Source organism: Corvus hawaiiensis, chromosome 2 (genome assembly GCF_020740725.1).
Source record: "Corvus hawaiiensis isolate bCorHaw1 chromosome 2, bCorHaw1.pri.cur, whole genome shotgun sequence".
Taxonomy (NCBI): domain Eukaryota; kingdom Metazoa; phylum Chordata; class Aves; order Passeriformes; family Corvidae; genus Corvus; species Corvus hawaiiensis.
The window spans coordinates 88535306-88607394 of record NC_063214.1 but is presented as its reverse complement, the minus strand read 5'-3'; the positions used below and the strand labels follow the sequence as shown (position 1 = coordinate 88607394).

The 72089-nt window shown below is 39.5% G+C and overlaps 1 long non-coding RNA gene across 1 annotated transcript; it reads left to right on the top strand.

The window, feature by feature from the left end:
- Positions 1-23662: 23662 nt before the first annotated feature.
- On the top strand, positions 23663-32176 carry LOC125336145. The gene is made up of 3 exons (XR_007207680.1): positions 23663-24744; positions 28360-28494; positions 32007-32176. It is a non-coding gene; the product is annotated as an uncharacterized LOC125336145 (long non-coding RNA).
- The last annotated feature ends 39913 nt before the right edge of the window (positions 32177-72089 follow it).

Genomic DNA, 72089 nt, shown 5'->3' with positions numbered 1-72089 from the left:
TGCCTCTGGGGGAGGGCAGGCAGCACTCCCACTGCAGGGCTTCTCAGTGCACGTTTTCTGGAGTGCTCGGGTAGCTCAAACATACTTGCAGGCACACAGTTTTACAAATGAGCTGTTTTGCCTACTAGCAACACTTTGAGTTTTACTAATCTGTAAGATTTCATGTCTGGGGAGCAAAGGTTTTTCCCAGTCTAAAATGAATAGTTCTTCTAACTTTAAGAAGGGTATTGGCTGCGATAAAGCAAGCAGGTTTTGGCCCTTTCTCCAACCAGTGATAAAATGTTACAGAAAACCCCCTTAAATTTACAGTTGTACTGATAACACATAACTACAATCAGCCTTGAAAAATTTTGATGTTAGCCTTTGGTGCACAATAAGTGTTGTTTTCCTTAAAAAAGAAAAAAAAAGAAGCTCCAGCTTTCACGCTGTAAATATTGAATTATCATTAATATATTAGCACAGAGAACTTAAGCCCTAAGACCTTCAGTGTCTTTGCTGAAGTCAGCAGCTTCAACCAAAGCCTATCATTGGTGTCTCTTGTGTAAATCCTTTGATGTTATTACTGCTCTGAAGTGAGGAGAGAAACTAGGATTTTAAAGGGGAAAAAAACCCTATGAATTCAACTGGCAGATGAGTTCTTTTCTGGGAAGCGGTAGGAGCAGGGTGGCAGCCTATGTGGTGGACAGCACAGAATGACAGAGTGCTGTTGAGGACTCATTGCCAGCTTGTATTAATGCGTGCTGCCCTACTGAAGTTGGTGGAGCTCACAGGTTTCCACCACCTGTGCCACTGCACCTTTCTACTCTCATCTCGCCTGAGCTACTCTTACTTTACCTCCACCAAGGACTCTTCAGAGACAGAGCAAGATGTAAAGATCTTACTCCTCCTACCCAGGCCGGACATCTGGAGACTGATAGTTGTCAAAACTTGGAAGAGCCCAGTGAATGAAAGAGGGATGAATGGAGGAAACCTGCAAGGAATGTATGTATATTTTTAGGGTGCTAAAAACTACTGCAGCTCCTAACACTGTCTGCAAAAACCTCTTTTGCACTCTTAGTGTCAAGATGAGAGTTTCTGTTGTGAGACTTGGCTGCATCTTCCATCTTCATTAAATTCTTAGTTTTCCAAAGTAACATTGACCCAGGTAGTTGTTTTTATGAGAAAAATAAACCAAGACAACAGGTGTATCTGAGTAAGAGTCCAGTGAGAAACCATCTCCTTGTGAAAGGAGCAACAGCTCTTCACTTTGGTGGGGGGATCCAAACAGGTCTTGGCAGCTGAGACATGACAGTGTTTCTAGTGCTTGGAGCAGATGAACTTCACATGCAAGTAGAGGTAAACAGCTTTCTTTTGTGGACTGATTTTGCTTCTTAATCCTTTCTTTCCTGTAGTTACACAGCACAGAACTAACCTGATTTTTGAAGAAGATATCAGGGGAAATATAGTTCAGAACATTATATAAACAGACAAGATACACTAACTTATTAAAGACTCTGCACAACTTGGCGGGAAAATTTGTACTCCACATCCTTTCTTCTTGTAAAAGAGAAGGTTTCAACTTCTGTTTTGTAGAAATCGGAGCAATTGGAATAAATGTTTTATGTGCTGGCCATGAAGTTATTAATTTAATCTGAAGAGCTGAATAGAATTTTGCCTTTGTGTAAGTGATAATTAGGCAAATAGAGCTGCTATTTTCCTTGGAGAAATTTAGGTAGATGTGCAAGATCAGGAAGGTATTTTGTTTCTTAATCACTAACCATCAAACTTCCTGACTTATAGTCACTGCAACTTTCTGTAAGTTTAGTTGTCAAGTTGTCAAGATTTTCCCAGAGTGGCAGGACCTATGGATGAAATTTAAGGTATCTGTGCATTTTTAGTCTTCCTGATTTTTAAATGTGATGGCTGTAGGAACTGACACTGTTGTAAGGGTAAACCATGTTTCTGCAGGTTTTACTGAGGTGAGACTCTCAATTGAATTACTCTAAGTTGGACCACATACACAAAAATGGTGAATCTCTTGCAGTCCGAGGTTCCATTGAACAAGCTGGAAATAAAAGCAAGGAGTACAGCAGACCGGACCAAACTCTTAGGTACCATTTCAGAAGTGTTATGATCAACCAGGGATTCATTTTCATTGCTAGTTCAATTCCTTAAGCCTTGTCTAAACTCCGGAAACATACCATTCTAAGAAGTGGTTGGCCCTTCTGACTTGGTTGTAAAATACCTCATGTCCATGCTACACTACTGATTTGATTTGCGGAAGTGTGCAAATAAGAAAAAAAATTCCCACTGGTGGGAACCACAGGGTAGACAAGATGTCTATGAATGTAGCTATTTTTACCACCATTTTTCTTAGTTTTTTCAATAGGTTTAATGAAAACTGTGGTTGTGGCTCCCACCAGTTTTAACACATTCATCAGCATTGGAGGCAAACCTGTGGAATTTTGACCAACTGTAAATTTCCTCACAGTTAACTCAGCTAGAAATTCTTCAGTCTTTCTTTTCTTTCTTTTTCTCTTTCTTTCCTTTTCTTTCTTTTTCTCTTTCTTTTTCTCTTTCTTTCTTTCTTTCTTTCTTTCTTTTTCTTTCTTTCTTTCTTTCTTTCTTTTTCTTTCTTTCTTTCTTTCTTCCTCTCTTCCTCTCTTCCTCTCTCTCTCTTTCTTTCTCTCTCTCTTCCTCTCTCTCTCATTCTCTCTTTCACTCTTCCTTTCTTTCTCACTCTCTCTCTCCACCATCCCCACCCACAACCCCCTCGTATAATATTTACTATGAACTATTCAAACCATTACTGGAGTGTTTCACATTAAACTTGCATGGTCTTCACGCCTGTGCAAACAGAAGCCACTACCTTGCATGCATAGACTTGTCTGAAGATCACTTTTGGCCTTCCACAGTCTTCAAGACTCCCTGAAATTACGTGGCTGCCCAGTCCATCTGCAGAGTTACTGCCCCTGCTGTGACTGGGCACTGTGTGAGATCCATGAGCAAGGGGTGGCACTGTGTGAGATCCATGAACAGGATGGGTGGCAGCTCTACCTCCCCTCTGAGGGACCTGCCAAATGCCCATACAGACCACAGGGGTCAGACAAAGGACCCTGTACGTGGAGGAGCTGGGAGGTCCTTTGGCATCTGGTCAGAGAACTTAGTGGCTGGGCAAAAACCAAAGGGTAAAGTAGTTCTGAAGGAGGAATGATCCCCAGGCAAGAACAGTCCATATACCCACATGTGGGGCTCTGCTTATGTCACTCAATATGCCTTGTTCAGCTGGAAACAGCCCTGTTTGCTACTGCTGGCACACATCCAGGGTGTTGAAAAGCTTTGTGTGGGTAAGTACCGGGGAATCAGGTTATGGTCTAGCTCTACACTTTCCTCACATTACACAAATACTAGACATGGTACCAAGGGGGATACATTTTAACCTTAACACCTCAGTGATGGATAGTAGGAGGGATAGCTATGCTTTCTTTCTAAGAGGCTTTCATTTACATTTGGGGCTCTCGGGTGGCAGACTACTATTCCACTCTCTTTCCACTCTCTTTCAATGAATATGCACAATTGCAGCTTAGTTCCAAAAACAATTTTAAAGCTGAATATAAATGTTTTCTTTTCTCTAAGAGGGAGAGAGAAATCCACAAATCTAACACCCACAGACTGTGTCTGTCTCTTTAAGTTTTCAAATCTTTATAACCAATTTACAAATGACTACATTTCTACAACCCCTGTGAATAGCTATGTTTTTTTAAGGCAAACATTGTTTTATTTGGACTATCTCTTTTTTTTTTTTCACAAGAAAACATACCACATGAAGAAGAATGTGTGGGTGTTGTGAGAATGAATGATTTTCAAGCTGTGAGGACATTATGGCCTCATGTATCCTAGGAAAAGTACTGGCTGCTGACGACTGGTGTCAACAGTGACCATGTCTGAACAGTGCTGAAAACAATTTAAGTCCTTCTGTCCCCCAGTTCACACCGTATTCAGCAACATTTCAGGTAGTTTGATTAAAATCTGAAGAGGCACTGATTCCACTAGCCTGGTATTAACAGGAGAGTGAGCCTTAGTGTAGACAGCTGCCTGGCTCCAGAAGCCATCGACAGTGCTCTTTGTGCTTGACATGTCCTGGAAATGGCTTCTGAGCCAGAAAGCTGTCTACACTGAAGTATACACTATTTAAGTGAATACCCTTTTTCTGTGTTAGCATCAGAATGGGGTGAAAATTAAATAAGCACTGTTGAAAGATACAAATATCCTTTCTGTTTGAATTTTCTCACCAAACAGAGATTTAAGATACTTTGTCAAAATCTGAATTACTTTTTCTTCATATCCTTTTCACAGTAGTAAAAGGAAAGAAAGATTGAAAAGGAAACAAACCCAATAATTTTCTGGATGAATATTTTAAATTAAAAGTATGATCTTAGCAGGAGTCTTTTTAATTTTTCCCAGAATAAAAAAACTTTTTCACATTAGCTTCTTATGCATTTAAGAAAGGATGAAGTGTAGTCCTGTTTCTCCAGAAGGCAGTGTGAATAATCCTGTTACCCGACATATACTTCCAAATGAAATTGAAATCCAAAGCTAGTATCTACAGTCCAATAAAAAGTGTAGCAGTTGGTATCAGGACTATATTAGTACAAGTACTTTTTAATGGCATCCTGCCCACCTACTGTATCTCGGCCCATAGAATGAGAAGGAGACAAAATAAAAGTACCATGTGAGAAAACACAAGCAAGCTAAAACAATTTTTTTTGGAATAAGGATATTGTAAAATTATGTCTAAAAATTCTTGTGAAAAAAGAGCCAAACCAAATATTTGGCCCAGTAAGTGAATTCAAGGACATTGTTGACAGAATCTAACGAATTCATATTTACAGAATTTAAGATTTTGTTCTACTTGCTACAAAACAGAAAGGGGTGTCTGAAACACCCTAAATCTTAAAGCAGGATCCTACTTTAGTTTATGCCATTTGGAACACTTGCAAGGGCGAGAACAGCATATTTTACACATGGAGTAAGGGAGAAACAGGTACTCACAGGGAGCCCCTTGGCTCACGGGAAAGTGCACACACTCAGAGGTGTAATCCCAGCCCTGAATGTGCTCCAATGCCAAACCATGTCCATTCAGAGCAGCTGGTCTGAGCTACCTTCTCCAAGAGCCAACTTTTGTTTCCTGACTATGCATGAAGATGAGGAAGACCATTGACTTCAGTCACCTACAGGAGAACAATTTGTTTTCCAAACTTCTCCCCCAGTTACATAACTTTGCACCTCTGTTGGAAGCTAAAATAATAAATAAAAGCATGGGGAATCACATCTACTCTGTTTAAAGCAAATGATGCAGCTGTTCATTTGTATGTTTTTGCATTCAGTTTCTGTCATGAGACAACATTGAAGATCTTAACAGTGGCCCATAGCACTGGAAAAATTCTCTCACTTTTAGAGCCTCCCATGAGATATAGATCATCATGCCTCATTCTTTGTACAAAACATTGTTTGGAGGCTACTGGAGGTCCTACTGTACAGAGTGAAGTCTCCAAACAGCATATCAAGCACTACACCTCTCCGTCTTTTTGAAACCCCGTGTGTGAACCATGTGCATTTGAAAAGGGTGTGGATTTTCTAAAATGATTCTTACCTGCTCCTGTTGGTTTGCTGATCAGCCCCATTTGTACCATGAACATACTTGGTGCCCTATGCTTCTCCTTTCACATTCAATAAAGGGGACGGGTCATTAATGCTGTCAGTCACCAGTACATCTTGTTCTTTAGAACTGCAAAGCACATTGGGCTCACTGTCTGTTTCCCAGACTTGGGAAGTGCAGGAAGGATAGGCCTTGGAACATAATGGAAAATTTCCTTGTATTAACTACCAGTAAAAAGAGACACCCTGAAGGCCTTGTCTTCCTTCATTAAATTCATAAAAAGCTGTATAATTACAAAGCTTGTGACATGCTAATTTTCTACATAACTTTCACACTTTATCAGCTCTAAAATATATCTGAAGTGGCAGCACTGATACACAGATAGGTACCAGCCCACATATCCTGCTCTAGATAATGTGATCCACAGAAGTGTGGTGCAGTCTGCAAACAACAAATACCTCTACTAAGGAGAAATGCTCTGCTTGGGTTACTCAATGAGTGCTGACAGGAGAAGCATTAAACCAGGGCATTAAAAGACTGCAAGAATTGCAGATTTGACCCTGCTAGGCAGAAATGTGCCTTAATAACTTAATTAATGATAAATAGAACTCCCTAAAAATCACATGAACTTATTAGTAAACAATCTCACAAAGTTACATTTCATTAATAGCCATAAAAAAAATCTATAAATGGTGCCCATTGGAAGGATAATGTTTTTCCTTCTCTCTGAGAACATATGTTTGTAAACCGTGTAACTGGGCCCCGAGTAATTTTGGAGTGAGTAATTTCCGAACGTGCAATTACAAATGGCTAAAGTGCAATAGCTCCCCGAAGCATCATCACAATTTCTGCAGTGAGTGTTTAATTGTAGCCAGACTTTGTAACCTTACCATGGCCTGTGTCCCTGCCATAACCCTAGGCCTAAGCTCCACTCCTCAACATATGGGAAAATTTTTCAAGCTGATTGCTCCAATCTGATTAGGGGAAGTTATGTAGCTGCCATTTATTCAGAGTCTTGTTACCACACTCTAACAGCTGCTTGGTAAAAGATTCCCATTAAGGCCATTTTCTGCCTACTCCAATTCCAGCATGCCTGTCAAAGTAATTGTGATTGCTCTGATTGTTCTGAGGGTGTCAGCAATAAAAAAAATTAAAAATATTTTTGATATTGGGTTGGAAAAAGCAACTTTAATACAATGGTAAATTGGTTAGGAGAAATGCTTCCTGCCTCAGCCAGTTTTCCTGCCCTGAATCCTTTGTAAATTCCCCAGTGCAGGAAAGCACAGGTGTCTCCAGGACAGTTTGAGAGAAGGAACTTGCTCTGTATCAGGTGACTACTAAAACCCCAGCACAATTCCATTCTATGACAACAATCTTTGTCTCCAGTTGTCACTTTGGCAACCTAAAATCTTTGATGGGTTTTTCACTTCCAGCTGTAGTAATTGTGGGTTTGATAAGCAGCACATAGCTGAAATGTTGTGGTAGAACTGCAAAGAAAGCAGAGAATAAAAGGTTTTCCATCATGGTAAACATTTCCAAATAAAATTAAAAAAAAAAAAAAAAAAGAAAGTCAGGTGCTCAGGAGTTACACCTCAAACTGCTGCCAGTGGTTTCAGACTGACCAGCAGAAAGTCATCAGCCACATAGGAAAAAGAATGGGGTTTTGTCTCATTTTTTTCAGATATTTTATTATGTTCAGAATTTTAAATTAAACACATAATTAAAGGGACTTGATCTCAGTTATTTTCTGATACAAATATGTAAATGAATGAGTGGTTAGTAGTTAAAAATGGTCCAGGATTTTGATCTGAAACAGCATCCACATAAATGTGTGTTGATCTCCTTGGATTTGCTTATACTTATTTCAACACAGATGCCTTTGCCCCTTTACATTTCAGATGCAATTTAGCTCTTAAACTACTGAAGGGTTTACCATTGCTTGGTTCCAGAGATACAAGATAACCAAATGTTTGACAATCTTTCTTCTAGCTACATGAGAATCAACATTAACATGATTAATGTACATATATTCATATGTTTCAGTGATTACTCCTCCATGCAGCATCTGCGGGTTCAATTGAAAATGAAACAAACAACTTTTATTTAGAATCATACCCACTTTAAGAAGCTTCAGGTTAAAAACTGGAAATTATTAATATTAATTTCTATTCCTGTAATCCATGGATTTTGAATTTTGGAATTGTGGGTTATATTCTACCTCTAATTCCAGGGATTTGGCAGAGATTGTTTTAATGTGTTTTGCCCCAAGTGAGAAGGCCTTTTGCTCTTGCTTCATGTTAGGTCAAAAGTAAAATGCACAAATCTAATGAAAATTCTCCAACCTGACTTTTAATAAAGCAAAGCATGTTTATGGTTGACATAGGTGTGCTGACTACCTCTGCCTGGACTGCATGAAACCTTTAAAATTTTACCCCCAGAATCCAGTTACAGTTTAACCATGTCTAAGCAGTTTAATTTCATCAAGGCTACGTTTTTTTAAATCTGAGGTCCTCAGATTTTTCTAAGAATTAAAAATATCCTTAAATGACAATATTTCTCCTTTACTGAGAAAGAAAGATTTGATTTTTATTATTCCTTGAAATGAAAACTTCTGAGAAGTTGACAACTGGAAAAGTTCTGTTTTAAGCAGTGAAATCCATGAAGTTATTTTTTCCCTCTTTAGCTGGAAAATCTAAATTCTGAGTATAGATCAGATAACAGATAAAGCTAAGATATCTGCAGGTGAGGTCCTATGCTAAGCATCACACCTAAACAAAATGCCTAAAAAGGCCCCCAAAGTTTCTAAATCTTTAAATAGGACATAATCCACAGTAAAAGGCATCCTTGAAAAGAAGAATTTTGCTCTTTGATTAGTTATGAAAATTGTCTTTGGTATCCATGAGGAGTGATCGCATGTGTTCCCTATTATGTCTGGCTTTCCAGGGGTCAGCAGCACAAAAGTTTGTTTGGTGAGTCGTCCATGTTCCATGTTCCATGACAACTTGTCTGAAGGGGTCATGTTCTTGGACAGAGAATATTTCACTTTCAGGCTATTTTTTATTAGTTCCTGGTGGCTAATAAGGCTTCTCAGATGTGACTGAGCCTTACTGCGTAAAATAAAGGGGTTAGTTATTCCAGGAAAAGATGCTGGCAAGGTGAATATAGCATCTTTCTGCCATCACTGCAGACAAGTCATGCTCTCCAGAATCCCTTGTGTCTCATAAGTTTATCACAGCAGGACTTTCACAGGTTTATTTCTAGCTGCTTTTCTGATGATGTGTATTAGAGGAAAGGACAGTTTGGCATTGCAGAGGCAAAAGGAGAAGACAGGCAAATAATTTAATGTCATTAATTTTACCTCGTGATCTCTTGGCAGAAAACACTTTTATGAAGTAATTTTTGGAGTTGAGGCAGAGTCTAAACTTTTTTAGCTTGAAAATGGTGGTGAATAGATTTTTGTTTCCATCCAGAGTTAAAAATGGTTTAACCAAGGCAACATGTTCACTCATAGCCTAAGGGCCCAGTCCAGGGACAGCACATATAAACACTGCTTGTGAGAAATTTAAAAAACAAAATTCAACTACAAAGCTTTAAATCATTGTATGGGAAACTTTTCTTCTAAAGAAATTGATATATTCCATGGCTGCAACTGTTTTGAATTTTATAAGAACATCTCCCTCAGTTTCCATTAAAATGTTGATTTTATGATGGCTTCTTGTAGGTCTCTGTTTATTCTGAGTCCATGAGAGTTAGCTGTTGGTTAGACTTCCCTGGGCAACATTGTTTTTGCTAGAATTCTGTTGACGGGATTTTTTTTCAAATACTTGGTTTTTCTGGGATAAGAGACTGGGTGGCCAGGCTTCTTAATGGTGGTAAAGTAGAGGTGTAACACCTTGTGAGAGAGTGGCAAAATTGTTCAAATCCCCACTGCTTTATAGGGATTAATTTAATGAGAGCTGTCAGTGAATATTGGAGGTGTGAGAGAAGTCCAAGGTGTTACAAGTGCTCTTGAAACCATGCTCTGGCTTCATACCTGCCAACATCTCAAATGTTAAAAGTGGTAGACTTGGCAGATGGGCTGAGTCTGGTTCTTATGGCTGCCTGCTCCTGCAGAGCCTCCTGCCCCCTCTCTCCATGCCACTTGGAGAAGCCAGGAGCATCTTGCTCTTGTTGGCTGGCTTTCCCTTCTGAAAAGTCAAGCATTCCCTGCTTGAATTTTCCTGCTGCCGTTGTTTGAAAAAGCAAGACCCCACTGATCCTCTGAACAGCGTACACTGCAGGGAGTCCTGTGCCTGTCATTTTAGCAGCAGTAGAAGTTTTGCAAAATGAGCATGTTGGACCAGAAGTCTAGTGTTGGCAGGGGTATTTCTAGGGCACAAAGAGGAAAACTGGTCAAAGTGGAAGAAAGATGGATTATAAAGGGAAGTATTTAACAGACACACTATTAAGTTATTTAGCAAAGAGGAGCTGTGAATATGCTAGCCATTGAAGGAAAAGACCTTTTAGGCATGAAGAAAAGTAGGACAGAAGGTGAAATTGGTTTTAGATTTGAAATCCTTAAATGAGATTAGAAAAACAAATAATTTTCTCTTTGGTGGATAGATATCCTTGTGAATATATAGGTGCTGTGTGAATCAGAAAACAGGTAAACTTGTGCCCTAGGTCCATCAAACTACTCAGGATTTATGCAGAATTTTATAGACAAAGAATCCAAGAATACCCAGGATGCACCTGATTTCCTGTGCTGTCACTGTGAAATATATCTCTGCATGCTCAGCAAGCTCAGTGCACTCAGCATGAATGTGAGATGTTAAGCAGCTTTCTACAAGCAGATGACCACTTGTCTGGGATTTTCAAGTGCTTGGAAACTCAGTAGATTCAGAAACTGTGAGCAAATGACCAAATTCCTTTTGACTCCACAGGAAGTCAGCAGCAAAATGTGTAAGAGGAGGTAAATGACTCACAGAAGTGAAAATCTATGGCCAGTAGTGTCAGAGTCGGCAGTTATGGGTTTTACACAAAAAACCCAAACCCACCAAAGGAAAATTCATGGGGCCTGCACCTGGCCCATGTCTATTGTGGCTGTGGCAATGGAAGTAAATAAGAAAACAAACCCGTAACCTCTAAATATCTGAATCTCTCTCAGCAACACTCTTATTTTGACCTCAAAAATTAATCAAATGATGAACCACACTAACAAATGTTGGCCAGACCATTCAGTCATTGCTCTCTTCAGAGACAGTAATGTTAAGAACTGCTTCTCTGGTTACTCAAGGTTGAGCTTCTCTTCCTTCAGGCAGGTCATTTTTTCCTCACTGGTGATCTGGTTAGCCCTTAGTGCCCACAGTCACTGCATTTACCTCTAGATACGGGAGTGTGTGTGGTGGGCAAGTACAGGATCCTTCTGAGATGGAGGAATTATCCAATTGCTTTGTCCTCTGAGGAGCTGTAGACAGTGGAAAGAGAAAGATGATAGCTGGTGTTGGACTTTAAAACAAAGAACTAAAACCCCAGCAACTCATTCTGAGCATGAAAATCTTAGTACTTGTCTCCTGTTGGGAGACACCCAGAAGGAGAGCCCAGAGGACTCTAACTCCACAAGCAGGGGTAATTGCTGATGTGCAGAACATGCCTGGAGAGGGCATCAGAGGGAGGCAGGTCCTGAAAATCAGGTGGGGCTGGGAAGGTTGAGAGCAGGAGAAAGACAAAGTGGAGTGGTGCTCTGCAAAACATCCGTTGACAAAATGTGTAGATCACACCTGGCTGTATGGATGAATCTGAATGCCTCTGGTTGAGACTTCAGCATGAGTCAACCAGTTCCTCATGAATGCTCTAATCAACAGGCTATAATACAAAAGGAGCCTAAATCCTGACATATTAAAAAAAAAGGTCGAGGCTGACTTCTGCAGAAAAAGCCTAAACATCCCACTCTAAGAGGCGTTTCCAAGTTCTGCATCTTCAATTCAGACCTGTGTCTCCAACACTGAGAAGTGACAATGGTTAGCCAGGTCATGTTGCTTCCTCCCTGGCTAATTCTGAGTCCTGACATGATGAATGAGATTGACTTTTGGTGGGTCCATGCTTAAAGCAGAATGCCTTGTGCCTCATTCTGCACTGAACTTTCCTCTTCCATGTAAGAGTGGGGCATAAACCCAGCAAGGAAACCATGCTCTGCTCTGACAGACATACGCAAAGTATTCCTAATGTGAAATTATCATGCTGGTTTGTCTTATGGTGTCTTTGGCTGGTTGGGTATTTTTGTGCTGGATACATCATGCAGACAGGAGATATGTGCTATTCATCTCCTCCCTAGTCAGTCAGGTGGAGTATTTTGTTGCAGCATGCCTGTCTGGTCTATGGCCCAAGGTGTTCTTTAATGCCAAGGGGAGGACTGAGGAATAGGATGGGGAGGAGCATACCTTGCTCCTATCCCCATTGGGAATTGGGGTCTGGCAGAGGCATGCACCTGGGCACAGGAACCAGGGAGAACCTCTGAGCTCAGCAGCACAGGCATTTTGTGTTAGGAAGGGCTTTGTGTCAGGAAGGGCTGCAGTGAGCAAGGCAGCTCCTGCCATGTAACTTCACTTCTTCCTTAATGGTGGGTGTTTGGCTTTGAAGCTCTAGTCTCCCCTGATCAGTTTACTCCATAAATTAATGTGTTAATTGTACACACAGTGTTGTCTATTAGGGAGGTGTGTGTTTGATAGCCTCCAGCTGTGAGTTTGCAGAGATCCTGTTGTAGAAATCATTTCAAGGAGCAGTTTTCACAACCTTTTTAATGCACTCTTAAAAGTAACAGTTACAGGGGCTTTAAGGTATGCAGCTGAAACATGTTTGGAGAATAGCTCATTTAGCAGCTCCAGTGTTAACTTGATGTTAGATCGAATTGCATGATGCCAAATTAGCTGTACACCACATATCATCCCACTAACATTGCAAGAGCTTCTCTTTTTCTTAAAAAAAAAAAAATCAAAAAAACACAACCATTTTTAAAGCTCGTACTTTAGAAATTCTTTTGTAACAGGTTCCATCTGTTCTTAATTTCTTTCCTAAGCAGGCAGGCTAGAAAGCAAACCTTTACTCACATCAACTCCTTGTGTGAGTCACGGCGCACAGAAGTGTGCAGGCGCTCTGATCCCGAGATAGAGGCAAGTGCATATTATATATTTACAACAAATCTCTTTGACCTCTCAAATGCAGCAGGCACTACTGTTAATATACCAAACCCTGTGTGTCACACAGGCAGAGCCACAACAGATGTATTTTAATGTTTTGGGTTTTTAATTTGTCACCCTTCTCTCTTTGGACATTCATTCTTAAACCTATAAAAATAAGTAAATATAAGTTTGTTTCTTTTAGTAATAGGAACTAAAGTCCAGCTGATATTGGGAATGGAGGTCTACTGTCAAAAACTACAGTTTAGCAATCTGTCAGGTGAATATTACTGAGGTGCTCCAAAGTGTTCAGACATCAGTAGGTTTGAGAGGGTCTACATAGACATCCACACCCACCACCAAAGTATGCAACCTGAAAAACAGATAATGAATTTTCCCCACTACAAGCAGATGTATTTGTGAGGGGACAACAAGCAGCTCAATGCATAGTTAAAAAACACCTGCACATTCAGCTGGACCTGTGTTCCAGTGGTTGTGGCTAGAAGAAGTTTGTCAGGAAAGCAGAAACAATCCATTTTTCTTTCCCTTTTTACAGTAATTTGCTCTCACCAAACCTGGAAGGGCTCTGGGTGGAGGGTGAGATGAGAGAGGAAGCAAAGCATCGGAAGGTGAGAAAATAATGCAGTGGAAGTTGAAGCAGCTTGACCCAGGGAGACACTGACCTATGTAATGTAAATGGGAAAACTTGAAGAAAGAAATGGTTTGCAGACAAATAATTGGAGAAGGTTGACCTTGATACTGAAAGGGGAGGGGTGGAGAAGGAGAGAGGGAGAAAAAGAGGAAGAGAGAAACGAAGATCTGTGTAATGTAAATCAAAAATACTTCAGTATAAGCATTTACAGACCAGTTGGAGCCCAGAGAATGTACTCCTGTCATCTAGCCCCTGAAAGTTTCAGTATGCAATTTTCCCAAGTAATCTAAAGTGCTTGTTTCAAGAAAAAAAACCCCCACCTTTACAAGGGTCTGCAATTTGCTATTTAAATTGTATAGAGAAGTTTAATGTGGTAGGTCACAAGTATGCTGCCCTACTTCACCAATCCTTTCCAACAGGCAGCCTGCTTAATGCATACTGCTATCAGGCTTTTCCTGAATTTACTGGGGGCCTTCACTGATGTACTAATACAGTAGGTTCTAAAATGCTTGAAAAATAAGACGAAGATTAAGATTAAACAAAACATTTTTCTTGGTGATAAATTTAAGCAAATTGAATCTAATTGCTCAATTTTATTCCAAGACAGAGTCTGTGCTGACCTCAGACTCAAGTATTCTTCCTGCCTTTTGCAAGCCTGAATACATGACATCATTTGGACAATTTGCACATATTTATACAATTTGTCATCATTCTGTCTTTACAGTCTGGAGAGTTACAGGATTTGCCTCTAGGCTTACTTTTCTCCCTGCACAAAATGCTTTATGAGAATCATATGCTTGCAATACTATTTTTAAAAACTGAAAAATTTAAGTAAACATTGGGAACCTACTTCATATTTAAAGCTGATATGAAGAAAATAAATTGTGAACAGAGTAACAGGGGCTGGCAAATTCTAAACACAAGCATGTACTGGAGGCACAAGTGGTTTTTTCCTTAGGCTACCTTTGACATGGGTATGTATGAACAGCATGGGCCAGAATAGTATTTCAGAGATGGGGGTGGCATTAAATGAATTTTTTTGTTCTTTCACCCAATGTAATTAACTTCTGTACCTTATTATCATATCAGTCAGTTGCATGGATTATCAGGAAGATTAAGAAAGTGGTTGGTTGGCGCACAATCCAAACTTAGATTCTTTTGAGATGAAGGAAGGGGAAAAGATTGGCACAGTGGAGAGGAGACTCAAGAGTTTGCAAACTAAATGCTTACAGTTAAATCCTTAATAGCTGGAGCATGTGAATAAATTTTCTTTTTCAAGTGGTACATAAACCAAGGAATACTTCAAAGGAAATTTGGCATTATTTTTTGAGAATTTAAGCCCTTTAATTGTGAGTTTTCACGGAATCTCAGTATATCCTGAGTTGGAAGGGATTCAAAAGGATCACCAAGTCCAGCTCCTGGCCCTGTACAGGACAGCCCCAAGAACCACACCATGTACCCGAACACACACAGGTTTGAACTCTGTCAGGCTGGTGCTGTGATCACTTCCCTGGGGAGCTGTTCCAGTGCCCAACCACCCTTTGGGTGAAGAACATTTTCCTAATGCCCAACCTAAACCTCCCCTGACACAACTTCAGGCCATTCCCTTGGGTTCTGTCACTGGTCACCACAGAGAAGAGATCAGTGCCTGCTCCTCCTCTGTCCTTCACAAGAAAGTTGTAGACTGCGATGAATTCTCCCCTCCCCTCAGTCTTTTCTTTTTAGGTCCGCCACATTCAGCTGCTAGATTTCAAACTGGAAAACCTTTTTGCTTGTTTGGGGTAGTTGTTATTTCCAAAGCAGTCTTCAAAAGAGAACAGCAGAATATGTTCCTGAAACAGCTGAGATGCTCTTTTCCTAAAGCAATGATATCTGTGAACTTTAGTTTACATTGTAGACTATATCTATGTTTGGTTTCTTATCAGGGCAACACTTGCCAAGGTGCCAATATTCCCTTACATCTGCTTATTTACTCCTGCATCCCAAAATACAGATCAGAAGTGATCTATACAGCCCATTGGCTGAGTCACTATTTGAGAGTAAATATGAGGTAGTAAATATGAGGTTGACAGAACTCATTTGCTTTACTGTATTTTTTTTACTTCCTCAATCCTATAAAAGGATCTGGTACAATATTTTTTTTCCCAAAAGGTAAGAAAAAAAAAAAAAAGTGATTTTAAAAGAAGGCCAAACTCTTTATAATTCCCCTAAAGTCATATTTTTTCCATTTTGAATCAGCATTTTCTTTTGAATTTCACTTTATCATTTTAGAATAGTTATAATTAATGCACAGCTAAAAAAGAATTTTCATCTCCTGTTGAATGAAATTTTTTCTTCAAATAACATTTTTTCAGCATTATGGCTTGACCATCAAATGAAGAAAATCTGCAGTGTGTGCAGCTAGTAAGACCTTTCTTCCACAGTAAGAAACAAGCTTGGTCATTGATTTCAGCTATCATAAAATGAAGTCCTTATTGATTCACACCAACAGCTTTTAACTTTCAGAGCAAGCTCACATTTGAACGATAGACTGAAAGTGAGTGATCCATAAACCTGGTAAACAACACTTTATTGCTCTTGTAACTCTGTAGATGTGCATTGAGCTTTATAGACAAAAGCAAACCTTCTAAGTTATTGTGGACAAATAGAGAGGAGACAAACAGCAGACTCAGAAAGGTGAGGATGGATGAAGATGGTAACCATCATTTGAAGTATATTTCCAGTGGGTAATTGGAAGCAGGGGTCAGACATTCTGGCTTCTTGAAACAATCACTTTTTTAGGGGAGTTAGAGGAATAAAGATGGAAGGCCTTAGTGAAAGCCAAAAGGGATGAAATCAGAAAGATAAACACAGAACCTTGCTTTGGGGGCATGCATTTTGGGCCCAGTGATAGATGCAGGGAAAGAGGTACAGTAGGTGTATAAAGCATCAGGACATTGTAGTTTAAGCTGAAGAACTTTTTTCTGACCTTGTAAATGAAAACGAACCTGAAGAGATACTTTAAAAGTTCCTTGGTACTGAACCTACACCACAGTTTTACAGAAAGACTCAGTTAATTAAAACCTGCAAAACAAAACACAGCTATTAATTCACTACATGGTCCTGTGGGGTAACAGCCTGCTAATGCAGCTTGTGTAGACCCTGTGCCGCTTGCTACTTGTGACAGCAGATCCTTCAGGCAGCGATGAGGCAAGACTTTTGCCTATGCTTACCTTTATTCACTGCCACTAAATCTTTTCACAATCAGGGTCTAAGCATCTGTCAATAAGTCCTGACCACACAGGCACATTGACTTATAATCTGATTTCTATTCACTATGCACACAGGTTATCAATGCACATATTTGGTGCCCTTCATTAGTTTAGTGTGCTATCTTTAGAGAAAAGTCAATGGCCTGCCCATCTCAATGGATACCGTAGAATAAATTTGTGAACTAACTACAAAAGAGTACATAAAACCAGATGAGGCATGACAGAATTAAAGTCTTTGAGTCAGAGGCTCAGCTGTGGCAAGCAGCCAGCTGTGCCACTGCCAGTTAGGCCATGCGTATTACCATTACAATTATATCGAAGGGAAATGACTTCATGCACAGGGTATGGCTTGAATATTAAAAATTCCTTGAGCGAAATGAAAGGCGCATTACAGTATGACAGAAAAAGAGTGCAAACATGTTTCATTTTATTTCAACACTACGCTCCAGCAGATGCACTGGTAAGCAAAGGAAATTGCTAGGTCTCAGTTTCATGTTCCAGGGCTTTACTGATTGGAGGACAGATTTACAGCACATGTAAGAAACAATTAGAATAGGGACTCCACCAACAACAAAGCGAGGGAATAAATTCCGATAATGAGACGGGAAAAGTACAAGGTAGAAATGATCTATGTGCTTGCATTCGAGGTATAAAATGTCAAAAAGCCCTGTGTCAGCATGAATTGCACTAGGCAACAGATGGTGTACAGATTACGCTCTCTCTCCTCCTCTTTCTCCCTGCGTCTCTTTCTTTTATAGGTTTCTTTCCAAAAAAACTACAGATTTCCCCCAAACACTTTGCTATTTATTGGCTGTCAACTGAATAACCATAAATGTTTGGTTGGGAGATTGTTGGAGAAAGAAAGAAGGGAACAGACAGAACAAACTTTAAAGTTTTCCCAGTTACATTGCACAAACAGGAGATCCACTCTTTACATTCTGAATACTTGCTTTTGGTTAAATAGTTTAGGCTGAAAATTTTATTTTTTTCTTCCCCATTCTGGAGACAGTAACTAAATGTCACACAAAAAAGAAAGAGAGATGCCTGCAGAGTAAAGACTCTGCAGTGCTGAAGTCATTTCTAGTATCACAGCAATGAAATGGAGCTCAAAGAAACTTGTTGCTTCATCTTAGCATCTATTTACATTGCATAGGCAGAGTTCCTGAATCATGAAAAGGTCTCATTTTGTGAGAAAAACTCATGAGCTATGGAGGGATCTGATACTTTTTGCATACTTTCACCTTGGTGAATCATAAACGATAACAGTTTATGGCTATAAACCAACCAACACTGCAGAAGCCTTACGAGTAGGGACTATTTTACCTGTTTCCCCAATGCAGCCACTTTGTGTGTGAAATTGTGATACAGCAGTTTAGGGCAAATGAAAACAATAATACGGGAATTCCAGTCACATTAAGCATTTTATGCTCAGAAGCACAAGAAACTTGAGATTTTACAGTTGTTGTTGCATTTCTAACCTGGTACACATTCTTCTGTTTTTAACAATGCTGTTTTGTTTTCACAGGGGCTAAATACTCTGGAAGAACAAGATGAAAATAGTCATCTGGATGACATTTGTCTAATTTTCCACTTCTAAATCTGAAATATTTTAGATGCCATTTATTCAGGATAAAACTAAACCAATTGCTACTTTTTTTTCTCCTTTAATTCTCACAATGTATTTTATGGATAGAAAACTGCTAGGCTTTGGACAATCTAAGTGGCCAACGCTTATTTTAAAGTTCAAAGCTTCACTGTATTTTTGTGATATTATCCCTTGCACTTCCCACCTAGAACAATGCAATCCATTTAAAGCAGACTGGTTTTCTAAATTGCTTGATCAGAAAAGTACTAGAGATGCAGATTAACCAAAGAAGCAAGGGAGGGTTTTAACCAGAAGTTATGATCCTTTCATAGCCCATTAACACCTGATGAGGTGGCCCACACTCCTCTGTTTCGTGGCACTGCTGCAGCTATGTGTTAGCCTCACCCATCACATCCTGCCCCTGGGTCCTGCCCATGCTCCCGCTGCTAAGTCCTGATGCCTTGAAGTGGCTACCTGAAAACAGAGGCTAGACAAGAATAAGAGAATAAAAGTAGGTATTTATTTGAAGGGCCTTCAAAAGTACACCCTGGGCAGTCAAAGCCTATGAGGGGCTCCACCCAAGATGGACGCTGGGTCATGGGCTCTTCACACTTTTATAAGTTTGGTCCATTTGTATATCAGGGTTAATTCTCCAGTTATAACCTCAGTTAATGATGTAATTACCCCAAATTTGCCCCTCCTCTTCAAAGGCTTTTAGTTTACACATTTTGGGGCTTGGGACAATCAAAGTGTCCTTGAAGTGCAAACCTAAGAGAGGGTTTGTTATGTCTAACCAGCATGAGAGAACAGCAGCTAACAGGACTCACGAAACTTCAGACTTACACACTAGGCAGTACAGGATTTGAAAAATATAAAAGTTAAAACCTAAGGCATCAGTCCCACTGGCCCCATCTGGCAGTAAAGGGTTATGATTAGAGGTATTTTGTGAAGTAGGGACAAAGGATGCTGTAAGTAAGGGGCAATGGTTTCTGAGATACTATTTGTGATAGGTACTTTACCATCAAGCAAGGAAATGTGCCCAGAGGCAAAAAACCCACAGCTGAGCTCTGAGGTTAGTGCAGTTACAGAAATATCTTCAATCAGAAAGGATAGTTTCAGTGTCAGGCTCAGGGTGGAAGCCGAGTGAGTATTAAAATCCACTGGAAAGGAAACTATGAGTTGTCTGGCCTTGTGTATTACACGTAGTGGACCAGGTTGTCTAGAAACTTTCCAAACCTGTCTAGGATGGCTGTGCAGGTGTTTGTGCATCATGTAGGTATGTGCTTTCAGTTTGTAGATATAACCCACCTCATTTAATTTACCTGTGGAGCAGGGTGACAACTGTTACATGTTGACTTTGAAAACTTGCTGACTAAGTGCCATGTCTATGGATCATCACTCTCCCTCACCTCTGCAGCAGTGCAGAGAACACCCCCTTCATTGTGGGGTTTCCTGAATGCCCACCTCTGAGGGAACCTGCCAAGAGAGATAGTTGCAGCAGTTTTGATCTACCTTTGCCTTGTGGGGATTATATGGAGGTCATGTCCTCACAAAAGCAGGAGGATGTGTGCCATCTCTAGTGTGTCTCAGAAGGATCAGCAAAGGAGGAGTAGCTATTCTCCGGCAATCTCCAATCACATAGGGCTTTTGCACTCGAGATTTTAAAGAGGCTGACATTTCATAGTGGGAAAGTGAAACATTTAAATAACTTTTCCTTCTAAAGAGAAGTGTGTCAGAATGCACACCAATACCCAGACTTACACGGATGTCAGTCTTGACCATGCTCAGACAGAAGTAGTATTTCTTAAGGCACCAGGAAACGATGAAAAAAAAACTATCATAAAAATGCCTGTGTTGTTATTGAAAGGAGGAATTCTGATGAGATGGAAAGAAGACTGAGCAGTCAGAGGAACATCTACAAGTGGCTGACAAAAAGAATCCTAGCGAGGAATAATACTAAAGACTGAAGACTGAGACTACTGGACATCTTGTTACAAAACATGAGCAAAGAGTTTTCTAAATACACAAAGATTTTCCTCATTTCGCAACTTAGAGAGAGAGACATTTAGCTCCCGATCATACTGTTAGGAGTTAAAAGTTCTGTATTTTCAAGTGGTAAAAGTGGCTACAGGTTCACAGTCTGCAGCCAGAGGCTCCAGAGCACATGAGGATGTGATTTCTTTCCATTTCTTCCATCTCAGGATCCTGAATTAATTTCTAGAACTTAATTAAAACTTCAGAATACCTCTGTAGTATAGCTATTCTAATCACTTCCCCATTATACAGATTGTGAACAGAAAGAGAATGACATTTTTAAAAATCCTTAGCATTAAGCTAATTGATTCCTTTGAAGTCACTAGGAATATTACAAAGAGCATGAAAGCCAACAGAGTTAAGCCAGCTCTAAGTTCCAGATTTTCAGAGATCTTATTAGAACTGCTTAAAAAAATAAAAGTTCCCTTTGCTTAGGAAGCTCTGAACTTTATTTTTTATATCAAATCAAAACACAGATTCAAAATTTCTCCTAGTACTAAAATTTCACTTTGGAAGCACCAACATATTCAATTTTCAGGTTGTTTGTTAATATTGTAACATAATTATGTTTGTTGTCTAGCTTTTTATATTATTGAATATGTAATAAATTTTCAAAATTAAGTATAAGAAAACAGTAAAATTATACTTTTCCCTTTATTTGTATGAAATAATGTCTACTTTAATGAGATAAGTTCAATCCAATTTAGTTTGACTTTCAGTTGTAGGAAATGTCATACACTTTGCCACATCTCTGTGAAATGCTTTGAATCCGAGAAAAAATGCCTTTGCAAATGGAAAACCATTTCACCTAAAGTGTTTAACCATTTCTAGCACTTAGTTCCTAAAATATGAAAATTAGTTGCCTTGGAGGATCTTGGTAAGTGCCTGAACTGGCAAGATATGTGTCACTCAATGAACTGTATGCTTGTTTATATCTTCAGATTTCTAAAGAACTTTATAAAATATAGCCCTCATGTTCTGGAAAATCCCACCCAGGACCACGTTACTTCAGGCCACTGAACAAGTAGGTGTTGGTGCCAATGAAACATGAAGCAAAAATCTTAACCATAACAGCAAGTGTATCTGTCCTTCCTTTTGCAATTAGAAAAAGGAGATAATAAGGGATTTGTGTAGAAGGCAGACAAAAACTAGATTAAAAAGAGAGCCAGACACATTAATTTCATCCTGGTTTCATACTTTTTCAGCTGGCAGTGGAAAGAGAGGTATATTTTTCCTATGGAGCCAGAAGTCTGTGCAGGTAGCAGTCCTCCTGCTACTTTTGTGTTATGACAGGACTGCTCCATTTCATTTGCACTGACCTGGATACGATGGTGATCATGCCAGGAACTCTTGAACTAGAATCTGTGATTGAGTATTGCTTTCTTCTTTTTTTTTCAGGGTTAAATCTTGTGAACTTCTCTCCTTTGACTGCCTCAATTTCTCTAAAAATAAAGTATACACCCTGTAGAGAAGTTGCGAATACAAATTAATGAATACCAATTAGCATACACACTGAGGAGAAAACCCTTTGTATTTAGTAGCAGATTGATCAGTTTTCCTTTTTGGATCACTTTCTAATTTTAACCTCAGTTTACTTTAGAATCCCCATGCAAATCACTTTGTTTTTCAGTTTCAAATATACATATTTATCATCAATTATTTGACATTGTAAATTGTCAAGCCTATGATACATTCAAAGTTTCTTTAAAGAGAAACAGATAGATGTTATTCTTTTACCCATTGACCCCTGGATCAATGGAAGTGAAATTCTGAAGGCAGTCCAGTTAGAGACAAAAAAGTACATGTGTGTGTGTATAGATATATGTATATGCATATGCACATGCATTTCTTATGAAAGATTGTATTAGAATTGCTGTTTAAGTAGATATAATTGTATGTTCAAAGGAAAACTTCTCACACTGAGATGAATGTGCATGGTCTAAGACAGAGCTGTCTATTGATGCTTTGTATCAATAGGGACAGGATGATCATCAACTCCCAGAATTAAACCCGTTTATCTGAAAAAGATCTCAACATCAACATTTCTAGTTCAAGAAATAGGCAAAGTTAAAGGCAAGTTTTCAAGTCAAAACAAAAACCAACCCAGCTAAAACTGTCAGTGTCAAGCTGTGAAAAAGTTAATGAAAAGAACTGTGATCTGCACCATTAGTTTTTGTGAGAAACTCTCTTTTTCAATAGTTTGTACACTTAAAAACTGATCAAATGTAAATGCAACAGTGGGTTGGGAGCTGATTTGAGGAAACTGCAAATGTAACTGATAATTTTGATTCTAGCATGAACTTGCCATGCACTATGGATTCAAATTATAGTTTTGTGCCATTACACTGCTTTATTGTTTTTTTTCTCTGTTTCACTTTTTCTTTGATGTAGAAAATCAACAAAAACTAGAGAAATATAAATGATGGGATATGTCAGAAAGAAGCCAGTGACATTAGTTTAGTTAGGAAAAAAATGCGGTAAAAATAATCCACACCTCTCTTAGCTTATTTTTGTTAAATTATTTTGGTTGTGAAAGAAGTTAGCATGACTGTTGTACTTGGTCATTAAAAATAGAGGATAAGTTAAAAAGAAAGGATTGGGAATTGTAGGAAACAGGCATATATGAATAAATAACATGAATAACCAACCCATGTCATTTGGCAACAACCCAAAATGAGGACTTAGAAAAATTACTTCAAGGAGGTCTATGCAAAGATATGTAGCAACGGGGTGAAAGACTGGTTCTAGGCTTTGAGGAATGCTGAGGACATGGCCTAAATCAACATGAGTAGGGATAGTGTAGGTGTGTGATTAGGTGATAGGGCTCAACCATTTGGTATATTAAGTTCCTCTGACTTCTCCCCCAAAATTCTGTAAAAATTCTCTTCTCTTCTGATTCGAATACCTGCTGTTCTGCAACCACATGCTGGCTTTTACTTGCTTCCCACTTTTTCATCAAACTTTTTGGCCTCCAGCTCTGCAAAATCTGAGGCTGTGGATGGATGACTTTCATCTCTGGGCTGACGGTAACTCCTCACACAGAGCAGGAGCAGAGGCGGTACAGGTTGTACCACCGTGGGACACCCTGAAAAATGGCGCATGGCTGCACCAGAGTGCACAAAAATGCTTGTCATGCCATGTGCTGCTAACAGGATTCCATGGAAGACCTTCACAGTCTCTGTTTTCCTGACAGTACACCTGCATCTGTGAAACTCATTTCTTCCATTGCCAATACTCCTGCAAAATGTATTTTCCCATGTGGCTGCCAAAAAAAATACAAACAAGCAAACAAACAAAATAATAATTTTAAAAAAAACCAACCCTCCCCAAACAAACAACAACAAAAAACAAACAAACAAACAAAAACAAAAGGAAGAAGGAAATAATTTTTAAATACATTTTTTTCACAATTGCCATCAAGAAAATTCATATACTTACCTGGACAGTATGCCTCTGAAAAGGGAGTTTTTTTCTGTAAATTCCACCCTCCTGTTCACAGCACCAGTGCTTCAATGAGTTTATTATAATATCAGTAATTCATTAATAATTTCAGGATTCAGAAGAAAGCCTGCTACAAAAGGTGGTCTATTATGTAACTTGTTTTTAAAGTTTCTTTTTTCATAAAAGAATTTATGCAACAGTGGTAGTTGACAATGCCACTCTAAGTCTCTGCAGTTTGTTTCTTCTCTGAGACACAGATCAAACAAATAGTGCTATTTATTTTTGCTTGAAGTAGTAAATAATATCTCTATTACAAAGATACATGACAGCCGATGTGTGATCATCAGGCTGCAGTCTCTCTTGCTGAATCTATGGTAGTGCTGATAGTGTTACAGCCTCTCCCTTAAAAACCTGTCTTTCAAAAATATTTTATTGCAGGCATAAATGCAGGGTGTTGCTGTCCTAGTTTGTACAACTCGTGAAGTAAGCCTGAATTTAAATCTTTAGCAACCTACATTTTTTAATAGTAGACATTATCTAATGCTGATGCCAAAATTACTTCCTTTGAGTTTCTGACAGGAGATCCACTCAGCCTGATGCAGCCAAGTATGGGAAAGCTGTGTGGTCCCCTGCCAGAGCTGTCACTGATACCTCTGCTGCTGAGCTTACTGCACACCAGGTCTGCATAAGCTAAGAACAGGGCACCCAAGGAGGTGAAATCCTGACCATCGATCAGGGCATGAGGATTCAGCAAGGGATGCTGGCTCCCCTTTGTTTCCTCCCCACAACTGTTGTGAAGAGTTATTAAAAGTTCTCTGTACTGCTCCATGGGAACCAGTATAAATGCCTATGTAAATACGAATGTGCATGTGTTTTTCTCTTTTGGCATCACCCTTTACCTGCTCTTACTAACAGCTGTGTTTCTCAGAACATTAAGTCAACTAGAGACCCCGTGGCCAGTGGCTGCCGTGCCAGTACATCCACAAGAGGTAAACTTTTTCAGAACACTTATATGAATGACAATGATTATATGAAGCCTTGAACATGCTATTTTGTGATTCAGTGACAGGTTCCACAAAAACGTCTCTTCCAAGGATGCCTTGTTTTTTAAATGGTTGAGTCCTTTAAAATAGAATAGAATAGGTATTCCAACAAGCTAAAGAGAAAAAAATCCAAAATAATCTAATTCAGCTCTACAGACATTAATGCTATTTGTAGACTCACGCTCCTCCAAGTTTTGTTTGTTTGAAGGAGTAGATGGTAAAAGACATTAGAATGCAGGTGAGCTTCCACTAAGGGAAAATTATTTCTGGAAAAAAACCTCCTACATTTGTTTGCACACTCATACATACAGATGGGGTATAGCATTATGCCATATGGAAGATAACCTAAAATATTAAAATACATTAATTCTCTTGCCCTGAAGGCCTGCTGGCTGATTACAGACAACTCACTGGGGGTTTACACTCCAGTAAATTCACTTAGTTTCATAACATAGGTATTTGCTGGTGCTGTGATACACTGTAGGGCAATGAGCCTATTGATCTGCTGTTATTAGATGTGTTAAGGCTCTGAAACATATTTAAAAAATAAAGTAACTGAATTCTAAAATTTTTCGAAAAGTTAAATGTTATAAAGCTGCAGTGGTGCAGCAGAAAGTTTAGCACAATGTTGTCTTATTTCTCCAGCAGTTTCAGATATTTTTTTTGTTCTGATTTTCCTTGCAGACCAGAGTGCTTATTGCTACACCTCTTTTTGCTGCACATATGTGCTTGTGTACTGCAGCATTACAGCATCATGACAGCAAAAGGGGATGTTCAGCCTTTTCCAACCAGATTCCAACCCTTCTAGCTGCCTCCTACCTGTGACTGTAACTTAGATTTGTTGAACTGGTACTTAACAGTGGTCAGAGGAGGCTGTAAATCCCACTCTGGTGATGTTCCTTTACTCATTGCTGGTCTGAAGCAGCTGCATGAATTTTGGGTCCCTTGATGTATATCAGCTTCAATAAGGAGAAGATAACTGAGTCCCTTCTGCTGTAGGGAGATACCACTCACAGAAGGACAATAAATTAGCAAAAATCATCTGCATTTTTAGTGAACAAATATGGAAAAAAAAAAACCAACAGAATGTTATCATGAGCCGAAACAAACACACTGTTGGATGAAGCTACTGATGTTGGATTGCCTGCCTAGCTGTTTCTGAACATAAACACACTAGTAAATGAAATTTCAGCTGCCATGATGCCTGCATGTGCTGGTAAAACAGGCCGCAGGGGAACTGTAGTCGCATAAAGCAACTTACCTACAGATACAGTGGGCCAGATCTTCAGAACTTCTGTAAATCGTTTTAGTCTGACCAAGTGTCTTGCAGTTATGGTTCAGCCTAAGGAAACCTCTGACTGAACCACAGAAGTTTCACTTCAGGCCTGTGTTTTATGTTCTTATAAAATACAGTGTATTTGTAAACAGTGAGGTAATCTATTCTTCATACACCACCTTTCAGATGACAGCCAAGCAGCCTTCTCTTGTTGTTAGCCTTTGCTATTTCAGCAAATTGATTTTTTTCCCATGCACTCTTTTATTTCTAGACTGCTTGGGCCTGACCCAATTTCTTTTGAAATCAGTGGAAGGATCTATTGTCAGTGGGAGCTACCTGAGGCTAATTTCCCCCTTTGGGAAATAAAAACCCCCAAAAGAAACCAACAAAATAAAAACACCAAAGAGAAATTCTGTTTTCAATGTCAGCTCTTGATAGATTTATCCTGAAGAAGACATAAAATGTAATTAGATCTTGGTCACTAGCCATTTTTAATCTCTTCCTTAGCTTTGCCAAATATTCACCAGAGACAGCCTGACCTTGCATTTTGTCTTCATGTGTACATGCTGTTCTTATGGCTGAGCATCCTTCCCTTGTCTAAGTCTCCATCCACCTGGTTTGCATTTGGGCAGGGCTGACACAATAACCAAGGTTATCAGTCCTGCCTCCTGCTGTCTCCTTCCTCTGGCATAGCCTCGTGGTCCCCCAGTGCTCTTTCCTTGGTTGCACAGTGCTGATGTTCCCACTGACAGACCCTGATGTTCAAACAGCTGTATCCACATCAGCACTTCAAATACACTCCTCTGGAGGGTGCCAAGCTGGTGCCATTGTCTATGTCCAGGAGGGGCTGAGTGGGAACAGCAAGGGCTCTCCCTGGCTAATGGGGGGATGATGGATGAGCTGGGCAGCACCCACCCCTGCCTGGCAGCACCCATCCCCTGTCTGGCAGCAATGGCATCTCCCTGCTGCTTCAGAGCAGGTTGGTGTGTACCACCCTTTCCATCAATGGCACTGTTGCAGTGAGTCCTGGGTCAAATATGTTCAGCCTGTGGAGAAGAGTCACCTGTGCTTGCCAGAAATTCAGCAGATGACATCAAAAGGATAGTTCTACTCACCTAACTGCTTTTCTTCCACTATCAATTAATCCAGCACATGAAGCACTGCTGTTTAAGATGGCATTAAGCATGGTGTAATATATACCCCTGGTAAAACTATTTTTTATCAAATTATTCCTTTTATTCAAGAGTTTTTTTCCTGGTGAGTGATGGTCAACTACTTGCATTAACTAATCCACAGAAGACAGCCAAGAAATGTCATGGCATTTGTCATCACTGCATCTATATGAGTCACTTCTTCCTGGATCTCAGTTTCCTTATTTTCAAAAGTAGAAATAGATGATCAGTGGTTATTTCTTGAATAGCAGCCTAAAAATCTTCAGATACAGTATTTCCTAACTACCCATATATCATCATTAGTTGCTACTATATTAATTCCCACATTTACCACATGACCTTGTCTTGGTAACCATCTCATTTCTAATGACTGAACTTTGTACATCTGCTCTTACTAAAAAGTACCATTGGTTGATTACAGTACTCACTGCCATGGCATTATAACACACAACCAACCCAAAAAGTATGCAAGTCCTATTTCACAAATCAGATATCCACTGATATCTACTGTAAGGTAGGATCTGCCACCCATGTTTTAAAGCATGTAAAAAGTTTCTTAAAAATAAAGATTACAATCACTTCACAAATTGCCAAGAAAACTGCTCTCTTTTAGACAGCAAGGCACACAGCTTGCGTTCAGCTGAAGCAGTGCATTAAAAAAGAATCCCCAAAACCTCTAAACAGACTAAGATGTAAAAACAAGAGATTTTTAATTTTTCTGTGTAAAAACTTTCCTAGCCTCTCAAGTATGGAATTTCTGATTTAATCAGAAATATTTTCCTGAGTGTAATGTCATTTATGCTATGGCTCTAGATCTGCAGCAGTAAATCTTTAAGTTAGACTGGTGAACTCTTTCCTACAGCTGACTTGACGCTATAGTAGAGAAAAAGTAGGCAGGACAAAAAAAGAAGGAAGTCTTACATTTTACCATGAAAACAGTTAATCTTCCTCTGCAAAACCGTAAAAAATCTCCTATAAATCAAATACATTGATTTATTTTTAAAGAAAAAAATCCCTTGAAGCAAAGGCTTTTTTTTTTTTTTTAAAAAAAGGGAAAAGTAGTTGTCCACAAAAATGTGTGGGAAACTATTTGAGCCAACTGTTGTTTTACAGATCCTAACCTTAAGGCCACATCAGCCTTGAAGTTCTGCTGTACAGCTTAAGTGTCTTTTGGAAAAAATGGATGAAGATCAATGTGCCTCTGATCTAAAATGTTAAAAATCCTTTAAAAGACTTCTAAATCCTAAGGTATGAGAACATCTTAAATACATATATCCATCATACTGTGTATTTCAGATAATTTAAGACTTTTAAAATTAAATGTGATTCCTTTGTGAGTGCCATCATTTTTGCACTTTGGTGGAGAAAGAAAACTTCAGCACCTGTGGGTGCAGTTGTGGCAACTCTTCTTACACTGAGTAGTACCTTTTGCTGAGTGTTGTCCTACAGCCCCTTCTAGGTATAGCTGTAACATATGTTGGAGAGCAGCATCCTAAATGATTAATATTAATCTTGAGACAAAAAGCAGACCCATTTGAAGTGGTCCTAAGTTTTCTCATTGCATTTTGTCCCTGGGACAGAATATGGCTGTTGCATCTTTCAGGTATTTGATTCCACTCACCCTTCTTCGTCCCACCTTTCTAGATATGTTTTAAGTCCACAGTTTGAAGATACTATTCAGCCTTCTCCTAGTGAAAAGGACTGGACGAGAATCCTTTTGAAGGCTTCTACTTCTTCCCTTAATCAGACGAGGCGTGGTTGGTAAATGATGTAAGGCTTGCCTTTCCCTAGGGACTGAGCACTCAAAGCTCCTCCTGATTGCTTGGGGAACAAGAGAGCCAGAGGGGATCCTAAATCAAACCCTGTCTCTCTCTCACCAATGCACCGATTGCTGCAACAACTTGCTTTCATTAGGAACATTTTCTTCAATTAAGGGAGGCATTGTCAAGTATTCTACTTTTAGAGCTCTTAATTTGTTATTTTTTACTGGTAGAATTTGTAATGCCATCTCAGAGTCCATGGCATCTGCTGGGACAATATATTGTCTGCTCCTGTGCCATGACACATCACCATAAAACACAGGGCTATAAGAGCCTATAATAATTTATGAGAGTACATTAGGTACCCATGTATAATTAATCAAATGGGCATTATGGAGGCAGGACTATGCCTGACTGACAAAGGTTACCTCTGTACGGGTGTCTTGTGTAACCACACGGGGAAGAATCCAATTGCTAATGTTCACTGAATTACAACAAAGGTTTTACTCCACAAACTGGCACTCCAAGAAATGAAGTTGAGAAGCATGAAAGCAATCCCTGATCTTAGTGTTTTGATTCCAAACTGATACTCTCGACAAGATTCAGGTAGGGGTTTCAATACACATGAAAACTGGAGGAAGCTAAGTTTTTCAGGGAAGAGTGATATGAAGGCCATTAGAAGTTGAGCCAGGATCTAGTGTAGATTTAGCAAAAAAACCTGTGGAACACATTCAAAATTCATTCAAAACTGAAGTAAGGAACCTGTTGAAACGTTGAGATTCCCATTTCCTAGGACCTGCTAGGCCTACAGTAACAGCTTAATTGTGACTTCACACAGCTTTTGGGGCTGGGCACTCTTCTACTCAATTATGCTTCTGCTGAAGTGAGCATGAATTGACTCATCTTGCAGAAAATCTCAAATGCCATTGGGTTTGATTCAAAATAAAGGTCTGAATGTTATTCACACTGTATTTTTATTTTCTAGGCAGAGAAGTCTGAATAGAGCCCTGAGCAAAGCCTCTGCAGCATGGTGCAGTACACTTGGCCATATATATGATGATATATTTTTCAGAAAAAACTGGCTACACTCTGGGTTGAGCCAGCAATTTATTCACTGGCTGTGCTGCCATAGCCTTTCTTCTGGTCCTCCTGACCCGACCCACTGCCAGTAAAATCAATTGATCACACAGCACTGTATGTCTAACTTTTTATCCAGTCCTCAGAGAAAGGGAATTATTTACAGCCTGAAGTTACCAAGCATGGCTTCTAGATCAAAGTTCAATGGCTGCAGCTTTCAGGTTTCTTTACTAAAATCTCTAATTTTGCTATATATAATAGCAGATAGAAGCTGATAAATTCCTTTTGAATTGGATATCACACAGTAAAAAAAATTGCTCACTGCTACTCTGAACTAATTTTTTTCATTAATTCAGGACTGAAAAGATGCTAATATCCTTAGGAATCTGAATTTTGTGCACTAATATTATTTTCATGGTATCAAAATTATCTGCTTCCTCTGGAGAGGCAAATAACTTGGTGGGTGGGCTCTGGTCCGGGAGTTAGGGCATTTGAGTTTTCTTGCCTTGTGAAACCAGTTGAGAAATACTTCTAATGAGTAACAATTCTCAGAGTACAGTTTTGTTTCCTTTAAAATACTGGGGTTTTCTTCCCCATAAAAATATCATTCAGTTGTAAGCAAAAGCAAAACAAAAAGGGTCTATTTTTTGAAAGCTTGTATTTTACTTACCAATTTCCTTTTATTACTTGTGGAGGGATCATCTTCCTTTCCTTGCTGCTTTTACCCTCCAAATTTTGAGTGATGCTACCTTATTACTTCTTCTGGGAAATTTCTACCAACTATTCTTGTATCTACCTACAAGTACACAGACGTGCCATTATCTGAGCCCTTCGTGATCAGACCCATCTTCCAGTTCTCTCCCTGAGGCAAGTCATCTTATCTCCATTATCTTCAGAGATCACAAGACACAGAAATCTAAGACTGCAAACTCAGACACCCCAACTCATAATAAGAATGGATGAATCAGCTAAATTTTAGATTAAAATCCAGATTTGAAAATGGCTTAGATGCGCAGAAAAAACCACGAAAATATTGGTTATATTTTTTCCTGCTGTTATATTAGGTAGATTTTTGTGCCCATCTTGAATGAAAAGCAAGAAGGTCTGGAAAGGCAAATATCCCTCCAGAACTGAAATCCCATTTCTTGCACATTTATACGAATGACACATCTGTTAAAATACATATCACAAAGAGTCCAGCCTCAGTTGAATACAAATAATTAATATGAATAATACATAGAAATTTCTCTATTTCTTACATGTTAGCTCGGCTGTGTGGCCCACAAATAGAGAAAATGATCCTGGCCAAGTTCCAGCTGGCTTGTGCAGTAACACAGGTAGTCATAGGAGTTCAGATTTATAATGTTCATTGGTGGCATATTCTCCAGAAATCAAAATATACTTTTGAAAGGAGTTTTGAGACCCTTGTTGGAAAGCATTAAGGAAGAAGCTAGTTTCTTAAAATAATTTAAATCAGATTAATAGCCTGGCTGAAGAGATGATAATTCCTTGGGATCTATCTGCAGTACACTTTCATGTTTTGTGAGAGATCTATCTAAGAGATTACAAATTACATGCAAAAAACATCTGGCATTTTTTACTATTTAGAGGAGAGGGGAAGAAAAGAAAGCAAGGGCTGAATGCTGTTGACTAGAAGTGTGTACACTTGTTTATTTTCAAAAGTTGGTTGAGGGCTTGCAGGGAACAGCAGGGTAATGGAATATTCATGAAGCAGATGCCCTTCACTTAGCAGAGGGCAAAGGAAAGCAGATTGCTAAACCCCTCCAAACTTCCTGTGCAAGAAGCTCACACTACAGAATAATGAAACCTGTGTTTGCCACCCTGCAGCACAGCAGTGCTAACCTGGCACCACTCAGCTCTTTCACCTCTCCCTTGCCTTTTGACTCCTCCTCCTATTTTCAGGCATGGATCCCTGATGGTGCTGCACAGTGCCCCTCTGACCGCAGCTGCAGCGGCACAGACCTGTAGAACTGATCACAGCCTCGCGGGAACCCTCCTACTTTTGCCCCGGGGATAGGCTGAGAAGATGCAAAGCCCCACGGTGCTGCTGCAAGCATGGTCCTCACCTGTCAATACCTGAGCAGGGGGCGGTGAGGGCCCATCACTTGCTGGCCCAGAGATGGAAGCTGGTTTTCATGTTGGTTGATGGGTTTACTTTAAGAGCACTGCAACAACCAGCGGCAAACTTTATCTCCATTATCACGGGACACAGACTTCAGGACTCAGCCAGTTGGTCTCCCACTGTACATAGGTGCCAGCCATTTTCAGCCCTACAACCGCAAACACTTTGAACGCCAGAAGAATCCCCCAGCATTACAGCATCCCGACAGCTCCAGCGCCCCAGCGCAGGCAGGCGCAGTGAGGCACCCAGGGCCAGTGGCGCTGCCTGTCGCGGCTCTCACAGCAGCGGCGGGGCAGTGCCCTGCGCTGGCCGCCCGTGGCGGCTCGGCGTGGCCAGGCGTGGCCAGGCGCGGCGTGTCGCTGCCCGGCTCGACAGATTGGTGTCAGCTGCCCGCGGCCCCGGGCCGCGCTCCCCGGGGGCCCCGCGGGCAGAGGCGGCCAGCGCACAAAACCGGCAGGCACGAAGCAGCAGGTGGCCCCCGCGGAGGTAATCAGGATCACATTCAACGGGAGAACCGGCTCAATTTTCAGCCTCGTGTATGCCGAGGGGCCTGGAGCTGCCTTGTTAATGCTGCAGGGAACACGTGGGACACATTGACTGCATTAATTGTCCCCACTCATTCAGCAGTGGATGAATTATAATGTTACCACTCCAGGGTAAAGCAAACACCTATCATAACAATCATGTCATTAGTGTGCAGATGCCGGCTGCTCTGCTTAACCTTTTGTATCGGGTTTTTTTTTTTTTTTATGGCATGCAATAAGAATATTTTTATTGTTTTTCATATAATTGATTTTTAGGTTGCAAGTGTAAACCCTTGAAACAAGCTCGGCACATTACTCAACAGCCAGGAATAACCGCGTGGACTGGCAAAGCACAGATTAAAGTTGCTTTAGAGAGAAACAGCAAGGCTTTAAAAGTTTATGTTTGCGGTTTGGTTTATCCATTGCAGTATGGCTAATGCATTTGTTATTCACATAGTATTGAGCTCCAGAAGAACTAATGGTCCCTAAAAAATGTAACAGCCTTAGAAATGCTTCTAATTTAACTACAGCTACTAGCAAGCAAAGATTATATATGCACACCCAGACAAATGCCACATTCTGGTTTGAAAATTCATATCTCTGCAGAAAATCTTTTTGTTCACTGTTATGTATGTGCACACACATATGGAAACACACACGTAGATATATATACAAATGTACATGTGTTTGTATATGGAAATTCCTTTTTATACATGAAACTTTATATTAATTAATATTAGTATGTATATTAATAATCTACATGTAAAATACTATCTTGGCTTTGAGTTGCATTTACTCACACATGCAGGAAAAAGCTTCTTTGAGTATTGCAATATCATTATTATACAATAAATGACCCTGAGCTGGTACCACGTTCTCATTCGTCTTTAATCGAGCTCTATTCTGTTTGTAGTGGTATCCTTAAATGGCATTGCCAAGTGTGTTTGGAACTTCCCACTATGTTTTCCTAAAGCACTCAAGTACTCTATCAGATGTTCCCTGTAATCTCTTGCCTTGGTGATTTGCAAGCAGACACCCCACTCCCAGCAACCCTTGTACATGTCATTAGCAATTGTTCATCTAAACCTCCAGAAAGCATCACTGGGGGTTTGTGAAAGGGGTTTGCATGGCTTAGCAAAGGGGTTTGCATGCTTTGGCATTTGGTCCTGACTCTGCACTGATGTTTGTTAAAATGTGCAGATCCCTCATGCTTGTGCAGACCCTGCTAGAGCCAGCAGCTTTGTGTAACTGAGTATTGCAACACCACAGAGAAACTAACTGTTCATTCATCTTCCATACCTGAGCTTCAGCATGTGTTCTTTGTGAAGGTGGAAAGATGATAATTCCCCATCTTCCTTCTGCCCTCTCCCACCACTTCTTCATGCCTCCTTCATTAGTTAATCAACTCAGATCCCAGTCTTGTAGACATTTGCCAGTCAAATGCTTTATATTACCTGCTGCAAATAATTTCCAGAGGTTCAATGGAAATAACCACATGGTGTAAAGCCAAGATTGCAAACTGATCTTTCAGTCATTTGCACCTAAACCATGGTGCAAGAGGTGGGAGATGTGCATGGAGAATATCAATGCACTGTTTATACAAGCGTAGAGTTGCATTATTCATTGTTTGATACTATTATAGTGAACTGGGTTTAGAATGAGATCCAACAGTAGACACAGTGTCATAAAGCAGATCAGAGCACAGGGGAGAAACGATAGAGTAGTATCAATAAAATTACTGATACTAAATACACGTAAAACTATAGCAAGAGTAAGCGTATGGCAGGATGAGGTTCAAGTTTTATGGTTATTGTTTGGGTGTTTTTTAAAGTCATCAGATGCTGACTAATTTTGTGTAGGTGCTTGCGGTTTGTGAAATGGGGAAGCCATTTAAAATGGTTTAGTCACATTTTAGCCTTAAATGAGTATTTAATTTTTACATATGCATGTAAAACCATGTTGTTTATTGGTATTTCCACTAAAAATTGCTGTGATTCAGCTCTTTTGGAAGCATTTCAAAAGTGTAAAGTGGATTTATGTTCCATAATCAGTAGAAGGTGTATTTCCCTGAAATCAAAGAAGTAATTTTTTATTATGATGGTGGATTCATGTGAGAATATAATAGCATTTTCTGGTATGCTATATTTCTATAAAACCAGAATACAGTCTTACATAGCCCTTATAATGCTATATACAAATACATTAAACAGTATAATCTTTTTTCCATACTTCCCCTTTAGATTGTTTGTGAATGGGAGAATTCATCTTTCAGACTTTCATTTGCTTTATATGTGCAAGTACACACTGTCAGACTAAAAATTCTGCAGTTTCAGAAAAGTGTTTTTATGAACAAAATAAAATCCTGCAATTGTAACCTGTGTGATCATTTTTTTCCCCACCTGATGATATTTATGGCATGTTTTTTCAAGCAGTAGTACTTGGGTGTCTGTGCATGTATTTTCCCCCACAGTAACCTTGGCTGAAATCAACTTTATCCAGACGTTTTTTCCTCCCAGTCTCCAAAAAAACTACCGTAAAAATGAACCCATATGAAAATGAGTTCTTGTATGTAAAATAGTTTCCCACACATTGCTGCTGCTGGATGTTTTTACTTAGCTTGCTGAAAATGGTGTGTCTGCACAAATAATGAATGTGTGCTGCCATCACACCCATTCTTATATTTTCCTATTTGAAAAATATGTGTAAAGTATGGGCATGCTGTAGATCGGGAAATAAGTCCTTTGTTTTTTATTGCATAGTATTCTACTGTTAATTAGTAAAACATTTGCTGGTAATTTGACCCGCTGCAATATATTGACATTTGATTACCAATTTTTGAACCTATGTGTGTTATTTGCTAGCATATGTGCTCATATTTATAGGCATTCTGGCACCATGTACCTGTGGACAGGATTGTATCTATGGACATAAGAATAATAGATTGTTTGGCACACTTATGATTTATTAGATATTTTTGCTAATTCCTGGATAATAACGAAAAATCTAACCCAAAGATGAGTCGTGTTCCAGTTTGCTATAACAGTTACTGTAAGAATATTATTCAGACAAGAAAACCACTTATGGTGAAGTTTGCAAGTAAATAAGCTTATAAACTTAAATACTGAGTTATACCAGCTGAGATTCTGCTCTCTAGGACATTTTTATTTTTCTTAGTAGTCATGGATTGTTTTATACCCAAGTAACTGGATAATTAAAATAGCTTATAGTTCCCCGTATAATATCCATTATTCTATTAACAACGCTTTATGCTAAGAAACATAAAATTAAATTTAGGGCTGTTTTCTTAAGCCCTTCATAAATATTTTAGAAGTTAATTTTAGGAGACTACAGGTATGAATAGACCAAGATTTATTCATAATTAAAAATCAGATATCGCATGTCACCTCTTCTGATAGAGAAAAACCTTTAATTACCTGTAATTAGGCAATTGTCTCTATAGTTTGCTAAAGAAGATTGAATTGGAATGAACATGGTAAAAAGAGATACTCATGGTAATAAGTTTCTTGCATTTTCTTTGTTCAGTTTCTTTTTTTTTTTCATGTTGGTACAGAATGTGGTAGAAATAGTAAAATATGCATATCTTACTGATACATTAAATCACAGGAAATACCTCTATGTATAATTTGATATAATTTGGCATCTGACCTTTATCTAATGCCTCAGAACTTTTCATGCCAATTATTTTGTCTTCCTTTTCCAAAATGTGAGCAAAAAAATGAGCTCATGAATGACAATATATTCCTTCAAGAGACCTAAGAGATATTTTTCCAAAGTTGTAATTAGCATTCCAGTTTTCTCAATACATTTTTTAGAGCCCAAATTCTCGGGGTAAATTACTGATCCAAAAAAATACCAGACACATTGTTGCTCAGGTGTCTGACCCTGAAGTATGGTGGTATGATAACTGTGCACAGCTAGAGCAGTTCCAAGAAGATATGGGGTTGGCAAAAATTTATAAATCTACCTTCTTTAGGGCAAGCACTTACATAAAAACATCTTACTATAAATGGTGTCATTTCCTGCAGTATGAACATATACATATTTTGCCAAAATCAGTCAGGACTACATATGCTATTTGATAGTTAAGGCAGTTTTAATGAAGTTTTTACATCCTGTAAAGGCTTGTCCGCGTGCTTTACCTGTCATACTGACTCCCTTTGGAGTCACTGGAACTTCTCACAGTGCACAAAGCTAAGTCTGCAGAAGTTGTTGCTGTGTTCAAGCCAAGGGGGTTGACTCTGGAATATTCTTGCCCCTATACTGTGTCTTTCTAATCAATATGATATTTTATTTTGCTTAGAAACTCCAAGCTACAAATCTACTTGGACTTGACTCACCCTCTATGATTAGGCATGCAATTCTTATCTCACAGACCTGCTGGCCCTTGTTCTTTTGGACTAGCCCATGGTTTGCCAAATGCTCATTCTCATAATGTGACTGTGCTAGTCTTGTGCCCGCTCTCTTAAACTAAGTAATAAAACAAAGTATTTGTTATTTAGGACAAAAGCATTTCAAGGTATTTCATATCCTTCAGTTAATCATACTTTTCTGCTCAGGTTCAGGTCAGTAGGCATCTTTTGGAAGTTCTTCCTACATTCATCTATCTATCTATCTATCTATCTATCTATCTATCTATCTATCTGTTTATCTATCTATCTATCTGTTTCTTTATCTATCTACCTACATACCTTGCTCTGTAACTTTTAATACATACACACACATATATATATATATATTTATATGTACACCATTGCTTATACAACTTCTGGATAATAACCCTTTATTTTGCCCTTTCTAAATAACTTTTAGCTCTTTACTTTCTTTAGGTCTCCAGGATTTAACATCTAGGCTATTGGCAATGCTCTTTATTTTCCTTATGATTTTTTGGTTGTTGGTTTGTTGCCTTTTTTTTTTTTTCTTTTGCCCTTTGTAGCACCTGTGACTTGGATGCTTTTGTACAGATTTTTAACATTTGTTATTTCGCATTGGCAGAGACTTTGAAATTAGGCCAGACTGGTTGTCCAGAGCATAGGGTTGCAAGCAGCATCAAAGGACCATACTGAATGTCATGAGTCATTTACAGCCTTGTGTTTTGAAGTCTCTTACTTTAACTCTGGAGACAGGATTCTTGAAGCCTGCAGGTCACCTCTCTGTATTTGCAGTGTGTACTGCAACCTCCTTGCCTTCATTTGTCATGTTGCTTTCCAGATGGCATTTCTTTTCACCCTTTGGCAATACAGGAATACTAAAACTTCTATTAAGGAGCAGTTGCTAAATGGCAATGCTGCCTTCTAACTGTGGGTTTCTGAAGTTGTTGGGAAAACATCTTATTTCTTTAGATTACTTTATATCTGTTAGAGATACATCTCAAAGACATTGAGAAACACATTAACAGGTTAATTTTTGAGGTGTTTCCAGCCACCTTTCCTACTTAGTACAACCCGAAGTTGGAGTTCCTTAAGATGTATCTCAGCAGAACCAGAGAGGCTTAAGGATCTTTTAAGAGACTTGTGATATTAATGAATTTGTCTTGGCAAGAAATTCTTTTTTACAGGTAGGATATGTCTCAGCCTAATTTCAGCCATCCAGCAGTGGGGTGTCCTATTTCAAATGGTCATGTGGACTCCATTTACAGTCACTACAGTTAGAGACACACATGCTTTTGGAGGCAGTTCATTATTTTAGATGTTCATTTTGAGGATCAATTGCCCTCTACAGGTTTATTGCTCCTTGCAGTGACATTATATCTAGCCTCAGTGAACAGCTTACACTGGATGCTCAATTTTCACATCTCTAAAAGTAAGTGAAATTAATTCAACTTTAGTTTTGTCGCATTTGTAGAATTAAAAGGATTTTATTGGTAGCCTATTACATAAAAGACAGGGTCAGATTCTGTATTTCTCATTTTGTTGGCAAAATCTGATCTGCATGTCCAAAGTTAAAATTCAGATTCTTAATTAGCCCTTCCTGGAAGTAACTGAAATCCAGATATAGCAGGTTACCATTTCTAGATAAGAGAAACGGACATGGTGCTGAGCAAAAGTGAGACGTGGTCCAGAACTTGTATTGTATATAAACATGTGTGCAGTTATATTCTTGTAGAAATACATGGAGATACAAACTCATATGCTCAGAGAGTCATAGCCCAGTTCTGCTGATAGTGTTGTCAGTTAAATGCATGTGTGCATGGTATGAGTGAGTGCGAATGTCTGAACAGTGAAAAGAAATAAGGGCTGTGAAGCCATTAAATTTTACAGACCAAATATTAGTTCTCCTTTAATCAAAGAATGCCATTGATGGTCTTCCAACAGTCTAATATTCTGTATTTCACAACATATTACAATCAGTCACAGCACACCTGTAAAGAGTTAGCCTAGGCATGAATAATTTCCTACTGGTTTATGAACATCAAGATTGGTGAATTGTAAGGCATTAAACCTTTAGCAACACTTAAAGGAGAGTGACAAGAACCTGTGTACTATATGTATGATCTACAAGCCAAACCACTCTCCATGATATTTGAAAAGTCATGGAAGTCAGGTGAAATCCCAGGTGACTGATAAAAGGGAAACATTGTACCCATTTAAAAAGGGTGGAAAGGAGGACCTTGGGAACTAATGACCTGTCTACCTCACCTCTGTGCCTGGGATGATCATGGAACAGATCCTTCCAGAAGCTATGCTAAGACACATGGAGAACAGGGAGGTGATGTGAGACAGCCAGCATGGCTTCATCAAGGGCATGTCCTATCTGACCAACCTAGTGGCCTTCTATGGTGAAGTGACTACATCAGTGGACAAGGAAAGGGCTAAGGATGTCATTTATCTGGTCTTCTGTAAGGCCTTTGACACAATCCCCCACAACATCCTTCTTTCTAGGTTTGAGAGAGATGGATTTGATGAGTGGACTATTTGATGGGTAGGAAAGTGGTTGGATGGTCACATCCAATGGGCAATGGTCAACATCTCTGAGTCTCAATGGACACCAATGACGTGCGGTGCCCCTCGGGAGCCCATACTGGGACCAGTGTTATTTGATATCTTCATCAATTTCATAGAAAAGGGTATCAAGGGCAGCCTCAGCAAATTTGTAGATGACACCGAGCTGAGTGGTGCTGTTACCACACCTGAAGGATGGGATGCCATCCAGAGGGGCCTGAACAAGCTCAAGAAGTGGGCCCATTGGGATCTCATGAGGATTAACAAGGCCAAGTACAAGGCATGGCACCAGTGTCAGGGCAACCTCCAGTATCAACACAGGCTGGGGAATGGACAGATTGAGAGCAGCCCTGCTGAGAAGGTCTTGGGGTTGCTGGTGGATGAGAAACTGGCTATGATCCAGCAATGTACGTTTGCATCCCAAAAAGCCAATTGTGTCTTGGGCTGCATTAAATGCAGCATGGTCAAGAGGGCAAGGGAAGGGATTCTGCCCCTCTGCTCTGCTCTGGTGAGACCCCACCCGGCCACATTTGATGGTGCTCAGAGGAACCTGGTCTAGTGGAAGGTGTCCCTGCCCATGGCAGGGGAGTTGGAACTAGATGGTCTTTAAGGTCCCTTCCAACCCATGCTATTCTATGATTCTATGACTTCATAATTCTATGATTCTATGACCTAAGCAATCTGGAGGCAAAAATGAAAATTCTAATAGAAGTTTGTTTAAGAGAGAGGAAAGAAAACATGCTAGTTTTGAATGGAAAACTCTTCTTGTGAAACCCTGAACCCACTGTCTCTCTCAGATAGGAGTCATGACTGGTTATGTTACGATTAAGCCTATATAGCATTTTGGGGGACTTCACAAAAAGTTGAGATGACCTTGGCAAAGAAGCCTACAAGTGCTATCTGCAGTGCTACCATTTCCTGCCACCAGGAGCATTTTGGACCCTGTATGGTCAGGCACGTCCTAAGGGGCAATTAAAATGTTCTATGCCACTTAACATGCCCAGAGACAAAACTGACTGGCCGCTCGCAGGCTGTGGTCTGCCAACAAATCTGCTCTCTGGGTAAATGAGGTGAACAGAGACAACCCTTGGAGACCAGCAGAGGTACAGCATCAGATACTGTATTTGTCAGCCTTCTGCATAAAGCCAGTTACAGCTGATGGCACAATCAATATGGAGGCTTCAACAGGCAAACCCCTGGCTCAGAGGTGAGCCCCTAATCACAGCCAAAAGGCAAGGCCTCGTGACCTCATCAGGTCCTCCATGTGAAACCCAGCCCCAGCAGAGTATTCCTTTGAACTCAATGTAAATCATCTGCTGTTCACAGGCTTAAGGGGGAAGTCTGTGTCCACACAAACTAGTTTACGAAACGGTATTTGCACACACACCTTCCTCCCAAACTATACCTCTGCAGTGATAATCTGTCTGAGGTGTAGGTTTGTTGATGTTAATGATGCTGATGAGAGTCCACAAATGGCAGATATATTTTTAGTGCTCTCTGAATGTTATGAATACCCAAACCATATGCTTTGGATCCTGTTTCTTGAGGTATTTCAATACTTGTGTAAAGTAGAATAATATAATTTTAATGTGAGATTATAATATATATGCATAAATATATATTTACATATATTTAGTGTATATTTACCCATACACACACACACACAAATTGCTTATATGCACATTATTCATAAATCCAACTGAAGTGAAAATTCTCACATTTGAGGAAATTGAAGGTGTTGTCTTTCAGAATTCCATTGTTCTAATGCTTTGACTTGTATGCTGAATGTAAAAGGATTTTAATGAATTTCAGTTTGAAAACAAAATAATTTCTTCAATGCCTATATGATGTGCTGTGTTTCTTTATATGATCTATATTCTGCTTAAAGGGAAGATTTCTAGGCTATGATCACCCAAAATATCTGTTACATTCATATGACCTGTATAAAAATACATCATATAACAGAGGGATACTGCCGCTGCAGTATTTTTTTTTCCTTCTCCCCAACAAAAGCACATAACGATTTTTCAGTGTTTATAAATGAGGACAAACCCATAGCACAAGTCTGAAAGCCACAATTCTGTGTTTTATCAGAAGACAAGGTATGAAAGGGTAAATGAGCTTTCAAGGAATCTCTGCAATCTGTAGGACAGTATAAAAGAGGCAGTGATAGTAATTAGCCTTTTTAAATAATTCCTCATATCCTTAAGCACATTATGGAAATTTACAGTACACATCAGATGTCTGTGTGTGTCTGTGGGGGAATGCACGTTTATGTGCATGTATGGGCAAGTGAGAGTGAAAGAGAGCTTTCCAGCCATCTTTGCATGGCTGCATTTGTAACTGAGCTGAAATGTTGAAGCAATTTGTAATAGTGTCATTCACTCCTTGGGGGAAGCTCAGTGAATGCATGCTGTCAGGTGCCACACAATTCCCTTGGCTTGCTTCTCCCTTGTAACACCAGTTCATGATATGTTCTTAAAGATTATAACATTCTTCTCTTTAGTTTTACAGGTACTAATGTTTGGTTAATCTTAACTAATCCCAAATATTCCACCACTCCCATCCTACCACTGCCTGCTCAGCAAGCCAAAAACCTTTTCTGCTCTTTGCAAGACAGTTGTTTACTGATGTAATTCTATTATTATATTAATCAGTAACACATACTAGAGGACAATAAGGTGATGGCCACTTAACAATTCCAAGCTTTTCACCATAAAAAAAAAAAAAAAAAAAAAAATCATAGAATCAGAATAGTTCAGGTTGGAACGCTCCTTAAAGATCACTTAGTTCAAATCCCCCTGCCACAGCCAGGGACACCTTTCACTACACCCAGTTGCTCAGAACTCCATCCAGCCTGGCCTCGAACACTTCCAGGGGTGGGGCATCCACACCTTCTATGGGCTACCTCTTTGAGTACTTTACCACCCTCATTGTAAAGAATTTTTTCTAATATCTAATCTAAACCTACTCTCTTTCTGTTTGAATCCATTTGCCCTGGTTCTGTCACTACATGCTCTTGTAAAATGTCCCTCTCTGTCTTTCTTTTAGGCTCCCTTCAGGTACTGGAAGACCACAATTAGGTCACCCCAAAGCCTTCTCTTTTCCAGGCTGAAGAATCCTAACTATTTCTGCCTTTCCTCATAGAAAAGGTGCTCCATCCTGTTGCAAAATGATTAGAGGATCAGGGACATGGATTATTGATAAAACCAAATCAATAGAAGAGCTGTGCAGGCAAAGGCCTGCAAGCAAAGGCCTGCATGAGAAAAAGCCTCCATGAGAAAATCCCTGTGTGAGAAACAGGCCTGAGAAACAAAAAGGGAGTTTTAAGGAGGTACAGTCCTGTGCTGATAAGATATACTGACCATGAGAAGGGAGGAAGATTTTTGATCTCTCAAAACAAAACATAAAGCTTGCCAAATGTAGTCTTTTATCTAACCCAATTATGTAGAAGAATGTGCTTTTGTAAGCTTAAACCAATCAAGAACTGACAAGCTTATATACTGATACTATATAAGTGCCTCTGTATTGCCAATAAACAAAGCTTGCTTATCCATCATATTGATTGTTCTGCATTGCTTCCCCCACCTGAAAGTCGGCACCATCCCACTAATCATCTTGATGACCCTCCTCTGGACTTGCTCCAACAGGTCCATGTCCTTCTTGTGCTGGGGACACCAGAACTGGATGCAGTACTCTAGCTGGGGTCTCACCAGAGCAGAGTAGAGGGGCAGAATCCTCTCCCTTGCCCTGTTGGCCACGCTGCTTTGGACGCAACCCAGGACAAAATTGGCTTTCTGGGCTGCAAGTGCACGTTGTTGGGTCATGTTCAGCCTCATTGTGTGAGACCATGGGATTGAACTACCACATATCCATAGATTTACTGTGCATATAGTAGCTGTTTGTCTAGCATTTTTTGACACCTGGACTTTTGGTAATTACCACCCAGGATGTCACCTTTAGAGAAAAGGATCTGGGAGGTCCTGGGGGATAAATTGAGCATGGGCCAGAAATGTGCCCTTGTAGAAATGGAGGCCGGGGGCATCCTGGGCCGTGTTGGCTCTTTTCTTACCTAGTCAAAGGTGGAGGAAGTCACCCTTCCCATCTATCTGGCCCTTATGAAATATTGTGCCCAGTTTGGGGTTTCCCAGTCCTCACAGCAAGCTCCATGCTGTATGGGGAGAGGCTGGGGCAGTTGGGTCTGCTTATCCCAGAGAAGAGAAGTTTTTAAAGGGATCTATTTTCTGTCTACAGCTGCCCAGCAAGAGAGAAGACCAAGCCAAACTCTTTCCAGATGTGTGCAAGGATAGGACAAGAGGCAATGGACATGGCTTGAAACACAAGAAATTCCAAAAATTCTTGATGTAAGACATTGTTTTATGATCAAACATGAGGTTGGTCAAACACAGGAAGAGGTTATCCAGTGAGTCTATGGGATTTCTGTCCTTGGAGTTGTTCAAGATTAGACTGGACATAGTCCTGCACAACCTGATTTGAATTGACCTCCTCTAAGTAGAAGGTGGGCCCAGAGAGCTCTTGAGGTCCTTTTCAGTCTGTGTAGTTGTGTGATGGTCTGATTCACTGAGTCCCTTCTTCCCCATGTCCCCTATGTGCACTTCCATGAAATATCCTTCATTTCAGAAAATGAGATTAACAGATGGCAGGAGTAGGTATAGACTGGGAGTTAGGCTATACATTAAGTTCTCACAAGTGGTGTGGAGTGCAGGTCTCCTGTGTCTTATATGATGCTTTAACTACTGGGCTCTTGGATAAAAGGAGTGAACCATCTCTCTCCTTCTGGGACCTGTCTCGTTGCTTCATTTGCTTTTATATGCAGTGCCTCTAAATGAAGTGTTCTCTTCCCAATTGACCCAAACACTTTTTTCCTTTTTTTTCCTTGTTTCTTCAAGAAGAAAGAAAACCTGTTTAATTTAGTTCAGGCTGAGCCAGCTTTTTTAAAAAAATGCTTTGGTTTGGCAGCTACATGTGAGTGATTCTCACTGCCCTTAAAAAGGAATAGAAAGTTCAGTGGCTTCATTCCCAATTTATGGGCCAAGACAGTGGCCAGGAAGGATTGTTTTACAGCTTTAGACTCCAGCCCAGGGGCTGAATTTCATTCCAGTTTATCCTCTGCTTCATGCTCATGTTACATCCAATTTTATACTTTTTTTTTATAGAGATGAAAACAAAAATTAAAAAGATTAAAGTACAAATCACCATTGGCAGCCTACTTAGCACTTAAATAGAAATCTCCCTCCTTTGATTGCTTTTTGCAATAAAAATAAAATGAATAGAGAGCAAATATCTAAGTGCATTTCACATTTCTAGTTGTAGTTCACAGATTTTCCAAAAACAATCTAGAAAGTTCTAAACTAAAAAATTTCTAATCTGGATTTCTTTTCTCCGGTGAGAAATTATAAAAATATCAGTTCCAACATGTATATATGCCAGTATTCAAAGAGCAACAATCACCACTCTTCTTTCCTGTAGCTTGTTTCTACACCAACAAGTAATTCTATGTTATAGGCAAGCCCCTAGGAGAAGGATCTATAACATGACCCTTTTATTATTAATTATTATTATTAATACTATTAAATGTTTTAAAAAGAAGGATTAGAGGCTGAATTAAAACAGTAGAAAAAGTGTGCTACATGAACATATGCTCAGATGGGAATTGAAGAGCATCTGTTTCCTGTGGCCTCAGCTGCCACAAAAGAAAGCCTAGCAACTCCATACACCAATTCTGGAAGCTCAAGACCATTGGTTTTATGTTTTAAAAGCATTGAGCATAACTCCTTTTGGGGAAGGGGCCAAATAGATGTGTATCAGAGTACTCTCCCTTCACAGAAGTACTGGCCAGGGTTGCACCTTCACTGCTTCCAAACTGATCTTTGGTACACTGGGACCAAAGTAGTGGAGATTAGGAAGGCTTCAAACCTGGCACTTTAAGGTTCTTATTTGATGTAGCAAGGACTGAGGAAGGTACAGGTAGCAGGGGGAGTGCCTGAGATGTGAGCACACCATTATGCCTTGACACAACCCTATAGATTAAGATATGCAGCATCTTCATACAAAACTACCAAGAGTTTCTTGGTGGGTTCTAGACACAAGGGAACCTCCCCCACAAGGGATTCTGGTCCTGGAAGGATTTTGGGAAGGCCTCAGTACTGCAAACTGAAGTAAATCTGTTGAAGCTGTTTGCAGTAGCAGTGGAACTGCAATCTCCATGTGCTGAAGGAACAGAGTTCTCCAACACTTCCATTCCTATGACGGGCAACAACTCCTTGGACACGTAAACCATTTATCATCAGTTTTCTCAGCTATAGAACAAAAGTAAGAATGCTTATTTTTCTTGAACGAGTTTTTGAAGCCTGCATACACAAAAAAATTTGTAAGTGTGGGTGTTGAATTGCATAATACTGTCTTTCATGGCTGCTCTGGTAGATTTTGGTATTATGTTTAAGTAAAATGCACACTTGACAGGCTAAACATAATTTAAAAATAAATAAGTTTAAAAAAACCCAGACAAAACTATCTGAACAAAATGAAACAAAACCAAAAACCCAACAACTTTTCCTTCTATTTATTCATTTTGTGTTAAGAATTTATGTTATTACAATTTATTTCCCCTCTTTCTCCCAGGAGAAACACACCTGAACTTTCTGAATTCATGGAGTGTGAGAGATATTTTGACTGGGATAAATTTTGTAGAAATTTTTCTAGTGATGTCATAAGTTTTCTTTTATTCTTTTTCTTCTAAGAATGCTGTAATTCTGTGGATTTTCCCTGGGAAACTGCTGGGTACTTTCATATTCCTGCCATATACCAGGCTTGATAAGAATACAAGCAAAGTATGGTGTTGTCTCTGTACGAGCTCACACCAAAACAAAGGGGATATCAGTAATGTGAGACTTTAATATGAAACATTTAATTTATAATTGCAGTATTAAACAGGTTTTTCTAAATTTTGTGTTTATGAAGATTAATTATTTAGTAATTGCATGAGGTCTGAATATTTGTGTAAAATATGCTTAACCTTCAAAAGTACTGAACACCATGACAAAAAAGTAATCAGATTTGGAAAACAGGGAAAGATTTAGCTGGAGAGCAATTTTGTATATGCCTACCTCTAAGTACCTAAGCCTGTACTTTGTGCTCGGCCAGTCTGGGGTCCTGGTGATCAGCACCTTGCTAGATCAAGGCCTCAAGAAGGACAGATTACCCTTAATCCCTTCCTCCTTGAGGACATCTTGTCCCAGCTGCAGCTCTGCCTGGCCAGACCCATCCTGTTAAACAGCTTCAGGTTGAGAAGATGCTTGGCTAAACAACAAAAATCTCACACCTGTTTTTCTTCATGGCCATAATGTACTTTTCTGCTGCCACTCTGATACCAGGGCTTTCTGTAGCCTCTCTATCTGTCTTTGCATTTTCTCACTGGGGGGAAGGTGGGAAGCAGGCTACCAGGAGCAGCAGAAGGCTGCAGCCCTGGTGCAGCCCTGGCTGGACTGCAGGAAGCTTGGCTGCCAATCACCCCTCTCTTTAAGCTATGCTACCCTTGTTCAATAGAGGTAATGGGTCCAGTGGGCAAGTAATAGGTCCAGTGGGTCTATTACACATTTTTATTGAAAAGCAAAATAAATAGCCCTGTAAAACTCACACACTGCCCCAGGGCTACAATAATTTATGCACCTTCTTTTTCCTTCTTTTTCCCTTTGCCTTTTCAGAGTTGCTCGGGTGAACCTTTCCAGAATGGCAGGTAAGAGCTTTTGTAAATTCATCACCAGCTGCCTGAATAAGACAGTATTTAAAATACAGCATGTTATGTGGAGAACTGTGTCAGGCCTTTGATTTGATTATACACATGTGTAGTGCCAAAGGAGATCACATATTACTCAGCTAAACTTGTTTAATAGAAAGGGTGTAAAAATCAAAGTATGTATAGTATCAGGTTTACTTTCCAGAGAGAATGTGTTTTTCCACAAAACTATGGAAAGGGTAATTTACCTCTCCAACAAGCTGATAAAAAGGAGAACATTCTTTCCTAAACAGCAACAATTATGCATTAGGCAGGCAGTAGTAAAAAGCAATTCTGCTTTCCTTCTTACACCATAATAAATCTGTACCTGGGACTGATTAGAGAGCAACTGGAGAGGTGCTGCTTTTCTTTCCAAGGTTTATCAATGATTTTTTTTCTTTTTTTTCTGTTCTTTCTGAACATGTTCTAACAGTGGAGTTAAGACCCTCCCACAATCTTTGTGGTTGTGTCCCACTTGTTCTTCGTTTGTAGAGGTACAGATTTCTTATAAGTGGAGGAGAGAAGAAACCCCAATGTTAAAAAATCAGGATGATGTTTCAAAGGACATGATAAAGGAAATAATCCTGATGGGAATCCCTTCATGCCTGCATAAATCTATGCTTTCTTGAGTATCATAAGAGCAGTAGTTTGAACTTTGCTCCAAGCCTGATCCACATGATATGAAAATGCTGCAACTTTAAATCCTTTAGACAAAGCTTTAGTAAGGTAAGTATAGCTTTGCTGTACCGAACTAAATGACTCATTGCTCTTCAGTACTGTCTCTTAAACCTGCTGCTTCGTTGATGGCTGCATTAAGCACCATTGGAAAAATTTACCTTTGCAGTGAGGGAAAAAAGCCTTACCTTCATTAATTAAAGGGTAGCATATGCCCAAGACCAAAACAAAGACATATTTTCTAAAAGTCTTTGTTGACTTTTATCCTTACTGTTAACAATTTGGATAGTCTCGTTACCAGGTGGCTGTTGTGCAGGATGATTTTATCTCAAGCAGCTGTTTCCTTTTCTATTTTACTCATGAGAGCAAAACAAGAGGAAAAAAATCAATTTAAAATAAATAAATAACCCTTCCTAAATTCAATAGAACACTTTAGGCAGAGCACTTGAGACAGATGTTGAGGAAAGAGAAAACACAGCCTCTTTATGATTTACTCCTTCCCCTCTCACAAAATTGTCATTAACACCTAGAAATTGGGAGACAGTAGTAATTATTTCAGACTGCAAAACAGTGAATAAAACTTTATTGAAAAGCTCCTGCTAAGATTAGTTCGCAGCTGGAAACTGAGATTGCCATGTGGACAATGCCATGGCATAACATGCATGAGAAAAGAGGCAGTGGGGAAACGAAACAGGTATCCAGCACATGGGAAGTAAAGGGGTAGTCCTGAGACTGTATCAGGTCAAGTGTTTAGTGTGCTGTATTAGGCCTCTGCTCATGCAGAGAGGGTTTGGAATAGGCAGCTAATGGTGGAGAGCAGAAGAGGAAGCAATTAGAACAGACAATGTGGGAAGTTAATTACTTGAGGTTAAACCAGAAGACAAAGTTTAATAAAGTAAAGAGGAAAGCTGTCTTTATGGTGGTATTTTTCTGAGGTGTTTGGTCTTCATATTTAGTGAAAACCACCAAGCTAATAGTCCTGAAATGTGATGTCTCTTGGCTTCACAAAAGTAAGTAGGTAACTTGTAATAGTCTGGTTTCCCTATCAGTATCAGCCTGAAAAAGATTCCCTGAAAGACGCAAAAGGATACAGATTACTCTCAGCAGTCCTAAATTCCAAATCTAAATTCTTCTTAATGTTTCTGCTAGGCAACCCCCTTGTCTGAGGTGTTTTTCTGGCTATTTAAGTGATCAGGAACCTCAGAGGCACCTTGCTTTCTCTGTTGGCAAGAAGTACAGGGGACCTTGGTGGAATGCAGGTGAGATAAATTTAACTTCCTGTGCTCATTCAGCCCAGGGAGCCTTGCTGGAGACAGTGGTGCAAATTAGGCATTTGTCTACTAGGAGCTGTATTGCACTGTCAGTGCTTTAATGTGTGAGCACAGCATAAGCAACCTGATTACCTATTGTGATTCTTTACAGGACAGATTTCCTTCTGTATGGAATAATGACTGCACCACTGTTCGGGAACAGTTGGGAAGTTAAAGCAATAGGAGTGCTATAGGCATGCAGAAGGAAGTCTCCAGAGAACAGAGGACTTACAGATGGACTAGGAATATTCAGGTCTAATGTCTGGATTTAATTTAATTTTTATGCTGTTGTTAGAGACAGCCTGGAGTTTCTCTAAAGAATAAGCAAAGATACTGTCCTTTTACACTCCCAGGAGCGTAATCTTAAAAAATGTCTTCACTGTTTTTCCAGTGGCTACAGCCTCCCATCACATTGAGTTACCCTGTATAGTGAGGACATGTGGAGGGGATTCAACCCTCTGGCTCCAAGTGAAATTGGTACTGGTTGTCTCTCACCTTCCACTCTTAAAAACACTTGACAATTTGACATTCTCACTGCTAAATGAAACTGACAGAGGCTCATCAGCAACAGGACATTGTTATCAGCCCTGGCAGAAATCATACCAAGAGCCTTATGTGAAGTGATGACTTGCATTTTCTTCCAGCAGGATGAATGCAATTGGGTGTCAAGTGTTGCCAGTGTATGACTAGGGAACAGTGAGGAAGTTACTTAAAGAACTTGTGTTCTTCCTGCTTCCATCTCAGTCATCTTGGAAGTAGATTGCAAATTGTTTAAACCCTAAAATACTGCAGAATAAATGTCTCATTATTACACTGTAGTTTGATACGACTTGGGAAAAAATCTTAATATGCTTCAATGATTGTTTTCAGATGTTGGTCTTTATCAGACTCAAGATGCTGGGCAAAAGATGAAGGCAAATTGCTAGTACCACTCTGCTTGCCAATAATGCCTTCCTTCTTTCTTTTTTTTTTTTTTTTCTTTCTTTCTTTCTTTCCTTCCTTTCTTCCTTTTTTCAATTTTTTTTTTTAATCCAGCTGTGTTAATGAGACTAGTTGAGCAAGGCACACTGCACTGGCCCCTCATATCTGGGACAGGCATACAAACCCTGCCTTTGGCAGAGTGATGGAAAGCAATTCAGATCTGAGGGCTATATAATCTCAAGCTGAAATGAATTCTGTCAAGACATAGGTGAATTTTTCTTGCAGAAGAATTCTGCTTTCCCTCTACCACTGCCACCCAGCTCTTTTTAAATGGTCCGGAATTGGCTGTTTAATATCTCAGAGTTCCAGAGTCTGAGACTGTTGGGGATGGAAGGGTTTTATTGATGCCAGCTGATGGCGTTCTCATCAGGTGAATGGAGGTGTGTTGACAGCCCTTGGCTGTGCGACTGAGAGATATTCAAGTCCCTCATTGAACAGTGACCTTGGAGAAAAGTGTATGAAGAAATTAACAGAAAAATTTCAAAAAGGTTATGTTTCCATCCCTGTCATCTTATTTTGTGATACTCAATAAATAAAGAGATAGATTAAATATTTTTCACTTATTGCCCTGTCACTGTGCAGACCTGCTGACAAAACTAAGTAATGTGACATTTGACTTGAAATAAATAGTAGGGCCCACTCTACTTAAATAGAGTCATTATCACACTGCATAAAATCAATTGCTGTAAAAACCTTAACTCGGCAAGTGAGAGTTTTTCATCTTCTTCTTTCCTAGCGAGAGGTTCTGGTTTTGGTGCTTTTAACCCTTAATTTACAAAGCATTTCTAAAATAGAGGTAGATTATTTGAAAGGACATCTCAGTAACAAGAAAATGAGAGCCAAAAACACCCTCCCAAGGAAGAAGCCATCCACTGTTTTTTGGGTTTTTTTCTGAACATGGAAACTGCAGCAAAGGCTAGGGGTAGGAGAGAAAGGGTGTCAGAGACTGAAATATTATAATTTATAACTTAAACATTTTCTTGAAGGACTTTTAAAACTGTATTACAAAAGCTGCAGAGAAGACTGCTGCACCCTGGATGGGGCCCTGACTGAGCCCTTACACCTCTCAATGATGACGATGAGATAAAGTAACAACTCAGGGCTGGGGACATTCACTGAGCACAGGCTTAACACCTCCAAGATGGAGACCACAGCCCCAGGGCTATCAGCTGCCAGGCTCCCACAGACCCCCTGCACCAAAAGGTGGAGGGAGGAGAGGCTTTGGGTATCTTGGAAAAGCCTCTGGTCAGAGGTGCAGTGGCTGCCCATCCTCCACTGTGCAGAGGAGCCCAGCTGAGGGGTCCTCACTGGGGGGAGAAGCTTATCCACAGCAGAAGGGGGTGACATGGCCCATCACAGGGGCCCCCCTCAAAGGGGTCCCCAGACCCTGCACCAGAACACCAGAGATGATGCAACAGAGCCTCAGTGTTGCAAGGGACAGTGTGTCAAGCCAGCCCCTGCAAGGGGAGACACGTGGGCGTTCCCACCTGGCCCACAGTGTCTATTAATCCACGGGATTCTGCGCTCTCTGGTGTGTGCTGTGGTGGCGTGTGGCAGTGTGGCCACGGCAGCGATGGGGGACCCTCACCACCAGCAGACCAGATGGAGGGGAGCAACGAGACATCATTGGGACTCTTGGATGGGTGATTGCTTCCACCTAACCCCTGTCACCTCTCCCCGTCCCCCCACCCCCCATGCACGCTTCTTTTTTCCATTTCTTTCTCTCTTTCTTTTCTCTTCCCTTCTCTTTGCCTCTTTTACTATTAAATAAAATACATCCATTTTTTGGCGCCAACATCTAACCTAGTTTGGTTTTAATCTCGTTTCTGGGAATATTTTGAACCTTCTAAGTTCTTTCCGGTTTATGCACAGAGACTTAGCTTGCTTTGCTTTTCTGAGTTTAAACCGGATCGTAACACAGGGTGAGGTGTCCAGATCTGTCTTTTGCCATGGCTGTAAGTGCCATGGAAGTCCACCAAGATGGGGTTCTCTGCTGGCCAAATCTAAATCCCCTGAGTTTCAGAAATGTAGAACTACTAAGTTTTTCTTCATTTCCTTGGCATCCACCGGGACAAGCTCGAGCAACACTAACCAAAATAAACAGGTGAGAGAGTGCCTAACTGTTACCCACATTATCCTTTATTTTTCCTGGTTTTTTAGATGTGTGGTGCTGTAGGAAACACCTGCATGGGGCTCTGGTCTCTTTCTACCCAGCTGACTTTTTTCAACCATGCACTGGCTTGGGGTCAGCCCTCGCAAGCAGGTGTTTTCCTTCAGAATAGCTTTCTTGTCTGAATCCAAGTGGATCACAAGGGCCGAACTTCACTGCCGGAGGTCACAGGTCAAACACGGCAGCACAGGGTCCCTTGGGTACTGTGCTTACCAGGTGTTTAATATTATCAGAGGTTATTTGCTGAAACCGTGATAGAGTGTTCTCAGCAATTCAAAATAAATTTAACGAGAACAGTTTTAAAAGCCCCCACATTAGAGGATGTCTGTTCAATGGACAGAGAGGTTAAAGTTAATTCGATCAGGCATGTGTACTTTCTCCAAAAAGGAACATATGCACTCAGCGGCTTGGCCCCATTTGTTGCAATTTTGGGTCTCATTTCCATTTGCAAGAAAGATAACTACTTGCATATGGAAGCAATAAATAAGAGAAGTCATTAACATTTCTCTAATTTAGGGGAAGAAAAAAAAGTCTTAACGAAGTAATATCTTTGCCAGGGCAGACAGAAATGTAAATTGGAGATTGGAAGGAAACCTATTAAAGGAATTGCTATGTTACTAGTCTTTTTTAATCTAATGAATTTATGAATTGCCACTTGTTAGGTCACAGACTTCGTTAATTTCCTATGTGTTTAGTTAAGGAGAGAAAGTATGGGGCAGGAGGAAGGAGGGGTGAAAGGAAAATGCTTGTGAACAATGAACCTGAGCAAATATTTTTGTACAATGTGTTAAGGCTATTAGGTTCAAAATTTGTGACTAAAACCAGCTATATTTAGAAAATCTGAGAAAGATTGCTCTGTACATCTACTGAACAGGATGATATAAGTTTCTAAAACTTTTATTATGCTTATTTTTTCATATTCCTATGTTCTTGAAAGGTGTAGAGGGTTAAAAGGTCATGACATTTGCTGAATAATTTTATTGAAAACGAGAAAAATTTTAAAAAAGCGGTGTTACATTTTGGTGCCAATTTACTGTCATAGATGTCACACATCTATGGGCAACACTGTCAAAAGTTACAGTTAGTCAGATACCTCTTGGGCTTTCTTTGGTGCAAAGCATGAAGAGGAATTTTCATTCTCTTTTTTTCCTGTGGATTGCAGAAGCTAAAATAGATACTGAACCTTGGTTCTCAAGAACCTTAGTACCCAAAGGTGGGAATTCTTTCTAGCTTTTTTTTGAAAACTCAGCTTTTATTTTTAAGGATATGGCAGGGGAGGACAAACACCAAAAATATTAGAGCAATCAAAGAAGAATAAAGCCTTGTTATCTTTTGTATAATCATTCAAAAGTGGTTGGCAAATTAGTGCTTTGTGCAGCGGATAGAATTTTGCAATCCTACCCTCTCAATTCACTGAAAAGGCAATGGACTGGTCCTACTTCCATGAGTCATTGCAGGCCTTCCCATGGTGCCCTGTCCTGATGCACGTAGAGTGAATGAATGATGCCAATTCAGTGGCTCTTTAAAGTGTATGACTTAGAGATAGCAATGCTAACAACCGCATCAGCAATTGCTTCCTAAACATGCAGCAGCGTCCCCTCCCAGACAAACAGCTGAGTGAACAGCATACTGACCCTGCCGACATCTACGCTGGGTAGCTGCAATTTCCTTCAGTTGTGGAGGCAACCAGGTATTGAAAACAATTTCTGAGTTGGTGGGATTCTTGGGTGTTAATGAAAAATGTTCAAATAGCAATATGTTGAGGTACCAGGTGGCTACTCTCATCTCGGGGCTGTGGGGAATTAATTGTAACAGTATCCCTTCTGAATGAGCCAGCAAGTATAGACTGAAAAATAAGTTACACACATATGTGTGCAAGCACAAACACATACACGCTCTTGGAAATTCAAACCAAACCTTGATGAGTTTAGATAAAGTCTCCACTGCACTTTACTTCAGTGTAAATCTGTGCTTCTGAGTGATGTTTCTGGCTCCACTTAGACCTCTCAAGCCAAAGAAGAAAACCAAAACACCCAAACCAAAATACAACGCAAATTCAAAACAAAGGCAGGTTTTGTTGCATTTCTGGCATAAAAGGAAACAGAAACTAATAGAAATCTAACTAAAATGTCTGTTCTCAAGAGGCCCATGTCTGCATTCTTGAGGGTTCAGATCATTTGGATAAACTCTGTACAAGTATTTGAACTTTTTGGTAGGTCTTCAAACTGAACCTCTGAACCTTCTGAGGTTCACAGGCAGCTTGCCACCTTTGTGCTGCTATGGAGCTGGACTCAGTTTGCTTTCTCCGGCTCTTGGTACTGAACATATTTACCAGGTTTGCAGAACCCAGAGAAATCATGAGTGTGCCCTTTGGGTTTATTTCACCACTACAAGCGAAAAGTTTCTGCTAATGAATTAGTCATCATGAAATTAAATAGGAATTGTTCAGATACAAGTCCAGTCCTGGGAAGATCTAACCTCCCAGTCAGGTCCTGTTACTGACCTCCTATGGAATTTAAACTAGCCACTCTGAACTTCATTTATGTGTTTGCTAAAGGGGATTGTCTGTGTTACAACACTGAACTTGTTATTTGTCAGATAGTATGGAAATGAGCACATCAGAAAGCCTACAAATCTACTAAGTAATTCCAGAAGGACGAGTAGAATACTGTGGTTTTAGTTGGCTAGTCCCAGGTACAATCCAAGAAGGAAATTCTTAGGAAGCCTGATGGACTTAAGTTACTACTTTGTTTAGTGCTCAGTAATATTTAAAACAGCTTGGATTTTAAACCACATGAAAAATATGCCACCCTGCTCTTTCCACTGGCACGAGCCAACAACTCAAGAAATTACATCTAACTCACGTGCCAGTAATACATTGATTATTTATGTTTTCAATTACATTTCATACTAACTTCCATGTGTAAAACTGAAAAAATATAAGCATACACCCTCAAAGAATTACCCATGCTTTTCTTAGAGCAGGCACTGTATCATTGAAAGAGACACCTTTCCCCGTGACCTAAGTGGAATAATTCCCAATGAAATTTGTGTGAGTCAGAGTGGGAGTCCTTTTCCTCTCCTCAAAATGAGCAAGCTACAGTAAAACCTTCTGATGCTGTAAAAAGTCAGAATCTCAGCTGATTATGGAACAGGTTGGGACTAATGACTATTAACACCAACACTGGAACCAGCATGATGGCCTGGAAATAAATTAAATATGTCTGTGTTTAAATGAGAAAGGCAGTGAATCTGAGGTAAGGGGCTTTTAAGAGCAATGTCCTGGGCTTTGATAATACTGAAAGTTTTCAACTACTAAATACTGTAAATTTAACAAGCAACTCATTCATCTGACATAGAAGACACCATCAAAATTATCTAGGTCTGAAGCCTTAGCTTCAGTGTCTTACATGACCTTACGTAAGATAATTTCTAAGGAATCTCAGCCAAAGGCACAGTGGAAAAGACTTCATGGTCTTGTATATCATGTCCTAAAAATATTAGTTGAGACAGATATCAGAAAATTTTGGGGATTTCTTCTAATTTGGATTTCAGGATGAGTGACCCTTCAATGCTGTAATTGTAGATGTCAGACCTACCTACTATAAATAAAGAGCATTTTGATGGATTAGTTAGGTTTCAAGCACTGAACTCAGCAAAACCTGTCATTCATCACGTATCCTTCTACTCTGAAAGTAACATATATTCCATACATTTAGTATAAGAAAACCTCTGTTACACTTATGCTTAAGTACATGTGACAGTATGAATATGCATTTAAAATATTGTAAAATTACTTTGTCTTTCTGTTACATTTTAAAGTACTTCATGGCACAGTTTAGATTATAAAGTATTATCACAATCTTAGTGCCATGCTGCATGTCTCAAGTAACAGGAAAACTGATGGCTTTTGTAGTATTTTGTGTGTGTTCTATCCAGCCATGTCTTTTCCATTTGTTGCCTCTCTAGTACCTTACAAAAGATATGTGTAATATATATTCTTTCTTTTCAATATAAATGATCACTTATCTAATATTGAATTTCTGTGCTGTGATGCATTAACACTGAAAAATAATCTCAGTATAGGAAGGGAAAGAAATCCCAATCCCCTGGGAGACTGATAGTGCAAAAAGTTAGGAAAAAGAAGAAAATACTGTTCTCATTTTTCTGGAATACAAACACATTACCTTTTTTTTTTTTTTTGGTTTTTTTGGACGATTACTTGTATCTGTTTTGTTTACAGAGCTCTAGGCACTTGCTAGAGGTTTGATTTCTTACTTAAGCATAGTTTCACAAACAGAAGCATTGTACAGTTGCACTATTCTAAGCACCAGTTAAAATAGTTTTAAAACCTGTTCACAGATATGAATTATTGTGTTTGGCATTTACTAAAGAGAAGAGCATGGAAAGATGTAGAGATGGGGAATATCTATTACATATCTGCAACTGGCACTTCAAATAGCATGTAGCTCCCATGAATGAAATTGGTCCTATCTTCTTTGGTTTCATCATCTTGGAATGACTGTTTCAAAAATGAGATTGAAAACAACACCTAAATTGCACCTACTAATTATCTGAAGTGAACTGAGCAGTTGTAGTTTAATGTAAGATGTTTCATTGCTGGTCCAAATCCAGTGGTCCAAAGAAGAACCTTTATGCTTCTTGCTGCCTATACCTCTATCTGTTGTGCTATTTGGTTTTTAGCAGTGGTCTTCATTGGTTTGGTTGACTAAATGTAAGTGCTCAGTGCTATTTGTCATATTCTAATACATGCAAAAAATCCACATGGCAGGTCAAAACACTACAGAAACTTTGGGTCACACATGCCCCCTAGAGCTACAGATGGAGGCCAGGTGAGGTAAGCTAGGATATCTCAGGGGATAGTAGATAGAAAACTCTATTTAGACATATACAGTTTCAAACCTATATTATTAAACCTACTTGGAATGTGCAAAGGTCTCCCCAAAGCCCTGTATCTTATCATCAATTTATAAGCAGACATTTTGAATACTACGGGGTGTCTCATATGGTGGCCAGTGGCAGTGTTTGGGAGCACAAATCTTGTCCTCTGGAATTACTGAAAGGATTAACAGCATTAAATTTATTTAAAAAAATAAAAAATTGGCCTTCTAGCACTCAGCCTAAAGTGGACTCCTGTTTTTCATCAGTTGAAAATCCCTCTAGATTTCTTTGCATCTAATCTTAGATGCCTTGTGCTACCTAAGATGCCTTGTAGTAACCAAAACATCTGCATAAAGCTGGCAGAGGTGGCACTGGATCCACACACTACTGATGACCCATCCATTAGAGCTCCATTACTGGAATGGCAACTGATGACGACATCAGGAGACATGCTCTGCAGCCACATCAGCCACATCAAAGGGAATTGGGTGAGCAATGTAGTGAGAACAGTTGATTGTATTGACTACAATGTGAGCACAGAGAGCAATCTAGGGACGCCTGCATTTAAATACCTGTTGTTTCAGATGGACTCCTGCCCCAACTCCTGTCAAGCGACAGGGTGTTTGTTCCAGCACAAGGATTTGCTCGTCTTCAGACTACTGCCAAAGTTACCTTAAGTTTTAATCCAGAAAATACTGGTCCTCTGGCCATCACAAAAATATTTTAACTATGGGCTTAGTTTTAATTATCTGAAATCACTAGGATTGTTCATTAGTTTGCAGGAATTAACCTGTAAAACTCTTTTTGATTTCTTTCATTATAGGCCAAACCTAAGTCTGATATCACATGAACAAGCTGCCAGAACAAGAAAATCTTGCATCAGCTGGGGTGGTTCAGTGATTTGGGATTTGATTTGAAAAATCTTATTGTCCAGCTTCAGTAACTGAAGGAGGAGTTTCTAATAGTCTGAGGTAATTCTTTACTAAATTGCCCCCTAGACAGTAAAAAGCACAACGTGATTGTTCATCTCTTTATACATACAGCTGCCAGTGCTATTTTGTGTTTCAGTGGTAAATAACAACTTTAATAGCCTTCTCTGTGGGGACTTTTGGTGATTTATTAGTGATGTTCCCCCATACAAATTGTTGCATAATATTTATGTATATTTCCATGGACCCATTTGCTGTCAATTGATTTCACATTCAGACCATCTGTAATGATTCATTTGTTAGCTCTAGAGCCTCATTATTTGCATGGACTACTTGTATTGATATCGTTAGCCTTGAACAACCTCAGTAGTCCTGTTCATGGTCATGAGCTTTTAAGTTATAAGCTCAGCTCTTATCAATGTTCATCTGTCAAGTTTTCAGTCATTTCAAATTAGTCTCAGGTAAAAATAAAAGCAACATAGCAACAAAAACCCCCCACCAAAACGCCAAACAACAATTGTGACACATCCTTACTGGCCATGATTCCTTCTTTGTCACACACTCAGACAATCATTTCCATGTCAACAGTCCATGAGCATTTTATAATGTCTGAAATGCTTCTAAATATGAATTACATATCTGAAAATTATTAATGACATTCTTGGCATTCCATTAATGTTATTTATTATTTATCGTGTGTGAGACGGAACTGCCTAGAGGCCTTTGCAAAGGATCAAGGGCCCGTTGAGCTAATCTCTTGCTAGGCATATCAATCCAGATGGATGAGCAAATGCAAGAGCACATGGCAAACAGCAAAACCTGTTTGTCAGTTCAGCATGTCAGCCTGCAAAATACAGCCGTAGCACAGAGGCAGCGGCACAGTTCATGCTAACTGGCACCATCAGCTGTCACAGTTGAAAGGACACAGACTGAACAAAATCAGGCTGGATTTAGGCTTATTTGCTATGAATTGACTCATCTGTTCTTTGGCCTGAATGATCATGTTTTCTTAAGAAGGCTTTGCAGGTAGGAGGAAGTGTATGGTTCATTTTTGAACATGTGATATAGAATCAGAGTGTGGCTGAGTGAAATAATCAGACTGGGAAATTCAAAATTCATCCTTTGTAGCATATTATTACACATTTTCTTATAGACCTCTTAATTCTGACAAATGAAGAAACCAATACTAATGTTGTGTTGCACTAATTTTGTGAATCACAGAATCTCAGAATCGGTCAGGTTGGTTGGTACCACAGTGGGTCATCTGGTCCAGCTTTCTTGCTCAAGCTGGGTCATCCTTGAGCACATTGCACAGGGTTGTATCCAGACAGTTCTTAAATATCCCACAAGTGGACTCTCTTTGACATGGGTGGCGTTAAAAGAACTCTCCAGTTCCCCACCACCAGAAATTCCTTCCACCTGCCATCAATAATGTATTTGTTGATATTTCTAATTTCGAGCTCTCCATCTCCTCCACACTGCGCTACCAGGACCTACCCAGTGACCAGGAAGAGTTGGTATCAATGATTTGTTCTGTTGCAGGTCTCTGCCATGAGCTGGGCATTCCAGCTGGGGTCACTTGTACGGGCTTTCTCAGTCTTTTTTTCCCTTTTTTGTGAAGGATGATGCCTTCCTTTGGGACTGTGAGTATTCATGAACTTGTTATTGATAGGTGGCCTCTGCTTTTCATCTCCTAATCTCCCACATCACTTTTAGCAACCTTTGTTTCATGACGTCGGAGAATGAAGGTTTAGGATGCTGGTGATACCGGATACCAGGAGTTGACGGGTGGCAGCAGGGCTGCTGTGTGAGGCTTTTGCCAAAAGCCACAGTCTTTTATTAACCATCAAAGTTTCTCCCTTTAGACTGCTCATGCTCAAAGGCCTCTGAAAGCAGCCCAGAAAATACAACTGAAACCAGGAAATTTCCAAATAGGAACGAGGCCCAATAGCCAAATAAAATAAATGAGCTGGCCTAGGAACTCCTTGTAACTTGCCACCCAACAACAATAAACCAACCCTACAACACACAAACTAGAAAGGAAACAAAGAAGTCTTTTAATTATTTACAGTAGTCTTATTGTGGCTCAGTAAACATAGGTCAAGGACTAATAAATTTAGCCTCAGTAAAGTGGGCTTATGCAGCCATATATAGCCTATACATTTAACACAGCAGCTTTTTTAACTGGTTCTAGCCTTGCATAAATAAAACCTATCTAACAGAAAAGCTGTTAACCTGGGAGATGGTTTTCTACTTACTAGTTTCACTGCAGTTATTTTGTAATTAGATATATTCATAATGAATTTTTGCTTTAATGCAAGTTGTCAGGGAGTCTACTTTTGTGGAGTGTATCTTTTCAGCTTTATACCGGCTAGCGCTTGTATTTCAATGCCTTAGAAAGCCTCGAGCAGCCTTGAGAGGTAGCACGGGCAATCTAGCACTTTAGTAGCTCTAAAATCGGTACCTGAATCAGCTGCAGAGCAAATACCATCAGCAGAAGCAAAGAGGGAGAAATATAGCTCCCTGCTCGCTCAATTCCCTGCAGTTAGAAGCCTTCAAATGAGACAGACGACCAGAGATGTTTACAGGAAGGTAGCTGAGCTGAGAGAGAGTGTTTGCCTCCCCTCGACCATCTTTTATTCGGAGAAGGGGAAAGGGGATGACTGGGGGCGGACCCGGGGTGAGCGGCCAATCAGACACTGCTGAAGAGTCTGAGTTACATTTGGCTTTGCCCGCGCTTGGAACAAAGGAACTCGGAGCACATGTCTTTGGGAGGGGGGGGGGGAAAGCTCAAAACAGGCAGCAACAACTTTAGAGACAGCAGCGTGCTGGCAAAAGAAAGCTTCCTGTGATGGGGACAAGGTTGTCCTACTGCATCCACTGGTTTGTCCTAAGTCTTTGGTCTCTTCTCTGAGGTGACTGATTGTACCTTCTAGGCATAATTTTGTGTCTCAGCCTCCTCCCAGAAAACCCTTGGCTGGCATGACTCATCCAAGGGACAGGGCACATGTGGCATTGAATGTCTCTGGCATGCTCTGTGAAGGGCAAGGCAGGGCACTTGGGCCTGGTGGAGCTGGGCAGAAGGGAGACAACAAAACTCAACTTGTTCGGCCCACAACCCACATATAGTAAACAAGCAATTGAAGAAAATAGGAATCTGCATTATATGTACTAATTTATATAAAAACCAGCAAAACCACAGTTCCACAAACTCTCAAATTAATATGATTTCTTCTTTATTGGAAATAACATTTTATTTTGACCACACTAATCTTTCTCGAGTCTTTTAATAGATTGTTCTTTCTTTTGCATCAAAATCTTCAGCCTTAGCTTTAAGGCTCTTTTTGGACTTCATGTTCTTTAATCTTCCTTCACAGAACATGACTTCCTGCAGACCTAGTCCTGGTCTCCTGTCCCCTAGTTTTAAAGTTATAGTTGGGGATATAACAGCATAAGAGCAGCAGTACGTTTCCTTCCTTCCTCCTGTGCCGAACAGTTAAAAAGTTGGGCAATAACCAAGAAGTGCTGCTTCACTTTGCTGCTCATGGCTTTTGTGGGCAGCATCTGTCCTGTTAAATAGACAAAGTTATCACAGGAGACAGGGCATTATGCATTGCAAATCAGGAACTTGATATTATGTAACAATCTAAAAAATATGCAAGTATGGTTTGAATAAGATGCAACAATTGCTGGGCTACCAACCAGGCAGCCGGGAAAGTAATTACAAATATAGATAGAAAGCAAAAAAAAGAGAGACACTAGGGAAATGTCTTACAATATTTTCTGGTAATCAGTCAGTAGTTTTCTGTCCTTAACGTGGGTCAAAAAAAATCCTACAGGTTAAATTCCATTGGGCTTTATGTTATTTTTTAATAAAAAATAATTTAGACAAAGCCCCACAGGAAAAAAGTCAACAATGTAGTTATCTTTCAGTATATTCAGATGATAATTGTTATTTGGAGCATAGGATATGCCAGATGGTATCACTTCAGCAGTTTATCTACTTTCCAGTGACAGGCTATATATGATACTGATCACAGAGAGTTTTTCTAACAGCCAGCAGAAAGTTTATCGTAAACACTTTTAGCTCTTTTAATAGCCTTTCTCTTAACCAAAGTGTCATTTTCATTGAGTTTATTTAGCACTGCTGTTGCTTTGGCAAGAAAGAGAGGAGCAATATTTTTAAAAAGTGTTCACATGGAATAATTTCAAGTAAATCTATGCAGAAACCATTGACTGTGTCACAAGGAAATCTAATGCAAAAATATACTTTTAATCAAATGAATCTTATCCTTGCCCATGTTTTGACAGACTTAACAAACTCCAGAAAAGACCCGAATTATTTCAAGGAGAAAATCATCAAATCGATTTCAGTTTGCTAAAAACCCCCACCATTTTCATTTCAATGTAATTTATTTGTTTTCTTTTGAAATATTGCTTTGTTTGGTTTATTTCCCCAAGGTAACTTCGCAGTGGAAAGGACTTTTTCATCCCAGTCAACCTACTTTGTTCAGGGATTTTTTAGTCTGATAGCTGATTATATGGAAAGGAACTTTAATAAACAAAAAAACCCAAGAATTCATTCTTCCATAACTCTTATTATCTGATGTGGCCAATTATTGGTATTAATTCATTTGGTTTATTTAAATTGGGACAAAAAAGCCCTGATAATCTGAAAAAAATTGAACCTGGCACTCTTACATGGCCGTTGGCTGTTAAGATGGATCTCCATCACTACTTTGACTCTGCACATTGGTTTGCCTCCTGTTCCACATAGAAGTTGAGAATTTAGATCCCCATTTTACAGCAACACCAGGTTTGGAGGATAAGAATAATATTTAAATCAAAGATATTCTCTCTCCTTAACATTTCTTACTGGCTGCATTATTTGCCCCATCTCACTTCTGCTACCTGTGAAGCCCATTCAGAGGCTTTGACTTGCACCAAGACAGTCTGGGTGACAGGAGAACAAACGGATGTTACGAATTCTGCTGTCATAGAGAGAGCCTGACAGGGAACACCAATTTCTCTAGTCTGTGTTGTACATCTGTTTGGCTCTGATATGGTCAAAGCCCAAACCCCAGTGAAATTTGGAAAGCCAGTTTTTTCTTCTTGAGAGATAAGACTGCTACCTCTCCCTTTCTATTTGTCACCATATCGTCGTCTTTTGTAAGCAACACTCAGAAAATTCTGCAACCAAAAAAAAGGTTAAGCACTATAAAAATGGAATATAACTTACCCTCTGGATAGATTTTCTTTCCCCTACCTACTTTATAGCAATGCCTGAGGCATATGACAACAGACCCTCTTCTTTTCTAGTGATTTATGGACAGCATTAGACCACTAGCATATTTTTAGTTCCTCTCTTCACTCTGTGCTCATGTCAACTTGTAAAGATTTATTTCTCTTTCATACTTTTCCCCAATGGGAGTTAAAAAAGCTGGAGATTTAAGTCTGACCACCAGCATGATGTGAACACTGTTCTCTGTCCTAAGTCCTTAAATTTGTGCTACATGTGAAAAGGGAGGGGGAAGGGGGAGGGAAGAGAAAGAGAAAGGGAAACAGGAAGAGAAGAGAGCAAAAGCAAAGAAAAACACCATTTCACAATGGCCTGTTATTTTAAGTAAGCATATACATTTTAACTGGTAATTTAATTTATATGACCAAATACTAGTAGTTGTATTCAGTCTTAGTTATTTTGATTCCGGTATGCCTTTCGTCTAGTTCCATAATTTTAGAACAACTAACACAGGCTGAAATATACAGTGAGTTTCAAAAAACTTCCAGTTGGCCTCAAGTGCCTTTCTCAGCTGGTGTTATTTTTCTATAGCTTCTGGATCTGAGGCAGACATTTAAGTTTGTCTTTAGACTTATGCCAGGAAAAGTATTGGCCCAGATACCAAGTTTTAAGACACATCAATTTCTCTTCTCTCTTCTCTTCTCTTCTCTTCTCTTCTCTTCTCTTCTCTTCTCTTCTCTTCTCTTCTCTTCTCTTCTCTTCTCTTCATAAAATGGGGTGTTATTTTAGTTTTACAGAAATAATACTGTTTTAGGAGGAAAAACAGTCTGCAGATAGGTATTAAATACAACTGTAAAAACTTCTCACTCCTAAAGCTGCTGCTAGTATCTGGCTGTCTGAAGAGAGAGTAGATAATACAGGGAAAATGGTGGAAATAAAACTACATATTGCCGTGTAATGTGAGAACATTTATTCTCTTGGCTGAGTCTTTGTAGTCTGGTGAGATTTTCTGAGGTCAATATTACTGTCAATATTACAACGGCTGGAAATCACTAACTCTATTCTTCCTGAGCACTTAGTGCTAAATCCCACCTTGGTTACCCAAAAGAGACTTTCGCTGGACTCAGTTGTCAATTGCTGAGACAGCAGTTTTTAAAGAGAATTTAATTTTCTGCATTATTTATCACAGAATAGTACAATTTTAAGGCTATGAGAAAACCAAAATATTTCAGAGTTAATATAATAAACTTCAATGCTATGTGCAGTGGTCAGTATTACAAAAGAAATTCAGCCAATTATGTTTCTTCCACTCAATGTTGGTCTATCACAAAATGAGAACTCAACCCAGAAAGAGTGGCTGACCAATTTCTATAGATGAGTAATTAATTTTCAGTTTTATTTACACTTTCCATGTGTTCACTTAGATTTTTAATGAACAATATGTTGAATTTCAAGCAGTGCAAGATATTGTCCTTCTACGAATGTTCTGTTCTTGCACAACTGGCCTTTACAGATTGTTTTTTCAGAGAGAAAGAGACACATTTTTGAATGTTTCTTCATTTCTTATCTGAAAACTCTGCATTATTCAAAGGAAACTGAAAGATACCTGAGTACAGACACCTTCACAAGGTTTCCATGTTGTCCCAGTCTTGTTTTTATAGAATCATAGAATGGTTTGGGTTGCAAGGGACCTTTAAATGTCATCCAACCCCTCTGCAATGACAAGGAACATTTTCCACTATATCAAGTTGCTCAGAGCCGTGTCCAGCCTGACCTTGAATGTTTACAGGGAGGGAGTATCTACCACCTCTCTGGGCAACCTGTTCTAATGTTTTACCACTCTCACTGTGAAAAACTTATTCCTTTTATAGAACCTAAATTGACCCTCCTTCAGTTTAAAACCATTTCCCCTTGTGCTATCACAACCGGCCCTACTACAAAGTCTTGGCTTGTCAAAACTGTAATGTCACCTTAGATTGGCATTTCTGTTTCCTGCCTTGGCTGCAGATGCTGAAACAAAGGAGAGGAAGTGCCATTAGGATATTTGTTTTGTATAAGAGGAAATTTAAAAGTGCAAGATTTGGAATAATCTCTTTGTTTTCTTCAGTGATTTTTGTCTAAACATGTTCCCCCTTTCCCAACCCTGTCTTGAAACAGAAGTGCCCTCAGCTGAATAGCCAGAAGTAATTATTCAGTATGAGTTGGATTTACCTCCGAGTATGCTGGATTAAATTTATTTCCCAGAGATAATTGCAATCTAGTTGTATTATTGCAGTTTCTTCATGACTGTTGTCATGACTGGCAACAAAACCAGGTAGCTGGCATTGAAAGCTCTTCCCAGGAGGCATTCTTCTTTCATTTTTGCACTATTTCCTTGATTTCCTAGAAGAGTGGTGAATCTGATGTGGCCTTGCCAACGATTCTAGGTGCCCATGCATTAAAAGCTTCAACAACTATTTTGCTGATGTCTGGAAGGATCATAACACTGTATTTGTTATGGCTATGGCAGTGATTTCAAGCTCAGTTCCATATGTGCTGTGAGTAGATTTGGGAATTAGATTAAATAATTATTGTACAGAGCTACTTGTTGCAGAATATTTCTTTTTTTGGTGCATCTTTGGCTGTGCTGAATCCTTTGTTCTGAAATTACAACAGAAGTTAAGTCCAACCACAAAGTCCAACTTACTTCCTACACTGTGGATAACATCTGCAGGAGAGTGGAACACCACCTTATTGACCATAAATAAAATAAAGTAATATGCTATGAAAGTTGCAATAAATTTGTGATCTTCTGTTAGAAGTATCACAAATTTTCCAGTACCAGAAGAATGGCATTGCAGCTATGGTGCAAAGCTTTGCAAGATCTCACCTATAATGCTCAACCACTGCCCAGTGTTCAAAACCAATAAATTCATCTTGAACAGGGTGAGTTAAGATGGTCAGAGGATGAGAGATTGTTTAGAAGAGAAAGACTATAACTTGCATAGCTTAGTGGAGGGGGGTGTAAAGAGGATGTGATTACATCAAATCATAAAAATGAAAGAATGTGTATGTGGAAACACACAATAGAGAGGGAGAAAAATTCTTTAGACTAATTAAAACATTGAGTGAAAGAAGGCCCTGATACAAAAGTGAGGTTGTGGTGTAGCTTTGAGAGGATATTCGAGTAGAAAGGACAGTAAACCCTAGTCAGTCAACTGGGAAGCACAGCTGATGACCTGTGAAATCCCCCCTGGTGCTCCTTATTCCTTTTGAAAGCTTTCTGTCTAAAATGCAAACATTTCTGTATACTCAGTTTTATGTAGTCATGACCTACTAGGGCCAACATAAGGAAATTGCTGGACATGTGATGTTTGACCTTTGTTTCATCCCCAGTGTAGTCAAGCTATGTTTTAATCGATATCAATAGTATTGTCTTCATCGTATCAAAGATGATCTAAATTACAGGGAGGGAAAGGTCTATTTTTTACATCTTGCTAGAAATCAGTGGTTCAGTGGCTGCCAATATGTATGCAGGTTCCTTACAAAAATTTTTATTTTTATACCTCCCCCAGGGTTGAATGTTGTTCACAGTCCCTTGAAATATCCACCCAGTGAGAAGCAGTGATTTCCAGCAAGACATTTAAATTTCACTGGTACTGTCCTGCTGTTTCAGAACAGTGAACCAAGGAGCACTCAGCTAAATCTCTGGTAATAATGACAGCTTAGGTTTGATAAGCTCTGTCCTTCCTCCCTTTCTTTTAATTAGGTAAACTAGCATTGTTCCTTACTGTTTTGAAGAGAAGGATGGTCTTTGGTTCCTTTCTTGGGTTTTTTTGTGGTTGTGCCTGGCATTATGACAGCCTTATAATTGGTGACTAGAATATATATTTTTTTATTTTTCCTATTTAGATACCTAGATCTCTAGGGCAGACTAGTAGTTCTGTGTACAATACTAGCTAAAAAAGTCCTCACAGTTCAAGTGAGGCCCATAATGATATAAACTACAATTCTGACTGAGATTTATTCCAGAACATTCACATTATTAAGGTCATTTCACTAAATGCATAGATGATTTTATTTTTAAGTCTTCAGTACAAAAGGAAGATCTCAAAATTTCTCTGCAGCTTAATACCATCACTATACATAAATTTCAACTAAACCCAAATTTTATCTCAATATTTATTTTATTACCAGTTGATGAGTCCATGGGCTGAAGTGCCATTCACAGCACAGGGGTGCTTCATAATAGACTATTTTGCATAAGTACTAAATAATTTACATATATAAATTATATATCAAAATGCTCTCTAGAAACTATTCAATTCAATGATATTGTTGTTTTATAGCCTTTAATACTGTTGAGTCTTTAATATTTAAATCCAGCACCTCTTCCAAAGTAAACCCACAGGAATTTAATTTTTTTTTAAGATTTGTACTGACTTTGTTATTAAGACAAAAAACTTGAACCTGATTTTGCAGCATTAAGAGAAATACAGATGACTCCATCAGAAGTTTGAGCTCATGAAAAAGCTTCACATGAAAATTATCTAAATATTAAAAAACTTAGTCATCTACAAAATTGTAGTTGTTCAGAAAGGTAATTAGATGGTCATGGAGGTTCTGCTTCAGTGATTTCAAGAACCTGCTCTGTTCAATGAGCAACAAAAGTATTACACTCAGAAATGGAAACAAGAAAAGCAGCCAGCCAGGAGAAGGATATTATCCCATCCAAGTTTACAAAATTTATAAAATACCAGCAGAAAATTAAGTACAGCTGGCTGGATTAGAGAAGATCTTCTATAGTTTTTCCAGTGGGTTTTGGAGTTGAGTGGGTCTTCACAATGCACATTATGGGGTTTTCATTTGTCGACATAAACTGCTGAAGAAGAAATATTTGTTTTAGGTGACTAAGTACACTGCATATTAATGATGCATTGAACATATAAACCAAATCCTGGTTTAAAAACAGTATTTAAAATTGTTCTACATATATAGACAGAGCTATTTCTAGGCTTCACAATTAATCTGTTAAAACATTGGGTTAGACCTGAGACACAGTCATTAGCAAATTTACTTATTAGTATTTATGTAAGTCAAGACTAGACCATGGTTCCTTAACCATGCATTTTTTAAAGCTTGAAATTTTAGGCACTTCCAGCCGTGGAAAAATCTGAAAGTCCTGTGTCATGCCCTACAGCCCTTGTGAATGTCTCAGACAACACAGGATACATAAAATATTACTGTGTTCCTCTGAGTGATTCCAGCCTTCGATGCCCTTTTCAGGATGAGCACATATCTCTCTGCACTCCATACTCTGCATAACTGGGCATGCTATGATTTCCTACAGACAAGTATCCATTGCAATCAGGCATGGCTTAACATGCATGAGACTTTGTTCATCAGATGTAACATGTGTCTGCAGAAGATTGGCACCCTTTGGTAGGAGGTGAAATAAGATGTTTCGTGGTGTGTGTAAATTGATCTCTAGATCCTGTTTACTACTGTGAGAGCTTTCACACCTGTCTCAGATGTAAACACCTACTTACATTTGGTTCTTAGCTATCTGCAATCTGGTGCTGAATCCTTTTTCCAAAGCTAGGGGGAATTAATTTTGTTTCTAGTAAACCTGTAAATAAAATCTGTTATTTTAGCAAGCTTTTGCTTTTACAGATGGTAGTCTGCCATGGGGTTAGAAAGCTGAGCTACCTGTTTGCTTTATTTTTGACTTACTGAGCTGCATAATATTTTATATTTTGCATAGCCTCCAGCAGAGCTAAAGCATTGCAAAAAACCGCCTTCGCTTAAAAAATTTATCTTACAAAAATGGTAGTGAGTTCAAGTCTGCTAGAAAAGGTTCTTTAGAACAGTAAAAGAAGTGGACAACAAATCAGGAAGACTAGTGTAGTACGCATTATTTTGGCTATCCTAGCAGTCCTGGGGAGGGATTCAGTAGCCTGAACATAAGTGTTAATGTCGTTTGATATACCCCAGGATACCCAAGACGTCTGCATTGTGCTGACAGGTATGTCACAGGACTTACAAGAGACCTGTGTCCTCCCAGACAGGCAGCTGGAGACCAGGTGGGGTGGCCTGAGATGTCTCAAGTGGCAACAGATGCCAATGTTTAAGCAATTGAATTCCACCTTTTGTGTACAATAGAAGCCGGACCACCGTATGTGCTGCCTTGTCAGACACAATGCAGCTAGCATGAAAGCTTTCTCTCTGACAGGAATCACCATCAATGATTTGTCTTTTAAACCATGCTTAATAAATTATTAAGAAATAAAACCACATGCATTAAAGAAGCTTCGAATGGGTTCTGAGCTAATATAAATTATTGCAGCTGTACTGACTTCAGTGAACTGACTCCTTTCTTTTAATCAGCTGAGGAGCCAACTCCTAATAGAGCGTATGCATGTCTTTTACATTTCACATCCACTGACATGGGATTTCCTGGAGCCCAGAACATGTGCTGCTTGGCAAAGTGGGTTGGGATACAGTTGCTGTCATTTGGGTGGCTTCAAACATTGTACCTTCCCTAGGCAGCGTTAGTGTGACTTGCAGCTGCTCTTCTGAGTCACATAGAACAAAATTAAAAAAAAAAAAAGAAAGCAAAACTCCTTAACTATGTGTGGGAGCACATGTTCTTCAGCCACTGCAAAATGTTTTCATAGCAATTGGGTCAGATTCCTGAGGGCCTGATCTTTCAGGAGGATGTGGTTAGTGGCTGTACTCCTTATTCCTGTGAATGACTCCTGGCACATCTGGTGGAAAAGATGTATGGCCCCATCCAGGGAGCATCCCACTGTACAGCTTTCTCTTTGTAAATTAATTCCTCCAGCAATATACATGTTGTGTATCCATCCTGCCCATTTTTCAATGAGAGACTGCAAAATTTGGGGTTAAAAATAAACACCTGTTACAAAAATATTGTTTCTACTGCAATGTCAGCAGGATGTTGGGACTGAAAGGGAACTTTTCCCACTGCTTGATTTTAGCTTGTTTTTAAAAAACCTGAACTAGTCCTTGGCTTTATAATTCTAAAAAATTCCCAAAACTTGGCCTAGATTGCTTTCGAGATCAGAGAAGGGCAGGTCAGATAAACAAAAGAAAAAATCTGTGTCCATCTAATGAAATACAGTCTGTCTAATTTAGGCTGAAAATATGGGCATCTGCCTGTTGGAGGCATCTGCCTATTTCTGCAGCAGCTCTAGAGAGCCTTAGACACCAGGACTGTGCGTCAAGAAGAACATTTTGGGCATACTTTAGGTGTTAAATTTAGTTGCTGTGGATTTTACCCTAAGTGTCTAAAGCCTTTAAGTATGTACCCTAACTCTTGCAATGAAGAGCTACATATGAGTGACCAGTTTCTTCATTTTTCAGTATAAATTGTCAATACCTTTTGAAAAAAAACCAAACCAAACCACACTATAATAAGAACTATTCTGATTCTTTTGTCTTTCTATTGGTAGTCAAGATATTGGTGTTTTAACCCGTTTTCCCCTCCTCCCCCTTTGTAAATATAGGTAGCATTTCTTCAAGAAGTATATGCTTTTACTGTTATAAATGGAAAAGGGAACATATATACTGTGAATGTAAGACATTATTGTTACCTATAGAAGAAAAAAACAATATTCATGTTTACTAAAATGACTGTCAAGCAATGGCAGCTGTCAGACCAGGCGTGACAGTAGAGCAGAGATATCACATGGATTTGCCAAAAGCCCATTCCCATCAGCATTTAGAATTACAATTTTCTGCAGAATTTAGCTGTTTATAGACTATTTTAGGCTGAATAGCAATTTCGGTTTTGACCTATTACACAGTCACCTGCTTCTCTTCTCTCCACAAAGGGAGAACTGGCTTGGCATAATATTTAGTTACTTTTCTGAACAGAGCTTTTGTCTGAGTAATTGGTTCTTGTTAACGGGTGAAGGCCCAGACATGAGCTCCCTGAAATTTATATGCGAGTTTCAACTCAAGGTGAGCTAAATGCCACTTGTCCATGAATGGATGCATGGATGACTTGGGTCTGCTGCTGTCTTCAGGTCTGTAACACATCCTGTAGCAATGTTTGGTGATGGAGGACTCAAACTCTGTTTCCAGCACGTGGGCGAGGTGGAGCCTGCTCCAGCACTTTAAGGTTTTCCGCAGTGTTCGGTATGCTTTGTGTGGTGATAAGATTTTCAGCCAGTGAGGGCAAACAGCTGGCATGTTGCTATGCTATGGTGTGCCAACCTGGAGAAGAAAAACATGTGCCTACGTACTCAGCCTAGACTTAGGCCAAACCCCCTGGACACATGGCTTCCCTTCTTTGGTGTACTACACAAGTTCTACAGGGAATGAGCCTTGTTAATATACTAGTAAAGCTGGACACTTTCTCTGCAACAAAAACAA